This window comes from Rattus norvegicus, chromosome 15, assembly GCF_036323735.1.
Source record: "Rattus norvegicus strain BN/NHsdMcwi chromosome 15, GRCr8, whole genome shotgun sequence".
Taxonomy (NCBI): domain Eukaryota; kingdom Metazoa; phylum Chordata; class Mammalia; order Rodentia; family Muridae; genus Rattus; species Rattus norvegicus.
In genome coordinates, this window is record NC_086033.1 from 67,771,407 (window position 1) to 67,843,495 (window position 72,089).

General features: G+C 36.1%; 1 long non-coding RNA gene across 2 annotated transcripts; it reads right to left on the minus strand.

The window, feature by feature from the left end:
- Positions 1-17,883: 17,883 nt before the first annotated feature.
- Positions 17,884-31,587, minus strand: LOC120097053 (uncharacterized). Of its 2 annotated transcripts, none has more exons than XR_005494151.2 (2): positions 31,332-31,587; positions 17,884-18,146 (listed from the first exon to the last, which is right to left on the minus strand). It is a non-coding gene; the product is annotated as an uncharacterized LOC120097053 (long non-coding RNA). The 2 variants fall into 2 exon arrangements; XR_005494150.2 differs by having other exon boundaries at positions 30,074-31,587.
- Positions 31,588-72,089: the final 40,502 nt, after the last annotated feature.

Below are 72,089 nucleotides of genomic sequence, written 5' to 3' on the forward strand. Positions count from 1 at the left end.
TTTGTTTGTCTTAACAATTTAGGTTGAATTTGGCATTTTCCTTTCCACTGTAAAATGAAGGGAAGTGAAAAAATATGCTGTTTTACCAAGATAGTGATTTCTACCTGAAAAAAATCAACAAAGAGTAGAGAAATTAGAGAGTCTAAAAGGAGGAAGAAAAAGGGGGGAGAAGTTGGGGAGGGAGAGTGAAAAGAAGAAATGCTGAAGCAAAGAAAGGAAAGGGTGAATAAAAGAACTTGTAATATAGTCTTGTTAAACATAGTAAAAATAGTTAATCTGAAATTTCCAAGAATTTTGGTAATGTATTACTTTTAGTATTTTTTAAATATATTTTTATTTATTTGTGTTTCTCTCTCTCTCTCTCTCTCTCTCTCTCTCTCTCTCTCTCTCTCTCTCTCAGAAGGGAAGGGGTGTACTCATCTAAGTGTGTCAACCATGTGGGTCCTAAGATCCTGTGAATGGATCTGGGGATACCAGACATCTACCTCTTCAAGGTCCATTACCACTTAACCATCTCAGTAGTACTAAGTTTATGCTTTATTTGAAGTTGGTTTACTCTACCCTTATGAATAAATTCTAAGTCCATTTACGCAGACATAAAAGGCAATAAGATTCCTATTTCATAACTTTGTAAAGAGAACACAGTAATAGGTTTGTGGAAACATACTTTGGCTTTGGAGGAGACATCTAATTTGCCGAAAATCTGTTTTTGCTGAGAACTTAAGTTTCCTTCCCAGCACCATCATACAGGAGCTCACATTCATCCAAAATGTACACCTTCTGTGAGCCAGTGCCCTCTTTTAACCTCCATGGTTACACATACACACAAACATACACACACACACACACACACACACACACACCTACACACACACACACACACACACACACACACACACACACGAGGAGGGACAGAGAATGAAACTTTCTTTTCCCTTTTCTGTATGCTATCTGACTTTGTATAAACACTTATTCTTTCTCCTTTAACATTATTTGATGCATCCTTCTGTACAAAGCAGTGCATGCTAAGTTTTACTTCTACTTTATTCTCCCATTGTTTGGGTGTGTATATTTTCCTTCATCTTTTTTTAACCCTTTGTTCATTTACAAAGGTATTTTACTGTCTGAGTAGAGTCTGTTTTCATATTGTTACACTCATTCCCTAATAGCTAGGTGTAATATTGGTTAATAACCTCACTGCTTCTCATCTATTTTCCCTTTGCTCTCTCACCTACATGTGATAAAACACTCGCCACAAACTCATAGACATCAATAAGCAGTAAAACAGAATACAGTGTTTATATACGAGTAATCATGTTCATTGTTGATGCTATTGCTATGATCATCAGTTCTTACACTCAGTTTCCCCAGTTGCTGTTACTCAGACAAATGTCCTTATTAGACTCCTTCAGAACAAGTGAAAACCACTGGGGAGATTTAATAACAAAGATCTCATGCCAAATCAATCATAAACAGAATAGGAAAACTAGTATGTTATTTCCATTAGATTGCAGTGACTTATTGTCAAGAAAGCTGCTTTACAGAGTTGAAACTTTTCGTGGTTGCTAGAGAAACTTTATTACAAAGCTTCAGATGGAGAATCAATTTGTAATTTAGGTTTTGATATGTATCAAGTGTTTTAGGGAACTAAAATGCTTACCAGACAAAAATAGAGTGCCATTATAATAATGATAACATAAAGACAGTCAGTGAAAGTATACTTATACATGGATTCAAGCCTTGTATATTAGTAACATGAACAAAGAAATATTATGGTCTGTATGTGGGAGCATTTGGTCATTGTGTCCTGTTTTCAGCAAGAGTGTCAAGGCTTATGATTCTGTCTTTAAAGTTTTAATTTCACTATGGTTGAGCTTAGATCAGTTAATAGATTAGCCAAGCTGTTTTTGAAAATAAGTTACAAGTTAATCAACAACTCAAATATAACATAAAATAAGTAAGACATTTAAGAACATTGATTATTTTATAATGACATTTGATAAATGGCATTTAAACAATTTGAAAGTTCAAAGTTTTCAAGAATTTTTATAATTTATATTTCAGAAAACAGTGTTTATAAATCTTCAGTCAAAGGTCGAATACTTGCTTTACAATACTGTATGTGATCCAGCTAATGCTATTAGATCTTAAAAGTAAATAAAACTAGACCCGCGGATCCCGGCCCGCAGCAGCTCTCTGCTCCCAGACCCCATGAGAGAGAGACCCAACCGCCTGGTCAGGTGCGCACTCCTGAGGCTGCAGAGCGGAGGAGACCACCAACACTGCCCACCCCTGCCCACATCCCTGGCCCAAGAGGAAACTGTATAAGGCCTCTGGGCTCCCGTGGGGGAGGGCCCAGGAGCGGCAGGACCCCTGCCTGAGACACCCCTGGAACATAAAGGAAACAGACCAGATAAACAGTTATCTGCACCCAAATCCCGTGGGAGGGAGAGCTAAACCTTCAGAGAGGCAGACAAGCCTGGGAAACCAGAAGAGACTGCTCTCTGCACACACATCTCGGACGCCAGAGGAAAAAGCCAAAGACCATCTGGAACCCTGGTGCACTGAAGCTCCCTGAAACGGCGGCACAGGTCTTCCTGGTTGCTGCCGCTGCAGAGAGCCCGTGGGCAGCACCCCACGAGCGAACTTGAGCCCCGGGACCACAGGTAAGACCAACTTTTCTGCTGCAAGAAAGCTGCCTGGTGAACTCAAGACACAGGCCCACAGGAACAGCTGAAGACCTGTAGAGAGGAAAAACTACACGCCGGAAAGCAGAACACTCTGTCCCCATAACTGACTGAAAGAGAGGAAAACAGGTCTACAGCACTCCTGACACACAGGCTTATAGGACAGTCTAGCCACTGTCAGAAATAGCAGAACAAAGTAACACTAGAGATAATCTGATGGCGAGAGGCAAGCACAGGAACCCAAGCAACAGAAACCAAGACTACATGGCACCATCGGAGCCCAATTCTCCCATCAAAACAAACATGGAATATCCAAACACACCAGAAAAGCAAGATCTAGTTTCAAAATCATATTTGATCATGATGCTAGAGGACTTCAAGAAAGAGGTGAAGAACTGCCTCAGAGAACAAGTAGAAGCCTACAGAGAGGAATCGCAAAAATGCCTGAAAGAATTCCAGGAAAACATAAATAAACAAGTAGAAGCCCATAGAGAGGAGACACAAAAATCCGTGAAAGAATTCCAGGAAAACACAATCAAACAGTTGAAGGAATTAAAAATGGAAATAGAAGCAATCAAGAAAGAACACATGGAAACAACCCTGGATATAGAAAACCAAAAGAAGAGACAAGGAGTTGTAGATACAAGCTTCACCAACAGAATACAAGAGATGGAAGAGAGAATCTCAGGAGCAGAAGATTCCATAGAAATCATTGACTCAACTGTCAAAGATAATGTAAAGCGGAAAAAGCTACTGGTCCAAAACATACAGGAAATCCAGGACTCAATGAGAAGATCAAACCTAAGGATAATAGGTATAGAAGAGAGTGAAGACTCCCAGCTCAAAGGACCAGTAAATATCTTCAACAAAATCATAGAAGAAAACTTCCCTAACCTAAAAAAAGAGATATCCCTAGACATACAAGAAGCCTACAGAACTCCAAATAGATTGGACCAGAAAATAAACACCTCCCGTCACATAATTGTCAAAACACCAAACGCACAAAATAAAGAAAGAATATTAAAAGCAGTAAGGGAAAAAGGTCAAGTAACATATAAAGGCAGACCTATCAGAATCACACCAGACTTCTCGCCAGAAACTATGAAGGCCAGAAGATCCTGGACTGGTGTCATACAGACCCTAAGAGAACACAAATGCCAGCCCAGGTTACTGTATCCAGCAAAACTCTCAATTAACATTGATGGAGAAACCAAGATATTCCATGACAAAACCAAATTTACACAATATCTTTCTACAAATCCAGCACTACAAAGGATAATAAATGGTAAAGCCCAACATAAGGAGGCAAGCTATACCCTAGAAGAAGCAAGAAACTAATCGTCTTGGCAACAAAACAAAGAGAATGAAAGCACACAAACATAACCTCACATCCAAATATGAATATAACGGGAAGCAATAATCACTATTCCTTAATATCTCTCAATATCAATGGCCTCAACTCCCCAATAAAAAGACATAGATTAACAAACTGGATACGCAACGAGGACCCTGTATTCTGCTGCCTACAGGAAACACAACTCAGAGACAAAGACAGACACTACCTCAGAGTGAAAGGCTGGAAAACAACTTACCAAGCAAATGGTCGGAAGAAGCGAGCTGGAGTAGCCATTCTAATATCAAATAAAATCAATTTCCAACTAAAAGTCATCAAAAAAGATAAGGAAGGACACTTCATATTCATCAAAGGAAAAATCCACCAAGATGAACTCTCAATCCTAAATATCTATGCCCCAAATACAAGGGCAACTACATACGAAAAAGAAACCTTACTAAAGCTCAAAACACACATTGCACCTCACACAATAATAGTGGGAGGTTTCAACACCCCACTCTCATCAATGGACAGATCATGGAAACAGAAATTAAACAGTGAGGTCGACAGACTAAGAGAAGTCATGAGCCAAATGGACTTAATGGATATTTATAGAACATTCTATCCTAAAGCAAAAGGATATACCTTCTTCTCAGCTCCTCATGGTACTTTCTCCAAAATTGACCATATAATTGGTCAAAAAACGGGCCTCAACAGGTACAAAAAGATAGAAATAATCCCATGCGTGCTATCAGACCACCACGGCCTAAAACTGGTCTTCAATAACAATAAGGGAAGAATGCCCATATATACGTGGAAATTGAACAATGCTCTACTCAATGATCACCTGGTTAAGGAAGAAATAAAGAAAGAAATTAAAAACTTTTTAGAATTTAATGAAAATGAAGGTACAACATACCCAAACATATGGGACACAATGAAAGCTGTGCTAAGAGGAAAACTCATAGCGCTGAGTGCCTGCAGAAAGAAACAGGAAAGAGCATATGTGAGCAGCTTGACAGCACACCTAAAAGCTCTAGAACAAAAAGAAGCAAATACACCCAGGAGGAGTAGAAGGCAGGAAATAATCAAACTCAGAGCTGAAATCAACCAAGTAGAAACAAAAAGGACCATAGAAAGAATCAACAGAACCAAAAGTTGGATCTTTGAGAAAATCAACAAGATAGATAAACCCTTTGCCAGACTAACGAGAGGACACACAGAGTGCGTCCAAATTAACAAAATCAGAAATGAAAAGGGAGACATAACTACAGATTCAGAGGAAATTCAAAAAATCATCAGATCTTACTATAAAAACCTATATTCAACAAAACTTGAAAATCTTCAGGAAATGGACAATTTCCTAGACAGATACCAGGTATCAAAGTTAAATCAGGAACAGATAAACCAGTTAAACAACCCCATAACTCCTAAGGAAATAGAAGCAGTCATTAAAGGTCTCCCAACCAAAAAGAGCCCAGGTCCAGACGGGTATAGTGCAGAACTCTATCAAACCTTCATAGAAGAACTCATACCAATATCATCCAAACTATTTCACAAAATTGAAACAGATGGAGCCCTACCGAATTCCTTCTACGAAGCCACAATTACTCTTATACCTAAACCACACAAAGACACAACAAAGAAAGAGAACTTCAGACCAATTTCCCTTATGAATATCGACGCAAAAAAATTCTGGCAAACCGAATTCAAGAGCACATCAAAACAATCATCCACCATGATCAAGTAGGCTTCATCCCAGGCATGCAGGGATGGTTTAATATACGGAAAACCATCAACGTGATCCATTATATAAACAAACTGAAAGAACAGAACCACATGATCATTTCATTAGATGCTGAGAAAGCATTTGACAAAATTCAACACCCCTTCATGATAAAAGTCCTGGAAAGAATAGGAATTCAAGGCCCATACCTAAACATAGTAAAAGCCATATACAGCAAAGCAGTTGATAACATTAAACTAAATGGAGAGAAACTTGAAGCAATCCCACTAAAATCAGGGACTAGACAAGGCTGCCCACTCTCTCCCTACTTATTCAATATAGTTCTTGAAGTTCTAGCCAGAGCAATCAGACAACAAAAGGAGATAAAGGGGATACAGATCGGAAAAGAAGAGGTCAAAATATCACTATTTGCAGATGACATGATAGTATATTTAAGTGATCCCAAAATTTCCACCAGAGAACTACTAAAGCTGATAAACAACATCAGCAAAGTGGCTGGGTATAAAATTAACTCAAATAAATCAGTTGCCTTCCTCTATACAAAAGAGAAACAAGCCGAGAAAGAAATTAGGGAAACGACACCCTTCATAATAGACCCAAATAATATAAAGTACCTCGGTGTGACTTTAACCAAGCAAGTAAAAGATCTGTACAATAAGAACTTCAAGACACTGAGGAAAGAAATTGAAGAAGACCTCAGAAGATTGAAAGATCTCCCATGCTCATGGATTGGCAGGATTAATATAGTAAAAATGGCCATTTTACCAAAAGCAATCTACAGATTCAATGCAATCCCCATCAAAATACCAATCCAATTCTTCAAAGAGTTAGACAGAACAATTTGCAAATTCATCTGGAATAACAAAAAACCCAGGATAGCTAAAACTATCCTCAACAATAAAAGGACTTCAGGGGGAATCACTATCCCTGAACTCAAGCAGTATTACAGAGCAATAGTGATAAAAACTGCATGGTATTGGTACAGAGACAGACAGATAGACCAATGGAATAGAATTGAAGACCCTGAAATGAACCCACGCACCTATGGTCACTTGATTTTTGACAAAGGAGCCAAAACCATCCAATGGAAAAAAGATAGCATTTTCAGCAAATGGTGCTGGTTCAACTGGAGGGCAACATGTAGAAGAATGCAGATCGATCCATCCTTATCACCCTGTACAAAGCTTAAGTCCAAGTGGATCAAGGACCTCCACATCAAACCAGACACACTCAAACTAATAGAAGAAAAACTAGGGAAGCATCTGGAACACATGGGCACTGGAAAAAATTTCCTGAACAAAACACCAATGGCTTATGCTCTAAGATCAATAATCGACAAATGGGATCTCATAAAACTGCAAAGCTTCTGTAAGGCAAAGGACACTGTGGTTAGGACAAAACGGCAACCAACAGATTGGGAAAAGATCTTTACCAATCCTACAACAAATAGAGGCCTTATATCCAAAATATACAAAGAACTCAAGAAGTTAGACTGCAGGGAGACAAATAACCCTATTAAAAAATGGGGTTCATAGCTAAACAAAGAATTCACAGCTGAGGAATGCCGAATGGCTGAGAAACACCTAACGAAATGTTCAACATCTTTAGTCATAAGGGAAATGCAAATCAAAACAACCCTGAGATTTCACCTCACACCAGTGACAATGGCTAAGATCAAAAACTCAGGTGACAGCAGATGCTGGCGAGGATGTGGAGAAAGAGGAACACTCCTCCATTGTTGGTGGGATTGCAGACTGGTAAAACCATTCTGGAAATCAGTCTGGAGGTTCCTCAGAAAATTGGACATTGAACTGCCTGAGGATCCAGCTATACCTCTCTTGGGCGTATACCCAAAAGATGCCTCAACATATAAAAGAGACACGTGCTCCACTATGTTCATCGCAGCCTTATTTATAATAGCCAGAAACTGGAAAGAACCCAGATGCCCTTCAACAGAGGAATGGATACAGAAAATGTGGTACGTCTACACAATGGAATATTACTCAGCTATCAAAAACAACGAGTTTTTGAAATTCGTAGGCAAATGGTTGGAACTGGAAAATATCATCCTGAGTGAGCTAACCCAATCACAGAAAGACATACATGGTATGCACTCATTGATAAGTGGCTATTAGCCCAAATGCTTGAATTACCCTAGATCCCTAGAACAAACGAAACTCAAGACGGATGATCAAAATGTGAATGCTTCACTCCTTCTTTAAATGAGGAAAAAGAATACCCTTGGCAGGGAAGGGAGAGGCAAAGATTAAAACAGAGACTGAAGGAACACCCATTCAGAGCCTGCCCCACATGTGGCCCATACATATACAGCCACCCAATTAGACAAGATGGATGAAGCAAAGAAGTGCAGACCGACAGGGGCAGGATGTAGATCGCTCCTGAGAGACACAGCCAGAATACAGCAAATACAGAGGCGAATGCCAGGAGCAAACCACTGAACTGAGAATAGGTCCCCCGTTGAAGGAATCAGAGAAAGAACTGGAAGAGCTTGAAGGGGCTCAAGACCCCAAAATACAACAATGTCAAGCAACCAGAGCTTCCAGGGACTAAGCCACTACCTAAAGACTATACATGGACTGACCCTGGACTCTGACCCCATAGGTAGCAATGAATATCCTAGTAAGAGCACCAGTGGAAGGGGAAGCCCTGGGTCCTGCTAAGACTGAACCCCCAGTGAACTAGACTATGGGGGGAGGGCGGCAATGGGGGGAGGGTTGGGAGGGGAACACCCATAAGGAAGGGGAGGTGGCGAGGGGGATGTTTGCCTGGAAACCGGGAAAGGGAATAACACTTGAAATGTATATAAGAAATACTCAAGTTAATAAAAAAAAGTAAATAAAACTAAACAGTGATGGGGGAGGTGTGCATGACTATTGCTTGTCTCTGCATCTGTAATGCAATTTGAGCCACTCAGAATAGATGAGGGTATAAAAAAGATTTACAGTGTTAGGTGTTTGTTAAATGCAGAAATTGTTTTTCAAAACATTGCATTCTTCCATTCTCTGTATGTTTATGCATAATTTGCAGTAGCCTTATAATACATAATGATGAGAGAAAGATGAACAGATAGACATGTGAACAGGAAGTTGGAAGGTGGGTATGTTGAGTGAAGCCCAGGGAACATTTCAAGGATAAATGACTGTCTTATATGATTACAATACATTTTAAGTATAGTAAAAATATCACAGGATAAGTGAAAATTCATTTTACAAATGTGAGCTTCAAACACACACACGAAATGAATAAAATTAGAAATAGGAGAAACAAAATCAACTGAGAAACCTTTAAAATGTGTTTAATTTATTCTTCTACCTCTGTTCAACAATCAAAGATCTAGGATAGAATTAAACCATACAATCAAAGGTTCTTTTGTACTATACAGGTAAGAAAAGGCATCTTAGTTGAAAACAATGAGATCTGAAGTTCGAAATGATCATTTCAAGCTAACACTTCCCAGATATGCAACTTCACAAGTCCTTGATTACTTGAAATATATCTAACATGATTGTGGAAACTATAGCTAGTACTTTGCTTCTCACCCAGTGTGAACAAAGCTGAGATTACATTTTTTTCTCCTGTTTTTACAAATTCTACTCTCACTGCTTAGAAGAAACCTTCCAGACAAAGACAAAGCAGAGATGGGAGAGCTTGTGTGACTTGGTTGGTCTTAGGAATGTCTACTGACTCTATTGGTCGGTTGACTCTCAGGTTTCATTTGTGCTGCATTCAGTTTCAGCTTCATGCTTAGCTTCTCTCCACCCTGCACTGTAAAACTGTTGCAATAAAAACTAAGTTATCACCCACCCCTTTAGTGTATTAAATAGAAAAAATAAAATAAAACCTACTCAGAATTGGTTATGTACTACGTATATCATATATACGAGGTCACAAAAATTTGCATATGGCTAATATAATACAGTTACTATACCAATTTAGCGATGTCTAGATAATTTCTATGTCTTTCAATGTATGCGTAGCCTAAGAGAACTTCCTATCACCGGATTTCATTGTAAAATTTATATTCTTTCCACTCACCTACTGAAGACTGATTATTTATTTATTATTTATTTATATCATTGTCTTAAAGATTGGAAGGTGTTAAAATGCTTAATTTCAAATGTAATTACAAGGCAGCAAGGAACAACTGATGCATGTTAACAGGGAAGAAAAAGTTCCTGAGGAGTTCTTGATTCTGAGAGTATTCTATTAAAGATTTCTTTCTTTATTGCATCTTCTTTAATTTAAAGTCCATGTCTAGCTTCTATCCATAAACAAGATCTTTTTGGATTACAAATCACTTTTGCAAGCCTCCAGATCATTGCTAAAAGCTCTCATTGCTCACTGAGAATTCTTTCCTAGTCAATTGGAGTTTCTCACTTTGATAAATAGGAACTCATAATGAGCAGAATACAAAATTCTTGTACTGAAAGAGATTCCAAGGGAGAACTAGATTAATAATAGGATAAAAGAGATGTCACTAAATCAGTGTTTTATTTCTGAGGTCAATAATTTGAAGCAGATACAGAGGTATTTCTGATAATATGGTTGGGTTGGGGGGTACAAAAATTTCTCACATTCAAGCAAACCATACGCATGCACAAAAGCACATTCTACCTGAATATGTATAAGTTCTCCAAGATTCTTGAGGTTTAAATGAACTTCTGTGAATAAAGTTTGTTCTGTTGTTATATGTTGATTTTCATTAAAATAAAACAAATCAATCTAATGATACTTTATTGTTTACATTGAAGTAGGAATAAAGATTAACTATATATTTTTGAACTAGTTTGGACAATTTGGGGAAACAACAAAAACAAAGCTACTTCAGTGAGCATGCATACTGTGTATGTTATAGCATAATACTCTGTATGCATTATATAAACTCACTTTTTTCATATATAACTGTATTCAAGTTAAATATATATATATATACATACATCTTTAATTTTTATACATTTAGCACACACTTACATATGTTTGTGCTTAATGGATTATACAGACATACACATATATTTACCCTTTTGTTTGACTGCTTTGTATAAACATATAACTAGTTCAAGGAAATCTTTATGGATTTCACGGGTCTTTGAGAAAATATCTTTTTAAAATGTCTGGTATTTGTATTTAAAAATGACATCAGATTTTTTGAGAAGAAAAAAGCAATTTTACACTGTACAAAATGACTTTGAGTAATATGGATGTTTTTTTCACTGTATTCTTAATTAAGAAAGATTGACACCTCGTGAAGGTTCCAAGCCAAATAAAAATTCCAGATTTTAATTAGTTTTTCCAATGATTATGTTTTCCTGCTAGAAGACATTTACAAATCTACAAAATTTCTCAGAGAGAGTTGGAAAAGATAAATAATATTAATAATCCTATTTATTACTTCTGTAAGGGTCATGGTAAGCTGATGTGCAGGCCCAGGACTCACATTAATAATTAAATGCAGTACACTAACTTAGAGCATTCTGTTGGTCTCACCTTTTAACCCACCTTTCCAGCTGTCTACTCAGTCCAGCAAGCTGCTACCACAATCTCTAACCTTGTGACGCTTCACAAAAGCCTCTGGGTACTCTCACCCTTTCATGTTCTCTATGCCAATTTTCCACAGACAGAGGCCCAGTTTGCTATTAATCTAACCTCTTTACCAAAAGCTATACTTTCTAATATCCACTTCTATTCACTACAAGCTCAGAAGACAGATTTAAAAAAAACTAAAGTAAAATGAGATGATATACAGAAATATAAGATTTTGTTTATTGAATTCGTCAATACCTGTATAATGAATCAGATTTCTTTTCCAGAGGGGCATTCTCATTTAACTAAATTGTTTGTAAAAGCTCTGAGAAACACCTGAAATACTATGTATTAATCATTTATTGCATCACGACCTACTGCATAAGCACACTACTAATTATTGTGTGTAGTCTGAAACAAATCAGTACAGATGCCTCTATCTTTTTACATATCTGTAGAGGCAATACACACATATACACACTTCAACCCCATACTTATTTTGGGTCTACCCTATCTGGGCAGTATTTTCAACTTTTTTATATGAACAGTAGGACAGTCGATTTCACTGACATTGGAATGATATAAGTAAGTCTTTGGGTATGGTTGTAAGTAACCTACCCTCACTAGCCTTTTCACTTCGTCTAAATTTGGCTGTTATTCAGGGAATTATTAAGCTTCAATTGGGTTTGTAAACGGGCATCTGTACATAAATATTACAAATTAGATAAGATCATTCGAAACTTATATTATCATCAAAATGCTTATTGTAAAGGAAATTAGGACTTCAACTTAAAACCAGATACACTGAATCCAATAAAAGAGAGAGTGGGAAAGAGCCTTAAACTAATTGGACCAGAGAGAAGGGAATTTCCTAAACAGAATTCCAATGGCTTAGGGCCTAAGATCAAGAATTGAAAAATGAGACCTCATGAAACAGGAAAGCTTCTGGAAGGAAAAGGACATAGTCAATAGGACAAATTGGCAACATATATACTGGAAAAATATTTAAGATCCCCACATCTGATAGAAGGCTAATATTATATATATATATACATATATATAATATTATACACACACACACACACACACACACACACACACACACACACACACACAACTCAAAACGCTAACCTCCAAAACAACAAACAACCCAATCAAAAAGTGAATATAGAACTAAACAGCGAATTCACAACAGAGGACTCTCCAGCGGCCAAGAAGTAGTTAAAATAAAGTGTTCAAAGTCCTTAATCCGCAGGGAAATGCAAATCAAAATGACCCTGAGATTCCACCTTACACCAATCAGAATAGTTAGGATTTAAAACTCAGGTAGGAGCACATGTTGGTGAGAATATGGAGAAAGAGGAACATTCCTTAATTGCTGGTCAGATGGCAAACTGCACAACCACTGTGGAAATCAATCTGGAGGTTGCACAGAAAATTGAAAATAGATCTACCTAAAGACCCTGTTATACCAGTTTTAGGCATATACACAAAGATGCCCTATCATGCCACAGGGGCACAAGCTCCACTATGTACATAGTGACCCTATTTGTGATAGCCAGGAGCAACCCAGATGTCCCACAACGGAAGAATGGATACAAAAAATGTGGTTCATTTACCCAATGGAATACTACTCAGCTATTAAGAAGGAAGAAGTCACAAGTTTTGGAGGCAAATGGGTGAAAGTAGAAAATATCATTCTGAGTGAGGTAACTCAGACTCAAAAGAACATTCATGGTATATACTCACTAATAAATAGATATTAGCCATAAAAAATACAGAATACCCAAGGTACAATCCATAAAACCCAAGGAGCTTAGCAAGCCAAAGGACCCGTGAGGATGCCTCAATTCCACTTGGAAGGGAGAAGAAAGCAATCACAGGAAGGGAGCAGAGAAAACGAGGTACCTGGGTAGGAGAGGGGAGAGGGATTGGAAGGAAGGGGAACAGGTATTGGGGCAGTGAAACAGGAGTAAAGCAATGAGGGTCAGCAGAAATAATGGATACAGGCAACCTCAGGAGGTAGAAGGTAGGAGGACCCTCTTTTTATTCTTTCTTTTTTTTTTTTGCTTCATTCCTTCTTTTTTCCCCCATCTTTATTAACTTGAGTATTTCCTATTTACATTTCGATTCTTATTCCCCTTCCCAATTTCCGGGCTAACATCCCTAACCCCTCCCCCCCCTCTCTATGGGCGTTCCCCGCCCCATCCTCCCCCCATTACCGCCCTCCCCCCAATAATCACGTTCACTGGGGGTTCAGTCTTGGCAAGACCAAGGGCTTCTCCTTCCACTGGTGCTCTTACTAGGATATTCATTGCTATTCATGCAGTTGGAGCCCAGGGTCAGTCCATGTATAGTCTTTGGGTAGTGGCTTAGTCCCTGGAAGCTCTGGTTGCTTGGCATTGTTGTTCATATGGGGTCTCGAGCCCCTTCAAGCTCTTCCAGTCCTTTCTCTGATTCTTTCAATGGGGGTCCTGTTCTCAGTTCATTGGTTTGCTGCTGGCATTCGCCTATGTATTTGCTGTTTTCTGGCTGTGTCTCTCAGGAGAGATCTACATCCGGTTCCTGTCGGCCTGCACTTCTTTGCTTCATCCATCTTATCTAGTTTGGTGGCTGTATATGTACGGGCCACATTGGGGGCAGGCTCTGAATGGGTGTTCCTTCAGCCTCTGTTCTAAACTTTGCCTCCCTATTCCCTCCCAAGAGTATTCTTGTTCCCCTTTTATAGAATGAGTGCAGCATTCGCATTTTGGTCATTCGTCTTGAGTTTCATGTGTTCTGTGCATCTAGGGTAATTCAAGCATTTGGGCTAATATCCACTTATCAATGAGTGCGGACCATGTGTGTTTTTCTGTGATTGGGTTACCTCACTCAGGATGATATTTTGAATGTACCAGAAACCTGGGAGGTGAAAGAATATCAGGACTCAAAGGGAGGGAATGTAGATGAAATGGCCAACATTGGGGAGAGGAAACTTGTAGAGTCTACCTCCAGTAGAAAGACAGGGAATCAAGTGGTGAGATGGGGTTGCCGTTCCACAGTCAAAAACTCTCACCCAGAATTGTTCCTGTGTAAAAGAACTTCAGGGGCAAAAATGGAGAAGAGACTGAATGAAAGGAGGTCCAGTGACAGGCCCAATTTGGGGTCCATCTCACAGGGAAGCTCTAAGGCCTGACACTATTACTGATGCTATGATGTGCTTACAGACAGGAGCCTAGCATGGCTGCCCTCTGAGAGGCCCAACAAGCAACTGAAAGAGTGAGATGCAGATGACATCCAACCAATGGACAGAAGTTGGGGGTGGGGGTGGGGGGGCAGTGTTTGAATGGAGGAAAAGCTGGAAGAAGCTGAGGAGGAAGCGACCCCTTAGGATGATCAGCAGGGGAGGGGGAATAGGATGAGTGTGGACCAGGAGGGCCATAATGACCAGACTATAAAAAAGTTTAAAGATAATTTTTAAAAATTAGTACTCTTGTAAAAGCTATTTTATTTTTTATACTTTCCTCTGTCATATACATCAGAATTATGTCAATGTATGAAATGTTCTAGTCCACAAGAAATAAAATTATTTACTGCATAAAAAGAATTGTAGACACTTGAGAGAGCAAGAGATTAATAAATCCAAAATTAATTAGAGATGATGAAATATAATACATGTTATAAACTGAGAATGTTGATTTTTCAATGACTCTGTTGTCACTTGAGACAGTCTAAGCAATAATATGCAAGTGTTTATACAAGTCATTTTAACAAAACAATACTAGAAGAGGAATGTTGATTTTTGAATTAATCTTTATACAGAATTGTGTACCAGTAATTGGGAAAATTCTGGGATATTGTTTTTTATCTTTTTGAGAATATAATACAATTAAATCATTTCACCCTTTCCTTTCCTCCCTCAAATTCTTTCCTTGACCTCTTTTATATCCACGGTCTCTTTTTTCCCATTAATCGTTTCATTGACTTCATGAACGGTTTCAATCATAAATAAGCATAATGCATAGCGATGTGTATGCAAGCATATTATGATTATTATGTATGCATATTACAAATATGTATATAGATAATATGATACATGTAAACACATTCCTAAATATATGCTGCTCAGTCAATCTAACATTATTATATGGATGTTTTCAGCGGTGACCATTTGTTATGAAAAACCAATTAGTATCTTCTTCCCTTCATCAGATTATTTCTCCCTCTCATTTTTAGCCTTACTTAAATGCCAGGAGTTCTTCATATAGACTCCATCTTATTTTCCCATCAACTTGTCATATTTGTTGTTGTTGTTGTTAGCTCATGTTTGAATAGTTATATTGAGATTTTAGGTTTGTGGCATCTGATATTACTATATATATATATATACTCTTGCAACAAACTCCCTGATCTTCTTTTCTTAAAATCTTTTTTCCCCTCTTCTACATTGTTAACTGAGCAATTTTATATAGTCGACCCTTTTGTTCTTTTTTTATAGTAAACTTTCAGAGAAAATATTGTGGCATGTTAGAATATTATTTATTAAAATGATACACAAGAGCTATTAGTTATATTATATATTAGCAGATGTTCAACATAATTTTAAATTATACATGATGATTCAATTTTATACTTGAGACACCTTATGTCACATTTTAACATAATAATTATTTTCTATTAGTATGAAAAATTATGTCATCTAGACAAAAAAACGCATTACCCAACCTCCATGCCGGCAACTATAGATGAATTTCTATAGCACTGTTAATCTTTGCTTAACAAATATTCCTTCCTTAGCCTACTTTCCACAAAATTATCTTCCTTTCCCAATGCCTAAAAATTCACTGATAGAGATTTGCTCTTAATTCATTAAGTAGCAAAAATGAGAAGTTATAGAATTCATACCCATCTCTCTCAAAAAATATTTAGGTGTAAGGAATCTTTCTACCACCATGTATGTTAATATAGTATAAGAGAATTTATACTAAGATTCAAGAGATGGGCTTTGGAGATAGCTTTTTGGGAAGGACATTTGATCTTCAAACATGAGAACATAAACTTGAATCCCAGCACCCTATACAAAGTTGGACAATGCTGTGTGTACCTGAGATCCTAAATTAAGAGAACTGGAATAGGCTAATCCTGATAACTTCATAGCTAAAGACAAACTCTGATTTCAGTAACCCACGCTGACAAAGCAGTAAGGCAGAAAGCAGTATAGGAAGAGAGCCTTCCTCTTGTCTGGACTCTGCTACATACACACACACTGATTCACAATACACCAACATAAATACACACACACACACACACTCACACACACATATACACTCACACACATACAAAGACACACAAACATACAAACACAGACACAATCAATCGTGTGAGGAACAAAGAAGTGGCGCTAGAAATGCCAGGTGAGGGATATCGTGAAACTTTCTTTAGTGAAGTTCTTATCGAAGTTAGTGATATATGAACAAATACTTGAAAAAGAGAAGATCAGCAAGTTGTAAGAATAGGCTAGAAAGCAAGTTTCCAAGTTTGAAAGGCAACAAGAGACTGTCCTGAAGACAGCAATAGGACTGACAAGAATGAGAAAGCCCTTGAGTCAAAAAGAATAAGCAAGTCCTATGGGCAAGAGGCTCTGACCTCTGAAAGGCAAGATATCTGTCAGTAGAGAAGGACTAGCTGGTCTGAGTAACAATGGGAGGCCCCAGAAAGAAAAGAATCATCCAATCTGTGGGTCTCTCTATGAATCACACTGGAAACTCTACGTATGGGAACCAGTGAGGAGACCAAAGAACTTACAGGGGCATTGGTTAAGTAATAAAGTGTGAAAACTAGTGCTGCACAGATTTAAAATGGGTCAGGAACAAGCCTGTGAGCTTGGGCTTGAGCAAGTGCAGTGTGGAACAGTCATCATCTGAGCTGGACAAAAAACGTTAAGAAGGAAGAACGCTATTCTTCAGAAATGACTCAGATACCTTCTTAGTCCTACAAAGAGGGATATTAAGTAAGCAAAACTATTTCAGAAATTCTCGAATGGCTCTTTCTACATTATTCTTTCCCTTGCTGTCTCTTTGTCTCTCTGTCTTTGTCACTCTCTGCATATGTGTGTGTGTGTGTGTGTATCTCTGTGTGTCTCTGTATCTGTGTCTCTCTATGTGTATAGTATGTGCATGTATTTGTGAACAGGTTACATATGAAAAATGAAAATAAAATATGAGAGAAATTTTACAATAGGATATAAATTCATATTTTATAAATTACTTTTATTAGGAGAGCCATCACAAGAATATTAATAAGTTTTGTCACTATGGGATGAAATATAGTGAGTGGTAAAAAAATAGAGCACAGAGCACATACTTAGTACTACAAAATTATATATATATGCATATACATATGCACATATATATGCACACACACGTATGTATATATGTGTGTGTGTGTGTGTGTGTGTGTGTGTGTGTGTGTGTGTGTGTGTGTGTGTGTGTTAGGATACTTCTAGGTCATGTTTTACTGAGGAAAGTTTGGTACCTGTTTGGGTTTCTTGGTCTTGGTCTCATTATTAAAGAATGGGAAAAATAAAAACTCATGAAGAAACTTGAAGACAATTTTATTCGGGTTTAAGATAAAAACAATAGGATGTAGAAGCTGAAAATCATATTCACAGCTGTCAGGAGGAGGACAGGTCATAGAGAAAAATTCATGTCTTTTAAGTTAGCCAGTTAAAGTTCAGAGGAACATAGGGAAAGCTTAGAGTGTCGACGAAAGAGTGCTTAGGAAAGCTAAGCCATGGGTAATTCAGAGACCAATCACTGCCAAACTGTTCTGTCCCAGGGAGCAGGATTTCTTCAGGAACCTGTAAGTAGAAACAGAACTATGAGCTTATTGAGAAAGAGATAGCTTATTAGACTTTATTTTGCTGTTTTGATTTATTTTTCTTTGGGGTGTTGCTTAGTTTAGTTAAACTAGCCCTAGCTAGTCTGGAACTCCCTAAGCTATATAAAGCATGTTGTTCTTGGATTTGTAGAGAGATTTGACTTTCTTAATCTTCAGAATATGAATTAAGTAGTACTCATCTGGAAGGGTCATCTCTATTGGTCAGTTTTCAAAGTGCTGGCACATGCTATGCATGCTATCTGAGCAGAAAATTAATCACTATTTGAACCAGTTGTAACCACAGTGAGCTACAAAAACACCAGTCTGACACGATCTCCACTGATGAAATTTTGACACAACTGTTAAAATCAACTAATTTATGATCACATCTTAATGGCTCCTCTACAAGATGGAGTCCATCCCTAGCATCATTAACCTGGCTAAGAATCTGTACCTGGGTAGGGCATAGGTAGTGTAGAGCACTTTATGGAACTCTTATAGTCCTCAAGCCTTCTACTTAGATTTCACTGTTTTGAATCTGTTGTTTTTATTTTCCTAGTGCATGCTTGATTGATGAAGTCAAAGTAGAGTGAAGACAGCTTCCAGACTCCTGCATACTGGTTTCTCTCACATATCTTAGGTCTTTACAGACACATTTAATTTGTGTATAAATGCATGTATGTTTAAATAAGTATTTGGAAAGTACACTTTTATATATTATGCATATTGCTTTTCTCCATTTTTTCACTTAATATATAAATGATTTATACGTGCAATGTTTTTTTCTATTATTCTCAACTTGTTTTTCCCCCTTCTATTTAACTTCTGTTTCTTTGATACACACATGCTCTTATAAAAACAAGAGAAATAAAGTGAGAAAATAGACTTTTTTTTTCTGGATGGGTGACCAACTACCTCTCTATTTCTACAAATGATTCCTATAAGTTTATCAAACTGAATGGTTATGTAAATCATCTCCTTGAATTCTTGAACAACAACAGAAGGATTATTCTAAGACCAGTTTGAACTTTTCTAGCTAATGGCTTATTTAACACACACTTACACACACACACACACACACACACACACACACACACACACACACACAAATGCTGTTTTGAGAGAATGAGAAAATTATGCGATTGTGATGTGATTACATGTTCATGAATATAGTAGAAGCATTAAATCTCAAACAGATTAACAAAGGTTATTATATAATGTTGCCAATAAGACCCCTTAAGAAGACAATACAGCTATTTTGAATACTAAAATATATTGAGGAATCTGCTATGTGATTTTAATTGTTTGAGGCATCTAGGATATTATTTTATCAGTCTTTGATCTATACAGAAGACCAGAAACAATGAAGAACAAAGAGAGAGTCAACTAGACACTAATTAAATATCTGGCTGTGGAGACACACAACCTTAATACCCGTTCTCTAAAGTTTAGGTCGGAAGAATCACAGTTTGAAATCCATCTTACTACATATTGAGAGCTGTGGTAAGACGTAATATTGTGTAGTGACGTTAAACTAGAACTACACAAATATCTTTAAATTTATATAAATAACAAATATGTTTATTAGTTTTTCCATTTCACAAAAAGTCAAACTAGAAGAATAAACGTTTTGTAATAATTTCAAATCTTTTTTATTGTTGGAGAATGTGTAGCATTTTTTCTTCTATCTACGTAGATGTTTGGGCATTGAACCTTTGCACTTCAACAAAGAGCAATGTGGAGGGATGACTGTGCTGAAGTTTTATTGAAGGTGCATGTACTTTCTCTCTGGCTGCATCAAGACTAAATAGGCTTACAGGGAAAACCCAGTGTTGACTTCCATTTGAGGTCCCCACTGCCTGCAGGCACAATTGTCCATCAACCCTATAGAGAACTGTAAATTTATTTAGAAGGCCTGTAAATGAGATTGATCTAATAATAAATACCACTAAGAAAGAAGCTGGAGGAAACAGTGGAAACAATTACTCTTCTATTACCGCCTCAGCATCCGCTGAAGTTACCGCCACTATGAGAGCGAAGGAAGAGTATTTTATGACAAGTAGCAAGCTTTCTGACAGAACGATGGTAGACTTTCTAGCTGTACCCTCTAGAGGGAATAGTAAGATATGTGTGACATATGCCTAATTGACTAATTATCACCGTGTGTATGTGTATGTGCAGTGTTGAGAGGATCTCATCCTAATATATCAGGTTTTTAAAGCTTTAAATGGAGTCAGCAGACCTCTCAGTCATATACACCTTTGGAGCCAAAATCTCATGTCATAAATACTGCTGTGATCTCTAATAGCCAACTACATGTTGGGCAAATGCAGTTAGCTTAGAAATATCAAATTATTAGGCCATTTGCTTTATTTCCAATGGGAAAGACCCGAGGGAATCTATAAATACTCTAAACTCATACTTGCCATGTGAAAATTTTACTTGTCGCTGAATTATTACTTGGCTTCTGAAAATCATTATCTTCATTTGGCTCCCTTAGAGAAATAATTTACCTCATATGGACAAGCACTTTCCTCCCAAGAGGGAGGGAATTTTACTAGCCTGAACCTCACAGGATCACAAAGACTTTTAATTGTTTCTTTTGTGCTGATGGCTTCTTTCTACTGGTGAGAGGACTAATCATCTTATGCAAATATCGATTTCCTGAAATCATATGCTGTTTGGATTCAGTTATTCTATTTCAATTTCTGTCCTCAGCAAGAGAATGGTGAGAAATAAATAAATTTCGAGAAAAGTCCTGTAATGTTATCCTTTTAATTTGACAGCTTATTGTAACACAGAATATTTTGAAAATTTCAAAAAACTATGTACACAGAAATTCATATATATAACTTAGCATATAAACTTAGTGGTTTAGTTTCTTGCTGTATTTCCATATGAAAACTCATAAATTAAAAAATATAATTAAACATAAGTTTATCACTAAGAAAACACAGTAGCAAAAAGAGGGCCAAATATAATTTATTTATTAGTACTATTTAGCATTTTTATAAATATTGTTTTGTACAAGGCCACTAGGTTACAGACTATGTACATACTATTAATGCCTGCCTATATTCAGATCTGAGCACCACTGAGCATATATTCACATGTAAACACAGATTTCTGAATATTTTTCTTTTATTCTATTTTCAGCGTCCCAATGGTCTGCTCCTACGGGTTTTTGTTTTATTTTATTTTTTTATGTAATGTTCTGTCTGAATCACTCTGAATCTCTCTACCTGGGCAACTTTATGCATTCTAAATGAAGACAGCAGAGCTGTGGCCATCCCCTAAGAACAATGTTCTTATTTCAGGATGCAGACGCCAAGCAACAGGAGTCCTGAAGCAGCATCTGACTCTAGCTTGTCACGCTTTACAAGCTGTTGTTGTTTTTTGCGCTTTTTTTTTTCTGCCTCCTCGCTGTCCTGGGGGCTGCTTGATTGTCCTCTGGAAGCTTCCACCATTGATTCCCCATTTCCTTACTGTGATGTTCTTCCTGGGAGACATAAGGGCTTGCACAGATTGTTCTAATGAGGGTAATGCACAGAGCTCTTACAGATAAGATATGTGGGAAGCAGGAAGGAAGCGTCGGGGGACGCCCAAATGACTTATTTAATCTGTAGCTCTCATTAATCTACATACTATGTGCCCATTCCCTGGAGAGGTTAGCACTACAGTGATACCCTGCTGTCTGGAATTGATGTAGGATTTCGGGGTGGGGAGGGGAAGGGGTGATTCTTTCATTATCTCTTAACTGAAGTACCAAGACAGAAGGGTGTGTGTGTGTGTGTGTGTGTGTGTGTGTGTGTGTGTGTGTGTGTGAGAGAGAGAGAGAGAGAGAGAGAGAGAGAGGAGAGAGAGAGAGAGAGAGAGTTGCTTCTGAGTTTAAGTGACAGTAGTACTCAAGGGACCCGTTGTTGAGAATATCCCATCTGGGCAGTAGAGGCTACATTACATGGATTTGGATTTGCACCAGGCAGAAATGTTTCCCCACTCCTCCTCTGAACATTGTAGGAAAAATGTGATTTCAGAGGAACAAAGATAAGTTGTGGGAGAAAGACTAAGAATGCAAAATGGAGGGACTCTTTCTTAGTATAAATTTCACTGTGACGGTAAATGCAAGGCAGCCACTGAGAGGTAGATTCAAGTGCTGTTTTATTTATTTTAAAACATTATAGATGCGCTCAAAAAGACAAGCCATCAGTCAGCAATGATAGGGAGCATGAAAATGTATAAGGATAAATTGAGCTTTAATTTTTTTTTCTTGACTAAGTATAGACATTCATCATAGCTCACTTGTAATAGCATAAGACCTTCCCCCTGGCCCTCAACTCTTCTCTTTGTAATATCATCTAGTTTGTATGTCTTAAACCTAATTAGAAAGCAACCGTCTGCTGTTTTAATAATGACTGGTTTGTTTTGTTGTTTTTTTTTTCCTTTCAGCCAATATTGGTGAAGCCCACTGCAATTAAAGTTATGGCAAAAGTTTATGCAAAACAGTATGATGTTTCTGCTAAACAGCGTGTGAAGTCCTCCTTGTGATGCCTAATTACTGGTGTCATGGCGGCATCTGTGCACCCTCAGCACTCTAATGGGCTGCTCCTTCAGGACTAATGCATTTTAATTGATGCTGTTTAGCCTGGCTTTTGCTTCCTCACTCACATGAGAAGCTCTGCCCTTCTGCTCATCTGTCCTCAAATGAGCTTGGACTCTGCTGGGGAACTCGGTGCAGATGGTCAACAAAAGGTGAAAATTGCCAGGATCCCAGCTATCAGTCTCCTTTCAATCAAGCTAGAATCTGAATTACTAATCAGCTTCCTTCTGCCCCTCCACTCAGCCTTACTCTGAGGCCTGAGATGTTTACATTTGGATTTAATGCTAATCTCTCTTTGTCAAATGGCTTTATCAAGTCCCCTTTGATTTGAAACACACCTTCTTAACCAGCAAATCAGGGACAAAGTATTCCAGTCCCTCATCCTGTAGTTCATTTCAAATACAAATTGTTCTTTCTTTGGAGAGAGAGCTAAAGACTAGATGAATTTCTTTTCCTTTCCAGTATCAACTGAAATGGGAAGAAAAAGTACTTGAACACAATAGAACTAAATGGCAAATCACGTGTGTTTCTCTTGAATTGGACGGTACATCCTCCACAGAATTGTTATCAGCATTGCCATTTGCCTCTTCACAAACACTGCATTTGGACTTTGGTGTTCTCTGAGCAGCATGTATTTCATTCTTGGATAAGAAGTCAGACACACAGGGAAGAATAAATTATGAACACTTTTACCACACTGACTTTACAGTAAACATATCAGGCTTTTTATATAATCTTAGTGTTTGTACATAACTATTTTCAAAATAATTTCATAAAGCTCAACACAGATTGTAAAGACAAAGGGAACCTAAAGGATCTGACAGGATCTGTCTATCCCAGGTTTAGAGAGGAGCTGGAAATCAGCTACCTCTGATGATCAATTAACGGGTCAGTGGCATTACTCTTAGAGGCAGTGAGTACCAATCCTTCTTATGTGACCATAGAGTGAGAAGTGTCCTGAAGTTGTAATGACTTGCTGATAATTTTAAGTGACATTCAGTCTAGTCATTTTTCTCTGCTTTAGAGAGAAAAAGGGATAGATAATTGCACTCTCTTAAATCATCATGATCCTAGTACTGGTTTCTAGGCAACCATAACAACTGAATGAAAAAAAAATAGACTTTAGAAGATTTCTTTTTTTTGAATAAAATGCATGTTTTTGCCTGTCAATCTGGGTTTTCTTGCGCTTCATATTCCATAATGAGATATTTATACATTTGAGCTTTAAATTAAAGAAAAAAAACCTCTACCATCTCTAAGTGTTATGCATATTTGCTTTATGCTGAAAGACACTTTTCTTAGAAGCAACTTAATAAAATTGAGATGCTCATCCCGGTTATATTAGGTGGTAGACATGCTTAAAATATGTGTTCCTGCAAACTTTGTAGACAGAAGAGGATAAAAAGCCAAAGCTTCAACAAATGCATTGTTGTAAGATTCAATAAATAATTGAAGCAAGTGTAATTAAACATTTACATCATCATAAAATCTTCATAATACTGAAAGCTATCATGAAGACATGCACATGTTATTTCCTAATTCTTACAGTAATCGTCACTTTTCAGTTAGGAAGAAACTGTAGATATAGCTTATTCCTTTTACCCTTATGTGTGTTCTGAGATTTGATGGACCTTATGACTTCGTGCTTGTGAACAAGGACCTGTGAACTGCTCAGCCATTGCTAGTCGCTCCCCTTTTAAATGAATTTTACTTCATTACCTCTCTCTCTCTCTCTCTCTCTCTCTCTCTCTCTCTCTCTCTCTCTGTGTGTGTGTGTGTGTGTGTGTGTGTGTGTGTGTGTGTGTGTGTGTGTCCATATTGGTATATACGTAGAAGACTGAGGAAAACTAGTGGCAGTCTGTTCTTACCTTTCTATCAATGAATTCAGTCTATGGAACTCTGACCATCAGGATGAGCAGGAAGCAACCTGCTAAGCCATTTTGCCTGTCCCAAATGTATACTACTATTAAGTCAATTTTAACATTTATAGTTTGGTGAGTTTTTTTTCAGAATCTGAGATTACTGTTCAACTTTGAGTTGAACTAAACCACTCAGTGTTTATCTTCTAGAAAAGTAAATCACTGGAAAAGAGGTATGCACTTTTGAGAAGCTCTCTATCATTAACATCTGTGGATTGTTTCTTAAATAAATTAATGAATGCTATCCACATAATTTTCTGTTTCACAAGAAAGATATTTTATTCCTGATATAGCTAAACAGTTTATATCAATTCTGAGGATTGAGAGATGACAAACGATGTGGTTACCTCGTCCACATGGAAGGATATAGTTAAGCAAGTCAAAAAAATTTTCAATAAGATGCTCCAACAGCCTTAACGATGGGACTCTTCCAATCACAAATAGAGTATTCAAAAGCTATAATGAACCGCAAAAAGTATTATACATCTCATACTAAATACTCTGAATTAGTTGGTCTTATTCACATTGAGACAAAGGACTTTCCTATGATCTTTGTTGGAATAAAGACATGCACATAGTTTAAGCCAGAATTAATAATATCTCTCAATGTTCATGTGCAAGGATTTCTACATTGCATTTGTACTATGTGAAAACAATAAAAACATAAGAATGTTACACAAAACTGAAAGTTTTCTTATATATCTCAAGTATATCATCAATTTAAACATTATTATACTAAAATTAATTAGCTATAATAGCTCCTATCTTAGACCAATTATGTAAAAATATATCTTTGGTAATCATAATTATTACTTGACATTTTTTTGGTTCTTTTTTTCGGAGCTGGGGACCGAACCCAGGGCCTTGTGCTTCCTAGGCAAGCGCTCTACCACTCAGCTAAATCCCCAACCCCATTACTTGACATTTTTTAATGCTTCCTAATTGACCTGATTACCAATTCAATAATATTTATGTAGACTAACAGAGAGGTAGGTGAATATGTTTCCATTGTTATCATTTACATTATTCAAACCAGTTTTAGTCTTTTTAAAAGTTACAGATGCAATGCATTTAAATTTTTCAAACATGTACATTAAATTTTATCATAATATTCTTATAGGATAGCACCTGCAATTAGAGATGAAATCTACCAAAAGATGAATCAACAAATCAACCAATGAACTTGATAGTGTGTTAGAGACAATATCCTATTTCAGAGATTCTCTGAAAGATTCAGTTTGCTCCAAAAGTTTTGATGTCACAATCCTATGAGAAGTATTCAATAAGCAGAAGGATCTTTCTGCTGAAGTGAAAGCTTACTGGTTTTCTCTCCACAGATTTGCTTTGGAATATATCAAGTTGAACAAAATACTAGGATCATGACACATTTAATCATGCTAAGATATTTTTAAAATGACCCCTATTTTTATTTTATTTATTATTCAGCAGCAATGAATATAAAAGCCTACCACACTGAGAATAGTATTTGAAGTGTTCATGAATAAATAGAATAAAGAAGAACATTTTAATTAGTAACAATAAGGAAAAGAAGGTTGTTCACATATCTTTTATATTCAACAAAAAGGGAATAAATAACTTTGTGTTCGTGTTTAGAAGGTCTTGTTCTTATGGTTCATGTAGCAGCCACTAGGGAATTCATAAGAAAGTAGAATTATTTCTTGACCACATTAATTAATATATTATGAAACTCTCAGCATGTATTTAAATCATTGCTGCTAATTTGTAATTGTAATAAAGCTCCATTACTATAGTTACCTTTCAAAAATAGAAACCCATCACTGTAACTCACCCCACAATTAATTTATTCTCTATCTACACTCAAATAGGATAAACGTTAAAATAGAGTATTTTTAAATTGACATGGGAAATTTTTAACATATAAATGTTAAATATATGTGTGAGCATAATATGTGTGTGTGTAATCACAAGTAAACCCATCATTTATTTTCCCAAAACAAATGCAAACTCAACTATTATCATAGAAGAAATTAACCAGTTCACATTTGTTACAACTTTTTGTGCTAGATATCCAATTTTTAGCAGAGAAATAAGACTCCAAGAAATAAGAAATTGTGATCATCTTTTCAGAGACATTGAGTGACAGTTTCTGAAAATGTCACAGCCTAAATGATTCCTCAAACTTACCATAAACAAGCCCAACCCCCACTCCACACACACACACAATGCCCAAAACTTAGGAGCAATAATGACGCACACTGTAACACAGAACAAAAGATAGATGGTATTTTTTAATGTGAGCAAATAGAAATTCAAGAAGAGAATACTACAAAGGAAATGGATGCCACAATGGCACAATGAAAAGTATGAGCCTATATAAGAATAAATCAGTTAACTGTGATAGATTAATATGTATCATATAATCTGATGAGCAGATTAAAATAATGACAAAAAATAAATAGGGCCAGAGACAGGAGATGCACCTGTCCACGGTGGAAGTGGAAAAAATGTGAGAAAGTATCAACTAAGGGCGCTTCTTCCTCCACATACGGGCTAAACGTTTGATGTTTCTAACAATCTGTTCCTTTCCTTGTCCTATTTACGAAAGGGGGAGGGGGAGAGACATAATGTCTAAATTTGTACATCTGAAAAGATATTGTTAATATACACATACAACAAGGATATACATTTAAAACAGACTAACCTTTAAAATCATTTTATTTTAAAGTATCACGGTAAAATGTATGAAAGAAAAACAAACAGAAGAATCAAAGACAGACATACACGAAATAAGTCATGTCTATAAGTAGAACAGGGGTATGGGGGGTATGGCTCACAGCTAATTTTATTCTTGAACAATGAAGGACAAACTTAATGACATGTTGAGAAAAATAATACAACAAAATGATTACCAATTTGTCAAATAAGAATTCTATGTGCGTCAGAACCATTCCTAAAATTGAATCAAAGTGGCTTGTTTTTTGGTCCAGAGAAGTCAGTCTTTCAGGACCCAGTCAATGTCCATCATGCATCCTTGTGGAAGCCTTTGGGCCCCCAATACTAACCAATAGAACCCTGCCCTGACACTCATCCTAGTCAGTTCTACTCCCTAAAAAGAGTCTGACTGGGACTGTATACAGTGTTTGATCTGCCCACCATCCCAGTTGGGTTTGACTGGGACACAGCCTACAGAGTAGGGTCAGCCTGGGACATAGACTGAGGCATAGCCAGCAGAATAGCGTACCCTGACCTCCATTTCTGCTCCACAGCACCCCCATTTCCCAGGAAATCCTGCTATCATCAGGATCATCCAGCCACATGACTGAAAACCGGATGACTAAAAAACAGCTTATGAACATAATCACCAGACCCAGGGCAGTATGGCATAACCAGAACCTAACTATCCTGCTACAACTAACCACAGATACCCGAATGAAACTGAAGCACAAGATGAGGATCTTAAATCCAATCTTATAAAGATGATAGAAGCCTTTAAAGAGGACATGAATACATTGCTTAATACAAAAAACAAAAGCAAAACAAAACAAACAAACAAAAACTACATTCGTGCAGGCAGAGAGGCATTAAAAAGGAAGCAAATGAATATTAAAAAACACAGGAAAATACAATCAAACACGTAAAGGATATGAAACAAAAGCAATAAAGCAATAAAGTACAAACTGAGGAAATACTGGAAATGAACATATGGAAAGATAGAAATAGAAGGAAAAGATTCCCAGCTCATAGACCCAGAGAACATCTTCAACAAAATCGTATGAGGAATTTGTGATTTTCTTTCCTAAAAAAAGAGATACCTGTGAAGGTACAAAAAGCCTATAGAACACAAAACAGATTGTATCAGAAACAAGACTCTTTCTGTCACAAAATAAAACAGGCAATATGCAGTAAAAAGAAAAATATCTAAAAGCAGCAAGGTAAAAAGCCAAGTATCATTGAAAGCAGACCTATCAGAATTACTCTAGATTTCTCATCTGAGAGTTTAACATCTAGAAGGACCAGGCAGATGTCTTGAAGACCTGAAGAAAGCAGAGATGCCAGCCTAGACTACTATATCCAGCAAAACTCTCGGTCACTGTGATGGTTTGTGTTTGTTTGGCATAGGGATTGGCACTATTATGACGTGTGACCTTGTTGGAGTAAGTGTGTCACTGGGGGCGTGGTCTTAAGAGCCTCAGCCTACCTGCCTAGAAGTCAGTCTTCTACTAGCAGCCTTCAGATACTGATGTAGAACTTTCAGCTCTACTTGTACCATGCCTGCCTGGATGATGCCATGTTCCCACCTTGATGATTATTGACTGAACTTCTAAACCTGTAAGCCAGCCACAATTAAATGTTGTTCTTATAAGAGTTGACTTAGTCATGGTGCCTGTTCACAGCAGTGAAACCCTAACTAAAACAGAAGTTGGTACCAGGGACTGGGGTATTGCTGTGATATGCCTGATCATGCTTTAGTTTGGAAGAGTGTAGATTTTGAGACTTTGGATTTGGAAAGCAGTAGAATGCTTTAATCGGGGCATAATGGGCTAACCTGGGAATATGGAAGACTTTGTTGTTGAGAGTGATTTGGACTGCACAGACCTAGCTCAAGTGGTTTCAGTGGAGAAGAAGCTGAGAGACTGTTTCTGTTAATTTTGGTGAAGAATGTGACTGCTTTTTTCCCTTGTCTGAAGAGTCTACCTGAGGCTAAGGTAAAGAGATTTATATTAATTGCATTGACAAAGGAAGTCTCAAAAAACACCCAACAGAGACATTGTTCTCTGAATAAGTCTCAAAAAAAAGCATTTTGAACAAGCATAGCAAGCTTAGTAAGGAAATATAAAAAAATTGTATGGTTTAAGGAATAATAAAGGGGCATCAAGAAATAAAGTGGGGCTCAATCCTATGTTCTTTTTATGTTCAAAGAAATAAAGAGATTTAGACGTGGTGGTCTCCGGAAAAGATCCCACCCTGCTAAGTTTATTGATTGTGTTTGCAGTTGAACTAGGAAGAGTTTGGACTTTTAATCTGGAATGAACTACAATCCAAAAATGGATGACACACTTGTGACCCATGTCATGAGGCTAGAAGACATGGGGTTTTTATCTGGATCTTGAGGAACAGTGGCCATGAAAGGGCCTTAGGGTCCAGGCAAGGTAGTACATACCTTTAATCCCAGGAGACTAAGCAAAGTAGATCTCTGATTTCAAGGCCAACCTGGGATGGATCAAGTTCTAAGCGAAGAAATGCTTAAATCCAAGCCTTTTGTTATAGGCCTTCATTCTCAACCTTTAGGAAACAGAGTCAAGCAGATCTCTTGAGTTCAAGGTCAAATTACAAAGCGAGTTCCAGAACAGCCAAGCTTAGGCAATGAGCTATCAATAAAGTCATTTACTCCAAGTTTCGTTTTGTTACCTTATGAATCAGCATCCCATGACACCAGGGGATTCTTAGAAGACAGCAAGCATACACTTCTTTCTTAACATTGCAAAAGAATTCAGAGATCTCTCTGCCTTTGTTAAGCATAGGTGACAAAATAGTTGGGTGGAACTCTGCCCTGAAATTACCATTTCCACCATTCCTGAGCCTAAACTTGCTCTGCGCTAGGCTGATCCCAAACTCAGGAATCTATCTGCCTTAGTGAGCAAAAACAAAAATCCTTAGCTGGGTGAGATCTCCTGGGATCATTACTCCCCAAATCTCTCTACTTTTGTTCCTTTAGATCAATGAAGCCCCTCATATAACTCCTATTGCATCCTTACTTTTGGAATAGTTGAGAAATTATGTATTTTCAAAGCCATTTATTCCTGCAGTCTTTAAGGCTTTCCTGAAGGTCCCAGTGTTTAGCATTTTGCCAAGACATAGCCACAGCTTAAACTCCTGGACTCATGCTAATTATTATGGAACCATTAATATAAACTGTGAGGACATTCCTCAGAAGGAAAGAGTTCTCCATTGCTAGTGGGTCCACAAAGTATATATATTACTACACAAACAAGCCTGACAAGCACAATAGCCATCGGCACTCTTTGAGGCTCATGCAAGTGTTCTGTCCCGGGTGCAAGAACTATGTCACTCTGTACCCCCTAGGGTCATATTGGGCTCAGAGACATAAACCTTTATATCTCTCAAATGAAGAATGGATACAGAAAATGTAGTATATCTACACAATGGAATAATACTTCATCAGTAAAAACAGGGACATCAGGAATTTTGCAGGTGAATGGATGGAACTAAAAAAATATCATCATGACTGAGACAACTCCAACCCAAAAGGCAATGAATGGTACTTATAAGTGGATATTAGCAATAAACTACTGGACAATTATGATATAATCAACAGACTCAAAGAAGCAAAACAGAAGAGACCAAGGGAGGATGGCTGGATCTAAAGAAGGTGGTCTTTGCCTGGCCCTCCAAGAAGAATGCTGTTTTTATGTCAACCAATCGAGGATATTGAGAAATAAAATCCAGAAACTTCAATCAGACATACAAAATTTCAAGGAACGTGAGACCTCCAATTCCTGGATTTCTGAAAACTCTATAAGGAAGTAGTTACACCCTTTCATAATGCCTTTCCTACTCTCTCCCTGCCTCATTACTGTTATCTTGACATTTCTTCAATGACAGATACAGAAAATTTCTAATCAAACTATTAATCAGTTCCTCTTACAGAATTTCCAGCCGCTGTCCACAGAGGAGTCTGATACAAACGTTTACCAAATGGATACTGATGATGAAAGTCAGCTATACCCCAAAATTGACGACGCCCCAAGACAGCAGGAAGTAGACTAAGAGACATGGTTTCCCTATTTCCTCTTACACCATCAGCTTCTCCCTTCCTCTTGTTTTTCTTCTTTTTGTAAAAAGAAAAAGGGAGGTATGTTGGTAATAGGAACTGCTTTCTCCTCTAGCAGTGATGTCACCTGGTCACTTATTCATCTGTTGCCATGGCAATGGCATACATTCCCAGCATACCTTTGGTTCAGCACCTATCTTAACTTGGGAGCAGTTATATCACATTTCAAATAAAAGGCAGACATTTTCTGCCCTCTTCCTCTTTTTTACTCTCTCTCCTGTCTTTCTTAGCCCACCCCCAAACCCCACTTTGTCTCCATCTTTCCAATAAACCTCCTCCCCCCGGAGATTTTGTTGGCCTGGTGTGGTTTGTCCGGACCTGAGCTGCGATTTCCATCCCAGCACATGGAGGGACCTGACTCCAGCCACATATGTAGCAGAGGATGGCATTGTCCAGCATCAATAGGAGGAAAAGCCCTTCGTCTGGCGAAGGCTCCTTTCCCCAATGTAGAGGAATGCCAGGGTATTGAGGTGGGAGTGAGTGGGTAGGACTGGGAACATCCTCATAGAAGCAGGGGGAGTGGGAAGTGGTGATCAGAGAGTGGGTAAAGGATAACATTTAAAAGGTAAATACCTAAAATATCCAAGAAAAATAAAATTAAAAAAAAAACTCAGGTGACAGCAGATGCTGGCAAGGATGTGAAGAAAGAGGAACACTCCTCCATTGTTTGTGGGATTGCAAGCTGCTACAACTACCCTAGGAATCAGTTTGGCAGTTCCTCAGAAACTTGGACATAGTACTACCTGAGGACCCAGCTCTACCACTCCTGGGCATACATCCAAAAGATGCTCCAACATATAACAAGGACATATTCTCCACAATATTCAAATAAGTTTTATTTATAATAACCAGAAACTGGAAAGAACCCAGATGCCCCTCAAGAGAGGAATGGATATAGAAAATGTGGTACACAATGGAGTACTACTCAGCTATTAAAAACAATGACTTTACGAAATTTTCAGGCAAATGGATGGAATTGGAAAATATCATCCTGAGTGAGTTAATCCAATCACAAAGGAACTCACATGGTATGCACTCACTGATAAGCGGATATTAGCCAGAAAGCTCTGAATACTCAAAATACAATTCACAAATCACATGAAGCTCAAGAAAAAAGAAGACCAAAGTGTGGATACTTCAGACCATATAAGGGGGAACAAAAATACACACACTTAAAACTCAGACATATCTGTAAATCATTTTGTTCTTATCTTAGTAAGGGTTTCATTATTGTGAAGAGTCACCATGACCACAGGAATTTTTCTGTTTCTGATTGCATGTTTTTATTTACATTTTAAATGTTATCCCATTTCCTGGTTTCCACTCCAGAAACCTGCTATCCCACTGAACCCCTGTTTCTATGAGGGTTCTCCCTCACTCACACACCCACTCCTTCCCACTTTCCCGCCCTGACCTTCCCCTACACTGGAGCATCTAGCCCTGAGAGGACCAAGGGCCTCTCCTCCAATTGATGCCTGACAAGGCTATCCTCTGCTACATATGCGGATGGAGCCATAGGCCACACCTGTGTTCTCTTGGGATGGTAGTTGAGTCCCTAGAGCTCTGGGGGGTGTCTGGCTGATTAACATTGTGTTCTTCTTGTCCAGTTCCAAACCCGTTCAGCTACTTCAGTCCTTTTTCTAACTACTCCATTGAGGACTCTGTTCTCAGTGCAGTGGTTGGCTGGAAGCAGCTGCCTCTATTTGTAATGTTCTAGCAAAGGCTCTCCACAGACATCTATATCAACTTCCTCTCAAGATGTACTTCTTGGCATCCACAATATTTTCTGGGTTTGGTGGCTATATGTGGGCTGCATCCCCACGGGGTGTGGGGGGGGGCAGCCTCTGGATGGCCTTTCAGTTTCTGCTCCACAATATGTCTCCTTATTTCCTCCTTATACACACACTTAAAACACAGGTGTGGCCTATGGCTCCATCCGCATATGTAGCAAACGATAGCTTGTCAGGCATCAGTTGGAGGAGAGGCCCTTGGTCCTCTCAGGGCTAGATGCTCCAGTGTAGGGGAAGGTCAGGGCGGGAAAGTGGGAAGGAGTGGGTGGGTGAGTGAGGGAGAACCCTCATAGAAACAGAGGTTCAGTGGGATAGCAGGTTTCTGGAGGGGAAACCAGGAAATGGGATAACATTTGAAATGTAAATAAAAACATGCAATCAGAAAAAGAAAAATTCCTGTGGTCATGGTGACTCTTCACAGTAATGAAACCCTTACTAAGATAAGAACAAAATGATTTACAGATATGTCTGAGTTTAAGTGTCAATAGTTTTTACCTTCTGATTTGTATATATTCAGAGCATTTTCTTTGGTTTTAAAGAGCTGCACTTTTGTAGGATGAATATAATAATATGAGGTTCCTAACATTTGAAAGTTAATATCCTATACATGTTAACAAAACAACAACATGTCAGCATCACATAGATAGAATATGAGTAGAACTATGATTACATAATAATAATTTCTCAACATTCCAGTCATTTTATCTAATTATGAGGTGCAAATAAACTATGAATGGCCCCTTTACTTATTTATGTTTATAAAAGACTGGAAACATCAAATTAGAATTCAATCTTTTTCTTTTTTCCCTTAGCAGTCAGTATCATATTTCCGTTTGAATAACCTATGTGTTTTCCGGAAACCTCCAGGGTGCCTAACTCTAGGAGAAAGCAGAGGCAAAGCGTACAAACTTTTATGTCATCCTGTCATGCTGTGGTATCTCAAGGTGGTTTGCTATGGCATTAAACTTACAAAAGGTATCTTTCCTGCTGAGTTAATTAGTTAAAATCAGGGTTGTGGCAATGACAACAAGCACTGCTTAAATTCAGGCTTCAACCTGGAGCCAACAGCAGCAGATACGGGAGTAGTCCCTTGAGGTGGGTGTATTGTAAGCCAAGGGAGACCACCTGCAGAGACATTTTCAGGGGTGAGACGTAGTCAAGCCTGCTTTAGTTGACTTCAACTGGTGAAAACAGAAAACAATACTAGAAGTCTTGATTTTTGACTGACATTTTGAGTTGGAGTTAGCTGTGTGGTATAATATGACCTTAACACGTGTCACAGGGGGGAAAAAGAATCCGTCCAATACTGTAAGTTCTGAATAATTGGCAGCAGCAATGTTTTGATTCACTTAGAGTCCATTAAATAAATGAGCTAGGCTGTCAGCGAAGGAAATCTTAGATGTTTTACACCATGTAAAAAATGACCAACACACTCTCTGAAACCATTCAAAGGGGTGATGTTCTGCATTTCTTTACAGCTAAATGCAGATCCCATCCAAGGCAGATCAATAAAGGACACGTCTGTGTGACTGAACTCGAGCAACAGACTTCTGACAACCTGCAAGCGCCTGGAAACACCTTTGGCTACATTTATGTAATGCTTCAAATATTCTATTGTTACTTACACAAGGTGGGTACTCCAACTTTGAAGTGTTATCATTTCTGCCATGTTTTTGTAAGGAATTGCGTTTATTTTCAAACTATTTCTTTTTTCCTCACTTTGAAATGCTCTTATCACACATTAAAAACCAAACCTTTTGTCTTGCCTTGTGCAATAAATATGAACAGCAGTAATAAACCACTTCCAACAAAAAGTAAATAAATAATAAAAAAATTGCTAACTTCTGTTGATCCCACATTTCCATCTTCCTTGTGATTAACATTGTTCTAGTTGTAGAAGATTGGTTTACATGGCCCAAATGAATGTAACAGTAGGCAGTGAGCATCTGAAAGGGACAAAATTGCACTGAGAATTTTTAATTCTAGTTACTGTATTTGTTTGCTTCTAGAATATCAAAATCATAACCAATCGATGCACCACCTTTTATGATTTAAAATGGAAACCACTCTTTCCAAAATGAAGCAAGTAGAAACATATTTGTAAAGAAAGCCAAATAAGAAACTGAAACGAGTGAGGTGGTAGTATACACGTTTAATCGTAGTACTTGACAGGAAGATGCACATAGATTTCTATGAGTTTGAGTCTAGCCTGGTCTACAAAGCCAGTTCCAGAACCAGGATTATATAAAGAGACTGTTTGTAAAATATAAAAGACTCTATATAGAAGAAGTAGTAGTAGTAGTAGTAGTAGTAGTAGTAGTAGTTGTATGTTAGTATAGTACTGGTAGTAGTAGAAGTAATGTTTCTATTTTATATTTATAATTCTGTATATTATTTAAAATTACAAACATTATATATAATTATACAATGTATAAATAATTATATAATTACAAGTATTATTACCAAAAATATCAGAATAGTGTTACAAATATATAGAAAAGGCTACCTAATAAAAAATTAAATATAGATTTGTTATCCCATATGTTTATAATGTTTCTTACATTATGTTTTATTAAAAGGCCATTAATTAAACTAACAACATCCTACATATGAAAGTATAACTTTGTGTTAATTATCATTTACTGAAAGAATCTTCTTTGGTGATGTTTGAGCAAAGCACTGATCTATGATCATAGTAATTTCACTAGGAATATTTCATTGATGTAATCATTTATCGGGGTAATAGAAATAGGATTTCCCTTAGAACCATGTCTTATCTAATTTCAGTTTCTTGGATAATTTAGCATGGTCATGCATAGGTTCCATCTAATATAGTGGGCCCTTAATCCTATCAAAATGGGATTCATTACTGCCAGGGATAAGACCTGGCCATTAGAATCTGATACTAAGGTGGGATATAGCATTGCACAAGGACCAAAGGGTGATGATCTCTAGTCTTGTAACTCTCTCTTATTGTTTGGGGGACAGAAGCTAATGGTTTCTGGGAATTAAAATCTCTCTTGCTACTTTGTGGCTCAAGGCTGCTGGGTTTTGGTAATTAACTCCTGCTTATAGTGGCTGGGGATTACAGAAAGAAGTTAGTTGCTTGGGCTGTTTTCTCTTTGACTTGCAAGCCCCTTACTGATCAGGAACTCAGAGTTCATAACTCTGAATCAAAAAGAAAAGAAAAAAAGAAAGAAAGGAGAAAATTATGAAACAAAGAAAGAAGGAAAAGAAATAAAATTCAGGCATGCAGGAAAATAAAATATTCATTCTGTATGAAGCAAGGTAAGAAAAGCTCCAACAATTTTACACACGTATATACATACATACATACATACATACATACATACATACATACATACACACAGATACATAAATATACACAATTTGGTGGATTGAAAGCTCCAACGATCAACCTCCAACAAACTTTTATTTCTGTTAGCAGTATTTATACTCTCTAAAAATCACCTCATACAACAATGAGGTAGAACTGTTACAGTAAGATTACATGATTTTTAATATACTTTCACATTTCAATAATTCATTTAGATTTAAGGCAAAAATTCATGCCATAGATTGATAAATCTTGAAGAACAGCAGACTTGTTTACATGTCTTTCCAGCAAGACAAGTATCTCACTAAACATCCATTATCTCTTACTAGCACCATACATTCATTGCAAGTTTAAAGCAATATTTTTATGTCACAAGTTAGAACGATTTTGTCAAGATCATCTGTGTCTTATTAGTTTTGAAATTTTGTATAGATTAATTAGTGAATATTTTTTCTGTTCTTGTACCTGTCCATTCCCAGGTTATGAACTTTAGTTATGAGATAATGGTCTCACACCTAATGTACAAGGAATGTCTTCCTTGATCATAAATTTGTTTCAAACCTGCTTTCTTTTCCTAGAGCAATTAGCCTGTGACACATGAAAGTTTACAAAGCTCTATTTGCAGCTTTTATTCTATAGAGAGCTTGGAATTACTTGTATCAATTTAGGGATTCTATAAAATCATTATTAGGAATTATGAAATAATCAGTTCATCTACAAAGCATTACTACACGAGAGTATATCTTCATGTTGATTCTGGAGGAGATCTGTCCAATACCGTGAGCTAATGCCAGGAATCATTTGGTTATGTAACAGTGACACGAAAGGCATATCAGCATCAAAAGCAATCCTAGGATAAAGTCTTGAAGGACCCTTTGTCCCAGCACTCACCCATCATGGGCCATTCAAAATGATGGACATTTCCTAGAAGGATACTTACACATAACCTTTGTTCTACTATCACACCATGTGCCCTGCAGGTAGATAATTTTGATGAAGTATGATATATTACTGAGAATTAGAACAGTAGAAGAAAAGGCTTCTCGAAGAACTTCAGCTGTAAATCACCTCTCAGATGAAAATTACATGTAGAACAGCAAAAATTCCATCCACAGAACTTATGCCTATTATGATTGTTGAGAGAAATACTGAATTTCCAAAGATATAGTTTCTAGATTTCAGACTTAACTTATTCAGAAAGAAAGACATGATAAAGGCCCTGGTACTCCTGTTATCCCTGACTCTTTAGTTATATGTCAATATTATGATAGTGTACCAACACTATTTCTCATAGTCATTTGAATCCAAATTATATGGTCAACATCAACTTTAAATAAAACATGGGACTATTAAACAAATAATGGAAACATGTTATGGTATTATATGGAATAAAATAAGTATTATGAAAAATTATATGAAGAATGAGGAAGAAGGTTGGGTTTTTCTTTATATTGTTGTATTACATAATAATATATGATAATGAGCTAATGAAAAATCATTTGCCTTTGTGATAAGGTATGCATGGTGGTAATCATGTAAGCCACTACTGTCAAAGAATCTATGCATATTTGGCAAAACCAACATTTATAGAATCAACTTGTGGTAGTCTATAAATTTTAAGTTTTTACATAAGTCAAAGAGGGTATAAGAATATAAAATGTTCTTTTTATAAAAGAAATAAAGTTTATTGTGTATCACACAGATATTTCAATCACCATAAGGAATATATGAATTAAATATTTGAATTGGAGAAATGAGGCATGGAAACAACTTTGATCTGAACATGGTACAATGAAAATACAACATCAAGTTCCATCTTGTGGTCAACTGATGAAAAATTACTGAAAGAGTAGGGTGGATTCTCAGGAATATGACATTGCAACACTTTGCTAAGACCTGGTTATGGTGATGGGTCAACAGGTGAAGACAGATGAGAAGAAAAATATTTTAGAATTAATATGTCGTGAGATAGGGAAGATCGTTTTTTTAACTTTGTCAGAAATTGAAATAGAAAACATGGTCAGAGGTATTCAAAATTGTGCAAATGAATGGAATGTTTCATATATAACTCTATTACCTAGGGATAATTTTTCTTTTAATTTTACAAGAAATAAGACCCCACTTGATTTCTCTTTTCCCTGCTGCACAGTTTCACCATATAGATACCAGTGCAAACTACGGCCTCTGTCACTACAGATAGTATAGTAGAAGCAATCTGCCTACGAGGCACCCACTTGCAGTAAAACAAATTTAAGTGTCTAGTGTATCAATTATGGAGAATGACTCATCAGATGATTTAACAGGTAGGTCATAGAATGAGGAAATAGAATGTTGAAGTATAAGTGTTTTTTTTTAATGTATGATGAATATATTTGCTTCTGAAAACATTTTAAATGTATATGGTTATATACAAGATATCAATACACAAATGTAAGTATCTACTAACCTTCTTCAATGCTTCTGGTGAAATCTTTGACAATACTGTGAGGGAGTGCATAGTCATTTTGAAATAGCATTGTTCTGACTCCCTTTTTGTCCATTTGCCTCATAGTCTGGTTCTATGTGCTCCAGTACAAGAATCGTAATTACCAGGAACATAAGAAATCCTTGCTTTGGGATGGTTAGCATTACTTACTGCAACACAGATGTTTTAATTTACCTGACTGTAATTGAAATTTATTTTATGTTTTTTGGGGGTGTGGAGGTGGGAGGATTCATCTCATGTGCAGTCACCAAACCCAGACACTGCTGATGCCAAGAAGTGCATGCTGACAGGAGACTGATATAGCTGTCTATTGAGAGGCTCTGCCAGAACATGACAAATACAGAGGGTGATGCTAACAGCCAACCATTGGACTGAGATATGGGTCCCTAATGGAGGAGGTAGAGAAAGGACTGAAGGAGCTTACGGGGTTTGCAACCCCATAGGAAGAACAATAATATCAACCAGTCAGAATCACCCCACCACCACCAAGCTCACAGGAACAAAGAGTACACAAGGAGGGACCAATGGCTCCAGCCACATATGTAGCAGAGGATGTATTTGTTGACCATCAATGGGAGGAGAGGCCCTTGGTTCTGTGTATGCTGGATGTCCCAGTGTAGGGGAATGCCAGGGCAGGGAGGCAGAGTGAGTGGGTGGATGGGTAGGGGAAGCACCCTCATAGAAGCAGGGGGAAGGGGGATGGGATGGGTGGTTTCTGGAGGGGAAACCAGGAAAGGGTATAATATTTGAAAAGTAAACAAAGAAAATATCCAATAAAAGAAAAGAAAACTAGTAAAATAAAATGTTCATAGAAAAAATAATCCCATGAATCAAAAACACAAAAAAAATTGTCGAGTGAGACTTAGAGATGTACTTAAATTTTACCAGGAAAATCAGTAAATGTAAAGGATCCAAAGAGAGAATCACCCTTCAAATCTGTGCCTGTCCATCCAGCATCTAGAGACAGAATGCAAGAGGCTAGGGTTAATTACTTTGTGTGTGTGTGTGTGTGTGTGTGTGTGTGTGTGTGTGTGTGTGTGTGTCTGTGTGTGTATCTGTGTGTGTGTCTGTGTGTGTGTCTGTGTGTGTTTGTGTATACATACATAGGTAGACACACACACAACACACACACACTGAAAATATATATTTTTATTGTTTTGAGTACATCAGCTCAAGATGTTTGTGTGCAGTATGCTTTGTAACAGTTATGTGTGATACTTGACATATTTTAAAAATCATTTTCCCACACATAATCTAAACAAGTTTAGTCATATTCTAGATTGGTTTAATTTTCTGAAAGTACAAATGTGATATGATAAGTCTTTATACATATTTTTACTTAAAGAGCAGAAAAAATAATAAAGATAATCTACTACATTTTTCACCTCAGGAAACAGTTATCACCTGAAAGCAAGGTATGCAAAAACTGAATAACCTTTAAGAAACTAACCTATTATATGGATGGTTGTATTGCTGGAGATCAAATAAGATATAGTAATGCATTATGTTAATTACCTTTAGATATTTTACCATTCATAATACAGGCAATGTAACTATAAAAGAACACAGCAGGAGAAGCTTATGGGTGGGGGGGATAATAACTAAGAAACAACAAAAAATGTTTTTTAGACTCTAAAAATGGAAATAAATGACCATGGAGAAGCTTCTTTTATTTAAACACCTCTTAGCACATTCCATTTTTTTCTCCCTGTAAAGTGTGAATATATTTAATCCATTTTTATGAAAGCAACTTTATTTAGTTAGCTGTTTACCTTTCTGTGAAGCCTCATTACCCATAAAAACAAAGAATGAAGTTGATTAATGTACCCTAAGTGTGATGTTCAAATTGTAATTTTCATAAACATAAATGCATGCTTCTGCAGTATTTTGTTTGATAATTTAGAGAGTTACCACAGTCCAAACCACTAATCAGTTCCTTTTTATGATGACAGCTGCAGTGGATTCTTTTAGAATGCTAATTTTCATTAGTGTCTTCCCTTCTTGTGCGCTGGGGCCCTGCCTTAGGAGAGATTTCATCATTGCGAACTAAAGTTGGAGAGGAAAGACATTCCAGCTATTCATTACTTTGCTAAGGGTTCACAAAAGAATTTCAAACAAAAAAGAAAAAAATTAGTGATTTCAAACGTGGAGTGAATATAAATAATTTATATGGTATTTACAAGTACAGGATATTTAAAATTGTTTAATTTTACTGCTTACATTTACTGACGTTCACATACATTAAAAAGAAAATATGCTGAACCAGAAGTAACTACATCTGTCAGGTTCAGAGGGACAAAATTAACAGTCCTCATTAATAAAATATATTTCTACTCATCATATAATAGCAACTGCCCATCATGTAAGTATGTTTCTTTATGTATGTACGGATTGCAATTAATAATTTTTGGTTTTTCAACTAAGTGATTTAATTAAAAACTCACTTTTAATGAAAGTTTATCAGATCCTATGATGTCTAAAATTTAGGTGAAACCAGTCAAGATGTAGAATCATCTGGTAGGCAAACCTCATGACACGTCTGTGATCACTGAAGACCAATCTAAGTGTGGACAGCAACATTTCATGAGCTTGGGGCCCAGAATGAGTAAGAAGGAGAAAGCCATTTTAGTATAGTATTCCCTGTCTAAATTCTAGTGATGGCCAGGGCTTTACTTCCTAATGCTGTGATGGACTGTACCCTCAAGTTTTACACTAAAGTACAGCCTCCCTAATTTCCTAAGCCTTTTGTAACAGCAATCAGAGCAGTAAGAAGTTCACATGCCAAATGTGCCTTCTATGAAAGAGCAGCACAAATACTACTGTACTTGAAAAGAGGAAACTAAGGAACAGTGTTTTGGGGAATAAGCCAAGTATCATTCAGCAGATCCACACTTGGCGCCAAGTTATTTGGAGTCATTGCCTGAATCACCATCAGGTATTAATAGTAAGTTTGTAGAAAGAAGTCATATAATTCAAAGCAGGCTTCGTAAGTGGATTAATATATTGTCTTACCATATATGATGAATAAAACTTAGACATAGATTTCTAATTTCCTGCTTAACCATGTTTTATAGAATTGGTTCCATTTCTCACAGTGACTCCCACTTTGTCTGAATAGCAGCATCAGTTTCTGTTAATTTGGAATTTTCATGCTTCAATGATAGCATTAATGTTTTATTCCAGTGCAAATGCTGTCTCCAATCAAAAGGTCTAAATATATTAATGTTCTGCTTCTGTGAATAAGTATGAAGAGATAAGAGGAATTATGCTGTCTGAAAAGTTATTTTTGTAAAAGCTAGATATATTTTTACTAAAAACTTCTGATATAAAGAAAACTCTTGATGTTTTATAAATCTTCTAAGAATTGAATATTTTATTTATAGTATTAAAATAGTAGTCTTAAGTAAACAACCCTAAACTTTCCAGAGATAAAAATATATGATTAAATACAAGAAATAAATAGATACAGTTACAATATTATTAAATATGTATCTATCATTGTGCCTTAGTTTCAGAAAACCTGAGTTGTTAATAGATACAGATTATACTAATATGCAGAATAGAGTAATTTCATCAAAATTTTTACATTAAGTAAAAGATACATATGTCAATCCATATAACTTTTCTTACCATTCTTTTTCTTACAGATTTTCTTCTGATACAATCCCCATTTCCCTACCACTCATTTCTTCACTGTCTCCATCAGGACTATTCTTTTTGGTCCTCCAAAGTAATAGCCATTGGGAACGCTGCCAAGCCCTCGTTCTCCTTCTGTGATTGAATGCTACTGTATTATCATTTCTCTGTCAGCATTCAAAAACCCCCTCTTAGTAGAAATATAAATTGATTTAAGAGTCTGTACTCAAAATAATAATGAGGTCTCCAGAAAATTATCCTTTGTCAATCTCGATGTAGAAGTGGAGGGATATATGTATCAGTAACTGTAACTTAACTTTGTAATGTAGGAAAATAAATAGCACAGAGTTGCTCTGACATTTCCTTCTTATGAGTTATTGGTTGGGTGAATCCTCAGAGCCCGCCAAAGCAGGATGGATATTGCTTATGTTTGCCAACTAGAACTAGAGGGAAACAACTTATTGATGAAGACACTGCACTATTTAATTACTAAGCATGGAGTAATCAATCAATCTGGGGTTGATCTAGCAGCTTCCTCCTTGCTGGCCAGCTTTCATAGTGCTAGATGGTTAGTCTATAGGAAGTTAGTGGTTATCAGGGAAGGCAGAGGTTTTCTATTCAGTAATGGAGCCATTGAAAATGCCTATGTTCCAGTAAAAAAACAAGACAAAATGAAACAAAACAAAAAAAAACCCTATGTTTGCTTGTTTGTTTTCATTTTATGGTGCTTTCACTTGCAGAGTTAATGTTGTTATGGTTTACCAGTAAGAGCAATCCAATTGTGAATGGGACAAGAAGATGGAGGGAGGCTGGTTTTTCCTTCTAGCCTTATACTTTCCATGGTGTATCCCTTGTATCAGCTGCCCATAGAAGCCTTTGTGTTTACTCCTACATTGGAGAAACAAGTCTTCAAAGGACCAAGGGCTTTTCCTCCTATTGATGCTGGACAATGCCTCCTCTACTACATATGTAGATGGTGTCATTATCCCTCCATGTGTAAAGTTTGCTTGGTGGTTTAGTCCCTGGGAGCTCTGGTGGGGTCGGGTAGCTTGATATTGACTCTTCTTATGGTGTTACAAACCCCTTCAGCTCCTTCAGTCTTTCCTTTAACTCCTCCATTGGAACCCCTTGTTCAGTCCAATGGTCAGGTGTAAGCATCCTCATGTGTATCAGTAGGGCTCTGGCCAAGCCAATTAGGAGACATTTATATCTGGTTCCTGTCTGTAAGTACTTCTTGGGATCAGCAATAGTGACTAGGTTTGGTGGCTGCATATGGGAAGGATCCCCAGGTGGGGCAGTCTCTGGATGATGTTTTCTTTTTTTTTTATTGACAAACGATTTGAATGGGCAAATTTATAGCAAACAACAACAACAACAAACAAGTATCACAAAATAAGCTACAGACTTGAAATTGAGTCCTCCTTTCAAAGATCACTTCCTGCTACACTCTTTGTCCCTGCATTTCCTCCCATTAGTATTTTGTTCTTGTTTCTAGGAAGGAATGGGGCATCCATATTTTGGTGTTCCTTATTCTAGGACTTAAATGATCTATACATTTCTTCTTAGGTATTCCATGCTTTTGGGCTATTATCCACGTATCAGTGAGTGAACACCATGCGTGTTCTTTTATAACTGGGTTACCACACTCAGTATATTTTCTAGTTCCATCCATTTGCCTAAGAATTTCATGTGGTCATTGTTTTTAATAGCTTCATTTTGCAGATGTACCACATTTTTTGTATCCATTTGTCTGTTGAAGGGCATCTGGGTTCTTTCCAGCTTCTGGCTATTATAAATAAGGCTGCTATAAACCTAGTGGAGCATGTGTCAAGCTGTTAGTGTATATTTTCTCCAATTTCTTTTTGGAGGCATTCAAAGCTATGAGATTTCCTCTTAGCACTTCTTTCATTGTACCCTATAAGTTTGGGTATGTTGTGCCTTTGTTTTCATTAAATTGTAAAAAGTCTTTAATTTCTTTCTTTATGTCTTCCTTGACCAAGTTGTCATTGAGTAGAGCTTTGTTCAGCTTCCATGTGTATGTGGGTTTTCTGTTGTTTTTGTTGTTATTGAAAACCAGCCTTAGTCCATGGTGATCTGGTAGAATGCATGGGACTACTTTGAGCTTCTTATATGTATTGAGGTCTGTTTTGTGACCAATTATATGGTCAATTTTGGAGAAGGTACCATGAGGTGCTAAGAAAAAGGTATATTCTTTTGTTTTAGGATGAAATGTTCTGTAGATGTCTACAAATCCATTTAGTTTATGACTTCTGTTAATTTCACTATGTCTCTCTTTTTTTTTCTGTTTCCATGATCTGTCCATTGATGAGAGTGTGTGTTGAAGTCTCCTAGTATAATTGTATGTGGTACAATATATGGTTTGAGCTTTAGTAATACTTCTTTTATAAATGTGGGTGCCCTTGCATTTGGAACATAGATGTTCAGAATTGAGAGGTCATCTTGGTAGATTTTTTTCCTTTGATGAGTATGAAGTATTCTTCCTTGTCTTTTTTGATAACTTTTGGTTGAACGTCAATTTTATTTGCTATTAGATTGACTACTCCAGCTTTTTTCTTCAGATCATTTGCTTGGAAAAAATTTCCCAGACTTTTACTCTTAGGTAGTGTTTGTCTTTGTCACTGATATATGTTTCCTATATGCAGCAAAAATTCTAGGTGGGTCAGTTCATATATCTAATCTGTTAGTATGTCTTTTTATTGGTGAATTGAGTCTGTTGATGTTGAGAGATATTAGGAAATAGTGACTGCCGTTTCCTGTTATTTGTTGTTAGAGGTAGAATTATGTTTTCATGGCTCTTCTTTTGGGTTTGTTGCAAAAAGATTGCTTTCTTGCTTTTTCTAGGGTATAGTTTCCCTCCTTGTGTTGCAGTTTTCTATCTATATCCTTTGTAGGGCTGGATTTGTAGAAAGATATTGTGTAAATTTGGTTTTGTCATGGAATATCTCGGTTTCTCCATCTATGTTAATTGAGAGTTTTGCTGGATACTGTAACCTGGGCTGGCATTTGTGTTCTCTTAGGGTCAGTATGACATCTGTCCAGGATCTTCTAGCTTTCACAGTCTGCTGAGAAGTCTCGTGTAATTCAGATAGGTCTGCCTTTATATGTTACTTGACTTTCTCCTCTTACTGCTTTTAATATTCTTTCTTTGTTTTGTGTATTTGGTGTTTTGACCAAAGAGGAATTTCTTTTTTTTTTTTTTCTTTTTTTCGGAGCTGGGGACCAAACCCAGGGCCTTGCGCTTGCTAGGCAAGCGCTCTACCACTGAGATAAATCCCCAGCCCCATAGGAATTTCTTTTCTGGTCCAATCTGTTTGGAGTTCTGTAGGCTTCTTATATGTTCATGGGCTTCTCTTTCTTTGGGTTACAGAAATTTTCTTCTATAATTTTGTTGACAATATTTACTGACCATTTTACTTGTGAATCTCTATACTCTTCTATACCTATCATTCTTTGGTTTTGTCTTCTCATTGTGTCCTGGATTTCCTGAATGTTTTGAGTTAGGAGCCTTTTGGTTTTTGCATTTTCTTTGACTATTGTGACAATGTTTTCTATGATATCTTCTGCCCCTGAGATTCTCTCTTCAATCTCTTGTATTCTCTTGGTGATACTTTCATCTGTGACTCCTGATCTCTTTCCTAGGATTTTCTGTCTCCAGGGTTGTCTCAATTCATTATTTCTTTATTGTTTCTATTTCCATTTTTAGACCCTGGATAGTTTTGCTCAATTCCTTCACCTTTTTGCTTGTGTTTTCCTGCAATTCTTTAATGGATTTCTATGTTTCTTCTTTAACGGCTTCTACTTGTTTACCTTTGTTGTCTTGTATTTCTATAAAGGAGTTGTTTATGTCCTTCTTAGAGTCCTCTACTATCCACATGAGATGTGATTTTAAATCCAAATGTTGGTTTTTCTGGTGTGTTTGGATATCCAGTATTTGCTGTGGTGAGAGACCTGGGTTCTAGTGATGCCAAGTAGTGTTGGTTTCTGTTGCTTAGGTTCTTGTGTTTGCCTCTTGCCATCTGGTTATCTCTGATGTTAATTGGTCCTGCTGTCTCTGACTGGAGCTTGCCCTGACTGTGGGCCTGTGAGCCTGGGATCTTTGGAGTGAGATTGCTCCTGGCAGACTAGTTCTCTGCAGGCAGAGAGCTCTGGAACAACCCCACTGGCATCCCTGTGGCTCCTTAGCCCTCTGCACTCCAGGGAGTCTCTCTTTGTAGTCAATGGAGAGAAAGTGGAGTACCACTTATGGGCTGGTGCCTTAGGAGGGACAGTGTTCCTGGCAGGGCAGCTATCTGCAGGTAGGTTTTGTGACTGAGGAATGTGGGACATCCCCAACTCTAGTTGCAGATGGAGACTGGAAGGGTCCCTTCCTGGCAGGCTAAATAAAACTTTTTAATTATAAAAGCAACTCTAGTTTAAAAAAATGGGGTTATAATGAAGACATGGGGTTATTATAATTATTATAATTTCATGTCTTCATTATAGTAGTTGGGAAAAATAAGAGGGCCATCTGGAATGGGTAAGGGATTTAATAAGTTAGGGAGTGGATATGATTAGAATATATTATACATATGTGTAACTCTCAACAACAATGATGTTCCTTGTAGAAGTGACATGAAAGTATTTGTGTGCTCTATAGGTGATTTAACAATGAATATTAAGGAAATATATATATATATATTCAGGAAAATTATTGAAATTTCAGCAGTATCCTTTCTTGATAAGGAAAGAAATTTTGACAGTCAGTAGGAAAGGCTTCAAAAATGTCTTAAAATGATTTTCACCAGAGATTATAATATTATTACCTAACTTCTCTCTTCACTTATGTAATATGTGTTCATCACATAGGTAGGTTTTGGTAATTCAATTAATAAAGAAACATTGGGAAAAAAATTCCAAGGTTTCAGTTTTATAATAGCACTTCAGATCTCCATTAAAAATATAAATTAATGTTAAATTAATCAGGATTATTTTACATAATTGTTCCTTAGCACAATTTATTCCATATGATTACTTTTTTGGCATTTCTAAAATTTTGAGATTATATTGTAATTACTCTATTTCTCAATTCCCTTTCCTCCCTCCAAACCCTCACAATATAACACTCACCCCTCTTTCAAATTTGTGGCCTTCTTTTCTTTTTATTAATTTATGTTACATACATCTGCATTTGTGTATGTATGTCCATCTTCATAAAAACAACCTGCTCATTTTGTATAATGTTATTTTTTTCTGGGTTGATCATTTGGTTTTGATAGCCTATTGATATGCTCTTCTCTTGATAAAGGCAGTTTCTTCCACTCTAAGCACTCCTCAGCCGCCTGCATGTCTTTATGTAGGGTTGAGGCCTCATGGGCTTCCCTTAACCACTTTAGTGTGTCTTTTATTGTTGTCCTTGTTCAGCTCACATTTAGACAATCTCACTAGTGAGAATGTTTGACTGTAGCTTCTGAAATCACTAAGAAACACACTTTAGGTGCTGGAATTATTTTGTAGATGCACCAATGATACAAAGATACATTATTCTTCATTTTGATTGGTTGTGGTTTTCTGTAATACTCTCTATCTGTTGCAAAAAGAGGATCTGGATGAGGAATGGAGACTAAAATTGTATGTGGATATAAAGACAAATATTTAGAATATAGTTAGGGATTTCACATGTTTTAGGTTCTTCTCCAATGTCTGTGGCTTCACTAGCACGGATTAGTTGACTAGGTAACAACTACCAGGCATGACTTCATTATTATTGAACTATTCTTAAGTCCAATTAGAGAAATGTTGCTTATCACCAATGATGCATGCCCTATCTGTACCCATAACATTATCGTGGCATGCTCGTCTTTGTTCATAGGTTTATAGGTATCATTGATATATAAGGTTATTGCTTGCTTGCCTCCTGTGGAAACTTTCATGGCACCTTCATGTACTATGCAAGTTTGTCTTCAGGGAGGATGCATTCAGGTCATTTACATAGGCATCTTGACCTTTTGTCTGAAGTGTGTGATATCTTCAAGAATAGGGCCTTAACGTCCAAGTCTGGGAAAAATGAAGGAAAAAAAATATGTATGTTTTGGAAATCTTTCTGGTAACCCCAACAACTGAAAATAGATTTGTACTCCTGGTTTACTGGTGCTTGGCTCTTAGTGTGTGTAGTGTCAGGTCATACGAGGAAAAAGTCACTGTACACACACACACACACACACACATATTGCAGTCTTCTTCAGGTAGTTAATCATATGATTTGTTATGGCATTTTCAGGCATCTTTATTGATATTTTAACTTCCACCTTCTTTTACTGTATTTATCTCACTCCCCATCTCTAAGTAGAACACTCCCTGGTTTATTTCCTTTCCCTGGATCAGATTAATTGTGCTATTTCCCTCTCTATTTCTCTCTTGCCCTGTACTCTTGCAAAGGTCAATTTTACGTCTTTCATTTCCAGCATGTATACTCAATAGGTTTCAGAGTATGTTGTAACTTCTGTCAGCTTTTATTCTTGGCATGAGAGATGGACATAACTGATACATTGAAGGAAATAATACTCCACCCAAGGAAAAGTTTCTTATATATCCAATATTTTAATATCACCCAGAGAATTTATCATGCATAAAATCTAATTACACAAAACAATCCTAATTAATTCAACAATGTACATCTATAACCTATTAATCTCACTCATGAAAGAAGTGCTTCTTAATATAAAATGTATAAATTTCAGTGGTTGGTAAGCTGGAAGAATTTTTAATAAAATACTTTGTTTCTAGATACACTTTTTGATGCTTGTTTTTCTCAAATGTTGTAAAGTTTGTAAGAGAATGGTGAAATTAGAATGTAATATGCATGTAAGTATTGTGAAACTTGACTGGCACAAAGAAGATGCTGTATATAATTAGTAGCAATACAACTAGTAAATATTTTGAATAGCAATTAAAGTGGCACCTTATCCGCAGCTTTCATTTCCCTTCTTTCATAGATCTGAGGTTAATTATGGTTTCCTTGGACTTGACTGTAAATTTATCACATTTTCATTTAGATTTAAAACAACATGAAAAAAAATCTTGTCTATAATTTCATAAAACTATAATTTTACTAGAATACATGTATATTGTATATATGCATACACATATATCATCTATTATATATACATATTTGTGTATATATACACACACCTATATAATATGTATATGTGTAATATATATATGCACATATATTGAAAATCCAGGAATGTCAAACAATACAAACACCAAAGCACCCTGTATATTTAGTATAGTGTTTTTTTAGCAGATGCTTTTGATCTTAGAAAACTGTATCTCCAATAGTAATAGCATTTGTAGCACTTGGGTTAATACAAATTCACCAGTATTGCTTTGTGTTTCTATCTATCAGAAACACAATATAGAAAACTCCTTGATCAAATCATCTTGTGAATCACATGCATATTTGCATACTGAGATGCACATATTTCACACTTAGATTATTAAATTCCTATTATATTTAGGATATTGTGCTGGTCATAAAATTACTCATATAGGCTAATTTTGTTGCTGATTTACTTAGTTCTCTCTATATTTTGCTGAAAGATTGTTGAAGTTAACTGTTAACGTTAACACCCAAAGATGTAAAAAAAAATTCTGAAATAATGGGATCTCAAGACAATTCTTATTTTTAATTTTTAAGTGGCAAGGTAATTTAGTAGGGTTATTTGAATTTTGTTCATTATTACTTTTTGATGCTGTAAGAAGAAAAATAATGTGCAATGGGGTTGTATTATGTATGCCTTTACTTTTTATTCTGTAAAATACAGCAGCTATTTTACTGCAGAAAAAAAGATTAGAAGACTAAAATGAGAAGTAATTTAAAAATAATTATTGGTATATAAAATGACACCATGAAAAACACCAACATCTACTTATAACAAGATTGAGGAAAAGACACAAACCAAAGGAACAACCCAGCTACATTAAAAAAATAAAATAAAACAAAACAAAACAAAAAAACCCTCTTTTTATAAAGAAGTAACAAACGGTGATGAAAAATGATGAGGTTCTACTTAGAGAAATAGAAAGGAAAGGGAGGAGAAAGCCGCTTATGACATCATCTCCAGAATTTACACCATTATTTAAATCACAGTTTTTCTTGTAGACGACACATGTGGTCTTCTTAAATTAGCTGCAGCAACACACGCAACAAGATATACATCCTCACTAACAAAATCCATGCCAGAATGGAGCACCCCTGCAAGAACCAAGGCATCTCATTTATTATGATGATTTATTGTTCACTGATTGCCAAACACAGTTCTTGCTCCAAAAGAAGGAAAAGCATATTTTCTAGTTCAGACATTAAAATATAAATATAGGTGGAAAAAACTTCTGAATCTGTTACTAATAATACATAGCTTTTTATAACAATATATGGTAGAAAAAGCACACTTAAGTTCCTAAAGACTAAATAATTAAAAACATGAAATACAGAAAATAAAAATGACAAAATAAAGAGAAAGAATGTGAATAGAGTCACAACTAGACCTCATGTTTTGTTGTAATTTGAACTGTAGCTTTTTATAACAAATTATTACAAATAAGTTAAGTCTTTTCTTCTCATTCTCCATCATACTCAACGAATTGACCTTCTAAGAAACTGAATGTTTAGCATGTCTTCTCCTTGAACAAGTCAAAGTCTAAAGTAAATACCTAGACTCAGATAGTTTCTTCTATTCACTTATCAGTGAGTGCATACTATGTGTCTTCTTTTGTGATTGCGTTACCTCACTCAGGATGACATTTTCTAGTTCCATCCATTTGCCTCAGAAATTAATGAAGTCATTGTTTTTAATAGCTGAGCAGTACACCCCTGTGTAAATGTTCCACATATTCTGTATCCATTCCTCTGTTGAGGGACACTTGGGTTCTTCCCAGGTTCTGCCTAATATAAATAAGGCTGCTATGAACATAGTGGAACATGTGTCCTTGTTACATGCTGGAACATCTTTTGGATGTATACCCAGGAGTGGTATAGCTGAGTTCTCAGGTAGTACTGTATCCAATTTTCTAATTTTCTAAGGAACCATCAGACTGATTTCCAGACTGGTTGTACCAGCTTGCAATCCCTCCAACGATTAATACAATTCATAGAGTATATGAAGCTCGGGAAAAAAAGTTCAAAATGTGGATGCTTCAGTCTTTCTTAGAAGGGGGAACAAAATACTCAGGAGAGGTAAAGGTTGGGAGGGACTTGGGAGGAAGAGAGAAAGGAAGAGGGGTTAGTATCAGGTATGGGAGGAGACAGGAATGATATGCAGAGGGTCAGAAATTTGAACAGACGTGTGCGGAAATGAGGGACGGAGAACTAGGGATATCCATCAGCAAGTCCCAGATGCCAGAAAAGCAAGAGGTTTCCAGGACCCAACAGGGATGAGATTAACTGAAATACCCAACAAAGGGGAGGGAGAACCCGTAGATACCATGTCCAGAAGTTAGGCAAGGTCCCCACTTGGGGGTTGGGGCCACTCACTCATCTCCAAGTTTTTAACCCAGAATGGTTTCTGTCTAAAGAGAATACAAGTACAAAGTGTGGAGCAGAGGATGAAGGAAAGGCCATCCAGAGACTACCCTAGCCAGGGATCCATCCCATATACAGACACCAAAGCCAGACACTATTGCTGATGCCAAGAAGTGCTTGCTGTCAGGAGCCTGTTATAGCTGTCTCCTGAGAGATTCTGCCAGAGCCTGACAAATACAGAGTCAGAGGCTTACAACCAACCATTGGACTAAGTATGGGAACCACCACGGAGGAGTTAGAGAAAGGACTGAGGAGCTGAAGGGGTTTGCAACCCCATAAGAACAACAACAATATGAACCAACCAGACACCCCAGATTTCCCAAGGACTAAATCACCAACCAAAGACTACACATGGAGGCACCCATGGATCCAGTTGCATATGTAGCAGAGGTTGGTATTGTCAATTGTAGAAACCCTTGGTCCTGTGAAGGCTCAATGACCCAGTTTAGGGTAATGCCAGGGTAGTGAGGTGGGATTAGATAGGTGGTGAACACCCTCATAGAAACAGGGGGAGGGGAATGGAATCCTGGAGGGGAAACCAGGTAAGGAGATAACATTTGCAATGCAAAAACATAAAATATCCCATTAAAAAAGTTATCTAAAAATAATATTCTCTTCTATATAACCATGGTGTAATATACTTGGAATTATCTATAACTTATCCTATATAGTAATGCATGCTAAAATACACATTTATTTTTTACAGAAAAAGCATTAACTTTTAGACATCTTGGACAAAAATAATGTTATTTACTTATTGCCATAGCTTGTATATTAGAAGGCTGGGAATGGAACCAAGTGGTGAAATTAATGTAGCATTCACAAGAATGCTACTTTGATTCTTATGCTTTCATTCCATAAAATTATGTATCTATATATTTAACCACAGTTTATATTGTCAGTCAATATAAGAAAGTTGAGGTTAGATAATTTGGGGATTTTCTTATATTCACTGAGAATATAGAAGCAAAGATTCAGTGCCATAAGTCAAACTATGTTCTTTATCTTTATTCTGTATTTCCCCAAAATGATATTAAAGTTTATTGTAACAAATGATTAAATGTGGTGTAGAAAAATAAAATGTAAAAATGTGAAAAACTCATGCTTGCCTCACAGTCAATCATTCTTAGATTTTTAATTTTAAGTCATAGAGGAAACAATGAATAACAATACACTAAATATTGTTTTTCTGATGCTTTTACTATTGTGCTGGCTATGCCTATGTCCACTTGACAAGCAAACAAGAGTTATAATAATGGACCCCGTTGAAGGAATCAGAAAAAGGACTGGAAGAGCTTGAAGGGGCCCGAGACCCCATATGTACAACAATGCCAAGCAACCAGAGCTTCCAGGGACTAAGCCACTACATAAAGACTATACATGGACTGACCCTGGACTCTGACCTCATAGGTAGCAATGTATATCCTAGTAAGAGCACCAGTGGAAGGGGAAGCCCTTGGTCCTGCTAAGACTGAACCCCCAGTGAATGTGATTGTTGGGGGGAGGGGAGTAATAGGGGGAGGAGGGGGAGGGGAACACCCATATAGAAGGGGAGGGGGAGGGGTTAGGGGGATGTTGGCCCCGAGACCGGGAAAGGGAATAACAATCGAAATGTAAATAAAAAATACTCAAGTTAATAAAGAAAAAAAGAAAAAAAAGAGTTATAATAATGGTGAGAATCTCAATTGAGAAGATTGATCAAGGTATAAGGCATTTTTCAATTAGTGATTGATGGGAGATGCCCTAGGTCATTATGGGTGGTTCCATCCCTGTTCTGGGGTACTAGGTTCTATAAAAAAGCAGGCCAAACAAACCAGGGAAGCAAACTAAAAGCAGCACCCCTCCATGACCTCTGCATCAGCCTCTGTCTCAGATTCCTGCTCTCTTTGAGTTCCTGTCTAGAGTGCTTTGATGATGAACAGCAATATGGAAGTGTAAGGCAAATAAACCTTTTCCTCTCCGACTTTTTCTTATTCATGATATTTTGTTTCATCAAAAGAAACCCTCACTAAGAGAAATTGATGCCAGGAATGACATATTGCTCTATCCGATCTGACCATGCTTTTGGAAGGATTACAAAAGGACTTTGGAACTTAAGGCTAGAAAAGCTATTAAGTGTTGAGAGCTCAGTGACCTGTTCTGTAGGAGCATGGGAAATGAGAATGTTAACAGTAGTGCAGGTGATGGATATCCGCCTCGTCAGTTTCAGAGGGACGCTTAAAGACTTTATTGGGGTTGTTTGCTATTTTGAATTGAGATTCTGTTGTTCTGGGCAGTTGGGCATGAAGGGTCAGCTGTAACTAATTGGAGACTGGCAATATTGGAATAAGACCTTTGAATCTCTACAACAATCGATGTTGGTTAGCTGAAGGTAACTGATTATTGGTGATTAAGAAAAGACCGGCACCACTGAAGTAAACTTCTCTTAGAAATGCTTTCTCAGGGTCATACACAGTAGATATGTTCCAGATGTGGCTGAGATTGAACTGTGTGCTGACAGCCAAATTTGGTGCTATAAGAGTCACCCAGGTTGTACTAGCATATAGAAGTCTTGAAGAGCTGCTGAGGTTGTCACTGTGAGAAAGGTCAGGAGAGACTTTGGGTGACAACATAGACTCAGTGACAGTTGAAGACCCATGACTGAAGAGGTCAGGCACAGACATTGACTTCAAAGCCTAATGCATGATGATTACTACATAACTCAGTTTCTCAGAATGAAAGAAAAGTAACTTAAGTATTGAAGAAACACATTGCAAAAGAAAAATTGATTATGTCTACTGAAGTTTTTAAATCATAGGAACAAATAAAGGCTAGAAAAGTACTATTGATATTTATGTAAATAAAAGTAATTTATAGGACAATACTGTTAAATGTTGTTAATCATGTTAATCAAAAATGTAATAGCTTCTGATTAGACAAATTTTGTGAAATCATTCCATTTTTATTTTTAGAGAAACTCTCACATGTTTGATATAGATCTAAATGCAAGAAAATGTAAGGAGAATAATCTTTGTTTAAATCTGAAATTTCTAGTTTATAGATTCACATATAAAATATATGTATATAAAGAAGAAAATTTAGAAATTATTAAATCACTAATAAAACTTAAATCATTCAAAGTGTTTCTGGACATTATCTCCATATTCAAAAATTGGAATATGTTGATCTCTAATCAAATATGTGTCAAGAAGTTAAATGAATTCATAACCTTCTACAATATGAATTTATGAGTTAGTGTATCTTAATCAAGCTTATAGTCAATTTGTAGGGTTGATGCACAATGCTGTAACTCCTGTAAGACATTTTTAAAACTCATGACAGTTTGCTCTAGGGTTTTCACAGTTTAAATAAGATAAAATTTAAAATATCTTTAGAAAAAATATTTTCCTGTATATTAAAAATTTTCCATTAACTTTAAAATTAGATTTTTATTTAAAAATAAAAGCATTTGGTTGGCATTGATTCTGCAGCACACACAATTTTTTCATACTTCCTTAAAGCTTTTTCATAATTTATGACCATTATGGAAATAAAGTATAAATATATGCTCATTTACATCCACACAATGTAGTCTTAATAAAAACCATGTTAATATCACCTTTTCTATCCATAAAATATTGAATAAAGTCTTCTGTTTTCCTGTCCTTTAACTTTATGTAGCGTCTTCTAGTTATCCACAATGACTCATGGTTTCAAATTTATAGTAAAAGAAACCAAACAAGCAGAGTAAGCTCCCCTCTCAAAAAAGAATAATTCAACCCTCAGGAACTGTGTATCGACATTGTTTTTTGATTGTTTTTTCAAACCAACCAAAACTTTGGCCTCAATATCACACCATCAACTTTAAGACAAAGATCTCAGTTAGAAACTTATTGTTTCCTGAAAAATATCCATTGTCTTTACCTAATTGGGATCTCTAGTGTTTGGCTGACTACCTTATTAAACTACAGGTAATTCATATTTATTGAGGCAATGATTAGGCTAAAAGTTCTACCCACCTCCTTATTTTTCTAATTTTATCACAGATATTTATCAACTCTAGTTAAAAGAAATTCCAAATGTTTTCACAGAAAACATACATAAAGAGAACTGCAATGTTGAACCTTTACCACTAGTGACTATTCAAAGAACTGAGGGTATAGTTCAATTAAAAAGCATTCAGTTTGCATGCATGAGACCCTGATCAGTTCCCAGTATTGGAAGCAATTAAAAATGAGCAGAATATACATCTCCCATGTATACAGTGTTGAAGATTTAGTGGTATCTGTCACGAATAAACTATTCTTTTTATTTTTTATTTTTGGTTCTTTTTTATTGTCATTAGCTTAGGATTTTTTCTAATCTTATAGATATGAATAAGTGTTCTGACATCAAAAGGAAACTATCTTTTAGAGTTTCCTATTAGAAAGAAATGAAATTATAATGTATACTCAATATACATTTCATTGTCTGTAATTTTCCCCAAATATATTAATAATATCAATCTTACACATACTCATACAATATCATATCTTATATTTCAAATTAAAAAACTTGAAAGGAGCATGCTTTTTTAGTTTTCTATTACTGTGAAGCCATAGCATAGCCATAAAAACTCTTATAAAAGAAATCATTCAATTGTGAGCCTGCTTAGAGTTTCAGAAAGTTAGTCATTTATCACTGTGATGGGGAATAGACAGGACTAGCACTGGAGCAGCAGGTCATCACTGAACATCCTAATCTACAGTCAGTAGGCATGGATTTTTGAACCCTCAAAGCATACCCCAGTGACATACCTTCTACCAAGACCACACCTCTACAAATAAGGCCACACCTACTCCAACAAGGCCAGAACCCCTAATCCTTCCCAAACAATTCCATCAACTAGGAAGGTGACAAATCTTCAAATGTATTAGCTTATGGGGGCCATACCAATTTAAGCTAGCACAGTGACTCTAGTTTTATAATAAAAACCAAATGTGCTAGGAGATGTATATTAGTCAAAATGTAACTTCTCTATATATCTAATCTCTGTTTTTTTTCTTCATTTCCCAGTAATGACAAACAGGTTGGGATAGCTCCAGGTGTCCACAGCTTTATGGGACAATTTTGAAATTAAGATATTACTTCCCTCCAGAGAACATTAGAGAGTTGAATAATCTTGAGCACATTTCTGATTTTCTTTCATGTGGTAAAGTGAAATCAAAATTCTAGCTCTGGGAAAAAAATAAAGGCCTAGAGGATTGGAGACCAACTGTTCCCAAAAGGTAAGATAATGCTTCCCAAAAGGCTATAAAAAAGAAACATCTTCCACCAAGGGCTCTTTCTTTCTCAAGAAATGACAATATTGATTAACTGTTGCTACTTTCTATGCTCTTCCACCAGATAATTTAACAATTATACACATTTGGAAGAAACACAGGCAGTTTCTCATATAAATTTGTTTTAACTTTTAAAAGGATGTTGTAATTACTGTTCAGACATTCTGGAAACGAATTTGGAAAGGACATTATATAAAAGCAATGGCCCTTCTTTAGCCTTCTCTCTGGGTTATGTTTTCAAAGAAGTTATTTCCTAATTCCACATGTTTGATACAAAAGCAAGTGACAGTTCTGCACACTATCTCTCTCTCTCTCTCTCTCTCTCTCTCTCTCTCTCTCTCTCTCTCTCTCTCTCTCTCTCCCTCTCTCCCTCTCTCTCTCCCTCTCTTTCTCTCTCCCTCTCTCTCTCTCTCTGTCTTTCTCTCTCTCTCTCTCTCTCTCTCTCTCACACACACACAGACACACACACACACACACACACATCTCTTGCTTAAAGAGGCTTGGTGGAGGTGACCATTGTTGAAAGAAAGTAGACAGACTCAGCACACCTCACATGATCCCATCATAAACTATAGTTGATTATTGCCACCGCTGTTCTCTGAGTGAGAGAATAAAATGCACATTGCATATCTGTGTCAGAAAAATTTACCTTAGAGGCTCATAGTGGGATCAGAGTGCAACAGCAGTGGATGTGAATTCTGTGATGTTCATCTCATGAAGAAAAGTGTTTTTGCATCAGCTGTGAACTGCTAACTCTAAGATTGCCTTTCTTAATAGTAAATGTTCATGTTTATGTCTCACTTCTGTACAAGAGCTGCCTTAATAAATCTTCAATATAACATTTTTCAGTTCAAGATAGACCATCAGACCACTCTCTATATTTTACAAGCAATGTATGCTATTAATAACCTTCAGCAAAATGAGAAAGTAATTGAATATATTATAATGTTATAACATAAACATGTATACATATATAAACCTTATTTCTTTCACGTGGCACGCTGAACCACTTTAGTGATAAAAATGTTCCTATTAGCCAGAGACTGCTTGTATGAACATTTGTCATGTACAATATTTAACAGATGTCTGAATTCAGTGTTTCTATTACTAGAGAGTCAGCAATCATCTGGTGGATGGCATTCCATCAGGATCCAGGAAACATACAGTCTAGTTTTTGGCATTGTTGCTGACTATTAAATAACAGCAAATAATTCCTGGATCATCTGTGCCTCATTTAATTCACCTTCAAAACAGAAGGAAAGAATATTTCCTCCCATAAGGTTTGATCAGGGTTGATAAGAATGATTCAACAATTTTGGGCAGAGTTTTATATTCAGATTCAAAGTCAATTCGGGGGTTAGAGGTTTAGGTTCATATTGGTAGATATTAGAAAATGAGGGATGATTCATTCCTAGAACAGTATCAGGGCAAAACTTACAAAACTGAATTGGCAGGAAAAACTGTGGTTGGTGATTATCTCAGAGCGAGGATGGTCCCCTCTCTCTTCATCAGTGCGAGTGCTAGTAACCGTTGGATGACAACATAGCACCTGTGGGTGCTTATGTGCTTCTCTAGCCCAGAAGCAGAAGCCTCTAGAATAATGTCTCAGAAGTGTTCATGTGACTTTCATAATACTAAGTCCCACATTCTTCTCTGAAAGTTCAAGTTCTATGCATACAGTTGCTATTTGGAAGAAGGTAGCAATTAGAAGTCAAAATGGTAGAATCTTTCCTAGGCATAATAATCTAAAGCCTTGAAGTACTAAAATAGTCAGTGAATGTCTAAGAGTAGAGGTGATGGTGGAATTAAGCATTTAGGAAGAAGCCATTATTTTCTGCATGTGGTTCTCAAAAATAAAGTAGTGGTAGCAATTTTCAGTTCTGGCCTCTAATGAAGATTATGTGATAAGGGATAGTTAATACATACATCTGCACTATCCAAACCCTAGGACAACTGAACAAGAACTTATAGGCGTGGGTTCTACATGTTTGTCTTTTGATAGTTGAACTGGAAATTCTTGTATGCATTCAAGGCTGAAAGCGTCCATTCTAGCACAGACTACCAGTATTAGGCACAAACCCCATCATGATGGATGAAGGAGTCACAAAACATCTTTTTTTCTTAACAGAACCTATTAATCAAAATAAGCAAAGTAACTGCTCCAGAAATATTTTAAAGATTAACAGCTAAAACAATATTTAACATCTACTGTAGAACATAGTACAATCCAAAGATCCAGCATTTTCCTCAATCTATATTGTTTTCCTGGAGACAGATGCATATAAACTCTTTTATGTCCACTCCTGGGGCTATGTACACAGAGTAAATATTACCTTCAAACACATGACATTCAAGTTCTGAAAGGCAGCTCCTCTAATTATTGATTTTTTGCCATCAAAAGAGTTATTCTTTTTGATTAACGTCCTAAGCGGCGACATGAACTCTAGAGCTGACATTCATAGCTCACCCCATCACTTTCTGCACAGAATTTTAGCATGCTCATAGAAATGTCACGAAATCTACTTATACATCATATACCAATACAGACTATCAAATAAAAGTTGTGGATACTGATTATATAGTTTTTTTTATTTCAAACATCAAGTATCTTTCATTCTTTAGAGATGTCTGAAAAGTAACTTACATGGTTGCTTAAGAGTTAGGTTTGTTTTTCTGTCTGTATCCTTGCCAACAGCTATAACAAACTCAAAACTTGTCACATTACATACATTTGAGTGGAATCATCAATCAGAGTGAAAGTGTGAAAGAAAGGATACCTGATGTCCATCTAACAGATTGCTGAGAGAGTTTTGCTAAGAGAACATCTTTCTTATTATATTTAAAATCTCTTCCATGAGAAGAAACTCATACCTGCCAACATTAGCAAGCAGGAACATATATGTAATAAAGTCTAGGGATGAACCTACTGCTATTATGCTACAAAAGTGACATAGGAATAAACTGACTGTTAGTGATCCATCACAATCACCAGAGATTAGTGAATTTCTCAAGCCTCAATAGACTTCCATCAGTGTGTGTATGCATACACCAGAGACACTTATTTTTTCCAATACCTGGATAGTTGAGGTGGAGAACATAAGTGGCTAAGGAGTGCTCAGATATAACTGGGATGTCAATCGGATACCCTCCTTCCAAGATTTAGGATCACTGAAGAAGAGGATGTGGAAACTTGTGAGAAGCAGGGAAGTAAAGACTGCCGTGAAACACTGTTCCCTGTACAGAACAGGGCAACTGTACATGTAAGATCATGATGGTGAGACATATGTAAAAAATAAATGATGCATGTCTAACCCACAGAAATTCCATATCGTACTCAGGAGCTACAGATAATTGATATGTATCAGGCAAAGAGTAATATTATTTTTATTTTCAGGATTTAAATATAAAATACAACAGTTTTCTCTTGTGTTTTCTCCCTGAAATCCTTTCTATATACCCACCATCTACCTCCCCCTCTATACTGTTTTAAATTCATGGCTTTTATTTTACATCACACACACACACACACACACACACACACACACACACACACACACAACTGTTCAGTCTGTATAATGTTAGCACATATGTTTTCAGGGTTGATCATTTGGTATTGGATAATTGATCTGCTCTGGGGAAAACTATTCCTCATGATCTCAGTGTTCTTTAGTTGCCTACAGTTCCTCAGTTAGACTTGAAGTCTTATAATCTGTTCCTGGCATGTCAGTTGTTGTCCTTAGTCAGCTCATGTGTAGGGAGGAATGTTGGTGAGACTTTATGTGTAGCTTCTGACATTCCAAGGAGATATAATCTCACAGTAGACTCTGACTCTTCCAATTCTGGCCACCCCTTCACTATATATGCTAAGCTTTACATATAGGAGTTGCTATGTAAATATATCAGATGGGACTGGTCTGCATGACTGAAGTTTGCTTTGTTTTAGTTTTCTCTAGAGGCCTCTGTCTATGGAAATTGAAGATTCCTCGATGAAGGATAAGAACTGCACTTAATCCTGAGTATAAGAACAAGTATTTAGAATGTAGTTTGGAATTTTATCAAACTAATAAAGTGGTGCCTTTTGGTTTGCCTCCACATCAATGACTTCAGTAGCCTGAGTTGGTTAGCTGGATTTCCAATACTTATGAATAGCTATGTCAGAGAAGCACGAGAAGCCCAAACTTAAAATCCATTTTCTGGCTTTATCTACAATTGTGCCAATCCTGGAAATACTTTCATGGAATAAATTTTACAAGCTGAACACTTATGAAATGATATTTCAACTCTTTTATTGTTTTTGTTACCAGGTAATGGAAATGACCATTGCCTGTTGTGTTTGTTGTGATCTTTAAGTGTGTGAAAATGGGAGCCAAGCAACTTTCCAAATGTTAAATCAGAAAACCATAAGCATTAGTCATTCTCATACTAATAAGCAAATCTCAGAGAGGTCACGAGAAGTTCAGAAAAGAGCCCTGGCACTGTCTGCTCCAAAGTAGGCATTTTCAATAGACCAGAATGCAAACCAAGCATCTTTATTAATCCCCAGCATTGCTGAGTTCTTTTCAACTGTAATACTTCCGATATTCTCTATTTAGAGATGCCACATCTCTGTGCATGTCTGTATACGTCTTCCTTAAATGTCACATTAGCTCGGCTAACAAAGAACAACATTTACAGTCAATTTCTGGAGAATTCATCTAAAATAACTGGGCAATTAAATAAAAACTTATCCATAAAACAAAGTAACTCTTATTACCAGCACCATGCTCAGAAATTACCGACTTTCGTTTTAATGACCTACAGATGCATTACATAAAAGAACTTCCTCATTTCAGAAAAGTGGAAGCAGTATAACTAGGCACTTGGGAGGTGACTGGGGAAGCATTCAATTCTTCAAAAGCAGAATTGCACTTCAGGCATTAGCAGGCAGAGATGCATTGTGAATTCATAGCTCACCTAGTGTCTTTGGTTGAATGGAAGGGAAAGTTCAAATGAAGGCAATAGGACTTTGTTTTTTATTCCCTCTCTCTGCCAAGCATTGTGATTTTATCACATATATTATGCCGGCCACTGAGAAAACAAACACAATTGCATTCAGTTTACTTCTAAACTGTGGCTCAGAAATTAAAAAAAAAAACAGATGGATAGAATAAAATTGAATTTCTAGTATATGGACAACAAGCTTAAATACCGCGTTCAGCCTCCATGTGTAGCGTGATTTGGTCTCCAAGAGTGTTAGTGACTAGAACACTTTCCATCCATTCAATATCACAGATGAATTTTAAAGATTAAAATATTTGACCAGAGTTACCTTGATGCAAAACAGCATTATTGAAGGGATTCCCCCTATATTAAAGAACTTTCATATTCTTTGTTCAACGTTGTCTTAGGGTTATTATTGCCGTGGTGAAACATTATGAACAAAAGCAAGTTGGAAAGGAAAGGTTTTATATTGTTTATACTTTCATATTACAGTTTGCCATCAGCAGGAAGACGGGCAGAAACAAACTATGCAGGCAGGCACCTGGAGGCAGAAGCAGACATAGAGGCTATGGAGGAGTGCTGCCTCCTGGAGTGCCCGTAATGTCTGGCTAAGCCTGCTTTCTTATAGAAGCCAGGACTACAGTCCTGGTGTGTCCACAGCCACAGTAGGCTGGGTTACTCCTTGTCAATCACTAATTAACAGAATGCTCTAAAGACTTGCCTGTTCACATCCAATCTTTTGAAAGCATTTTCTCAGCTAAGGTTCTCTCCTATCGGAAGACTAGAGCTGTGTCATGTTGACATAAAACTAGCCAGCACAAACATCCTTCATAACTTCCAGGCTTGTGGGATATACTACTATTTTTCAAAGATTTTTAGGTTTTCATTATTTTCTGGAGAGTTGGCACTATGCAACGAATTGGCATCTTTGTTTTGCTTTTAAAATTTCTTTTTCAAAATATTAGTTCTATATAATTTCCCTGTCATGTCTTCTATATCAAGCCACCACGTTTTGTAAATTTTATTTTTGAGATTAAAAAATAATTGCATTCGTCCATTCCCTTTTCTCCCTCTAAACTTTCCCACATAGTGTTCCAGGCTCTCCCTCAAATCCATGACCTGTTCCCCATTAATAGTTACATCATGCCTAAATATAAAGTGAGGTCCAGTTTTTTTGTTTGTTTGTTTGTTTGTTTTTGCTGATGCCAAGAAGTGCTTTCTGACAAGAGCCTCATATGGTTGTCTCCTGAGAGGCTCTGCCAGAGCCTTACTGATACAGATGAGGATGCTTGCGGCTAACCATCAGATCCCAATGGAGGAGTTAGAGAAAGGACTGTAGGAGCTCAAGGGGTTTGCAATCCCTTTTTAACATCAACTTTGTACATAATTGTAAGAAGATAGATATTTTCTTCAAAGTCTTGCTATGGCTTGTGAAATGTATCAATCAGTTCAATATTCCAAAAATAGCTAGCTAAAGTATAATACATATTTATAAGATATATAAATAGCATAATAAGTATACTGAAACCTGAAATGATAAATTGTATTTACATTGGGGGGAAGAGATCAAAGAAAGGTCATCTTAAAAGCAGCAGTCATAGATTGGAGGAACTTAAACATCCATGAATGAATGCAGCATTAATGAGAGAGGACAAAGGAAATACAATGTATTATAGCCCAGAATTGTAAAGAACTGACAGAGGTGAGACAGCAAGATGTACCATTGTTTTGTAAGATGTATTATTGTTTGCTTAAAAGAATACCCGAGGCACACTGATGTGAGACATGCTCCCAAAGGCAGTGCTGCTGTTCTTTCCACAGCTATTATAGAAAGTTTAACTTTCTCTACTTCAGTTGTTAAACTGAATTTCAATTATTTAAATAAGATCTGGCATCACTAAAACAAAAAAAGAATGTTTCTCATTGTGAAGTGAGTGATATGCAAGAACATTTAACAGTATTCTTGAGAATCTCTTCATTTACTGTAAAATTCATTATGTAGAGTGTGTCCACCCAATCTTTATTATATATTATGCTATATGTTATATGCAGTACATTATACAATATATGTTATGTGTCGTACATTATGTTGTACACTGTGTACTATATGTTATATACATGTCATACATTATATATTTATATCATATATCATTTATTACATATTATCTATCTCAAATCTCATATCTCATACTTCATATTGCACATATCACACATCACATATAGCTATCATACATCATATTATACATCACACATCATGTATCATGTCAATCATATATCATGTATTAGTGATATATCTCATATTGTATATCATAATAAATGTAAAAATATTATATACTTATAATTATATTTGTATTCCATTTTATACATTACATAGTAAATATTTAATGTGTTTAGTATTTTATACTTTTATATTTGTATTTCATATACTAAATATATAATACATAATTATATAGTTATAATATATAACATAAACATTCATATATATCACATAATGTATTTCTATATATATTAAATATATAACATATAGTATATAAAACATAACTATATAAAGTGAATAATTTTATATTTACGAATATGAATTTGCAAATACATAATTTATCTGTAAATATAAACAAACAAATATTATAATTGTAATCTACTATATTTCAAATATAGAGTATATTTAAAATTCACTGTACGATATTTTATACATATACTATATTTATAAATATACAAAGCTATATAAATATAATATATTTTTAATATATAGTATATTTTGAATATATAGTATAAATTATAAATTACATGTAATATAATATTACAGATTTGTAACGTATTTATATATTTCTCTTATTTTTAATTTCACTAAGTGTGGGTGTAGTGTGGATGTTTGTGCATATATGTGTGTATAATCTCTCAATATACGAATACAGTTGAACATGTGCATGTCTCAAGCAGAGAAAGGCAAGGACAACTTTCCTTCCAATGTGGGTTTGAGATGTGATTGCAAGCTCTTAGCTTTGCATAGGAATTGATCTTTATGCATTGAGTCTTCTATCTGGCTTTATATGTTCTTTAACTTTCTGCTGAATTTTTGTCATTTGATGCACAATACATGTTTGAAAATCAACGTTTAGATTGAAATAAAAATCTTATATTCTTGGCTAGATGTCTATATATACTGAAATATTTTACCTCTGTGCTTTATTACAATTTTCGGTATCTAACAAATCCAACATTGTAATGCAAGATGACTTTATAAACCCAGGTGATAAATTTTAGTTATTAGAGTATTTATCCTGTTGAGCATGCTGTGATTAGGAGTCTATGTCTAGGTCCCAAAGACACATAACTAAAAATTATTATTTTTTTTGCTCACTACAAATGTAAGTGTTACAGGCTATAGTAATAGCCTCAGTTATCACATTAGCTATAATATTCTTGAAACCACTTTCTTCATGTGACATGGGGGACACATTCTTTATGAGAGTAGCACTCAGTTTGCCTTTTCCAGATTTCCAGAAGATCAGTTCTCACGTCCATCGTTCTATCACCTGGTGGGTTGGGGTAGCTAGGGAGCAAAGACATAGCTTTGACTCCTATGTAAGAGAACATATGGAGGTGGATAAAATATCAACTGGAATCTTTCAAGAAAAAGATGGGTAAAGAGATAGATGCAAAATATTAATTCAGTCATATTTCCCATAAATTTACTGTCAAAACATAAAACTAAAACCATAGTAGATTATTTGAACATAAATTTATCCAAGATCTGTTTTACATTCTATGCATCTATTTACTAAAAGATGATATGCTGTGGAATAAATTTTTCCCATCCCTTTCCTTGATTTATGTGACATCAATCCATACAATAAAATAAACTTCCCCTTCTAGGTTATTTTGCATCCCATATAGAAGACCATAGATTTGTCATAACTTTAAGCATTATATTCCTCTTAGAAACTTACCTTGAAACTTTATGCAGGTACAGAAAAGGTATGAACATTAAGGTATTATCAAGCTGCCATCTCAAATTATGTAGTATTTAAGAAAACTAAAACTACCTAAATATTGAGTATTAAGTTTTCTTGAAGAATTTATATCTATGAAAAGAAACTTTTATAAATAAATTTATATTTCCGGGACCTTTTTTAGTAAATTTTATTATATGTTAAAATGTGCAAAAATAATGCTCTATAGTTGTAATTGAAATAAAGTCTGACAAATATTCTTAATATATTAATATACATCAGTGTATACAACCAATTCAGGAACGTATTTCAGGATGGGCATGTTTGATCTTTTAGCTCAAGCACTGAAGCCTTGAAATTTCATTTATATTTTAACAAATTATAAGATAGAATCATTCGTTTTTTGGGCTATACGTAGAGATGAAAATATCCGAAGCAGTAATCCAAAGGCAATGTAATAATGGCTGTTTGAAAGTTGATCCAATAGTGTGTGTGTGTGTGTACATAAGAGTGTGTGTGTGCATATGTGTGTGTGTGTATGGACATAAGAGTTTGTGTGTGTACATAAGTGTGTGTGTGTATAGACATAAGTATTTGTGTGTGTGTGTGTATGTGTGTATGGACATAAGTGTGTGTGTGTGTATGGACATAAGTATTTGTGTGTGTGTGTGTATGGACATAAGTGTGTGTGTGTGTACATAAGTGTGTGTGTATGGACATAAGAGTGTGTGTGTGTGTGTGTATGGACATAAGTATTTGTGTGTGTGTACATGTGTGTGTGTACATGTGTGTGTGTGTACATGTGTGTGTGTATGGACATAAGTATTTGTGTGTGTGTGTGAATTTTCCTGTTCATATTGGAGTATATATTTTAGTTACCCAGCACAATATTTTACCTGTATTATGCTGTATAATGTTGAGAAATTCAATTATATCCCTAAGCAGCATTTTTTCATCCTAATGTTTTCTCCAGTATTATAAATATCTAAAGAATTCCCTAATGATTAGCATGACATTTTTAGATGAAAGAAGTCCTGATCCAGATATAAGAGAGGCACCATTAATTTTCAGCATTAATTGTTCCAATATGCATCCAGAACATTTACATGTCACAGAAATTCAATGTTTTTTTTATCACCTCTTCAAAGACGAGTGCCAATCCTTTTTTGATTAGACTACTCTAATTAAAGAAGAAAGAAAACAATTTAGAGGAAATGCATGGCATTATAATGAAAGCTTATTGATCAAAATTTTATTTAAAAACAGATTTAGTTCAATCAAGGACCTTATTTGAGAACTATCATTTTATCAATGATGATTTTCTTCAAAGAAAAGATAGAAAATATGTGAGCCTCCCACCCTTTTAATTAAGAACATTTTTTTAAATGAAGAGAATAACAGCAACTGGACTGCTATAATGTGACAAACTTTGCCTTGTTTGGGAGGTTATTTTAAATTCAGAAGATGCCAATAAAATATCTTTTCCATATTGTTTGATGTCTTTTTCTCCCCCTGGCTTCACTTCCTGTGTACAAGTTGTCTGCTTCCTGACCTTCCGCATAATGTGGTCATCTGCCTCATACTTCTACCATAAGCATTTCCTACCGTGATGGGCTGATTTATTTCATAAACCATCAAGAAATATTAACATTTCCCTCTTTTAGTTGTTTCTGTCAACTACCAAGTTCCAGTAATGAAAAAGAAAATAATACAAAAGTGGTGTGCTTTAAAGTTTAGGTCCTATTGAAAAACTAAGCACTTCATTTTCAAAGTAGCTTTTTTTCAAATTTAGAGTTAAATTAGTCCCAGTATGTCCAATTTCACTCCAATTGTACTAAATATCAGGAATATTCACTGAGTTACATAATATTTTTAATTTTCTCTAGAAATTGTAAAGTAGTTTAACACGAATATAGAAATTCAAGAAACACTTTAAATAAGTCAGTCTGATAGCTTAGATCTACTTAGACTCCAATATTTCTCATTTAAATTTTATTTCATGTAAAACATAAGCTTTATTATGAAATATTCAACTTCATAACAGAGCATAATTGTATGTGTCTAAGGGGTGCATTGGATATGAGAAGGGACATATTCAAAAGGTTCAGAGCCATGCATGAAATAATGATTTAATGTCAACTTTAAATAAAGTGAGTATTTGATTCAATAGTACTAGGCAATGTATAGAAAATAATACTCAGTCAAAATATCTGGTATCAAGGTCTAAGTCTAAATCCATTTAGCTTTCTTAAAAATCCTTCTATGATGCAAACATTTAATCTCTAAAGCGATGAACTTTAAAAATCATGTATAATATAAACGAAACAGTGAAATTTATTTTTATGAACTGATTAAAGGTAAAGACATTTTAAGCTCCAAAGATTTTAAGTACTAATGACATTGTTAGCGGGTTTTTAGATAACAATGTGATGTTACAGGATGCAAAAAAATGCTTCTTTAATGTCAATTTAAAATTTAGAAATGGATTTACAATAGCTGAGGTCCCTCTAATTCCGAATGGCTTCTGATACGTAAGTTAGTGTGAAGAGAAGCAGTCAGTGGATGTGGGTTGATTTCAATCAAGCACTGAAAACTCTTCTCTTAACTTTATTACTACTTCCTCTCTCATGCTCCATCGGCAAGCTACTAATCCAAGAACCGTGTCCCTTGAGCATATTTTTTTTTCCCAGAGAGATCATTTCCGTTAAACAGAAAAGATGTTAAAAGAAAGATTAGTGCCTAGCAGATGAACTCCTGAAACAAAAAATAGACCCACCGGGACAATCAGAGGATGAAAGAGAAAAGTGATCTGAAACAAGGCAGGTTTCAGACAATATCCTCTGGAACAGAGGACCCAGAAAACTCAGAAAATCTCATGAGAACTTTCATTGAGCAAAGACAAACCTATTATCTAACCTCCTCCATCCTTTCTCCTTCTGACTCTGTTTCTAATTATACAGATATCACTATAAACAATCTGTTAGAGAGCATGTTGGTCAGCTAATACTTTGTTGGATCTATCCTCTGTCTGTCTGTCTGTCTGTCTGTCTATCATCTATCTCTATGTATGTATTATGTATGTCCATACTAGACATATGTCTGTATATATGGATGTATGTGTGTACGCATTTATCTGTCTCTATCATCTATCTGTCTGTTGATTTCAGTGACTTACATTGCCTAGGCTGGCCTTGTTATATTATTGAAATTGCCCTTAAATACCTGATATTCCTATCTCACCACTTAATATGTGCATCATGAGAATGTGCTACCACACCCACTTTACACATGGAATTTACAACACAGAGAAACAGAGAAGGAAATGATATGAAGAGTACCTGAATCAAATAAGCAATCATTATAGATTTTGTGTCAAGAATAGTTTACCTAGGGCGTGTAGACTAATTTCTGTAATATACCTCTGTACTTATGAAGAAGTGATATGCCGAAAGACTAATCCCACTTCCATATTTTCTCTCTTGTCACACTTAGCTACCTCTACTGATGTGGTTTCAGGAGTTTCTTATTGAACTTTTCCACGATATATTTTTGTTCAATGACAGTTTATTTACTGAAGTCACAGAAAACTGAAATGTGAGGTACTAATTAATACTTAGGTTTTTTTGTAATTGAATTGATTATTTCATTGTCATGTTGTGATATGACTCCTTAGTATCTGGATCTAGGATTCAAATGTCACAAAATCAACATATCAAAGTGTTCTTCATTCTTTTCCTAAACCTCTGAAATACACTATTTTTAATAGTAGGTGAAAATATATGTTTAACTGATAAATTCCTCCAAGAATTCAGTATATGTAGTATATGCAAGCTATAATATAGCATTGCTATCACATATTAATAATGTTATCTATATAGAATATAATTTATACAGATGTGAGTATTTATACATATAAACTGCATTCTATAATATATATATATGTATATATATATATATATATATATATATATATATATAACTTGATAAGAAAGACAAGTTGTCAGGCTTGTGATGTCTTTTCTTTTCCAAATAAGCACTCTCTTTTATATAGCACACATTTCTAAAAATATAATGTCATATAAAACATCTTACTGTTTAATTGAGACTGTTCTCACATACTAGAGATCATTCATCTTATATTTTGAAGGATACTTATAACCTTATTTCTTTATAAATACTATTATAGTAATAAGGACATAAGATTTCTAAATTGTCTATGCCTAAGGTTTTGCTTCATTTAGAATATTTAATCACATCTCATATAATATAATTTTCTACTACAATTTTTTTTACATTTTTTCTTATAATCTAAAAACTTAGAATAGTATATCGTATCTAATTATATCAAAACTCTACTGTCCATTAAGTCCAGCTTTTGTGGGACGGGGAATAACATAAAAGAAATGTATCAACTAAGAAAAGTATTGTTATTTCTCACCTTAAATTCTTCTCTTGAAGTTTCTGACACTTTTCAAAGAATCTATGAGTCTGAATCTGAACTTTAATTAAACAATTGTGAAATGTGATGCTGTACTTGTAAATATAAGGAAACACGAAATCACTAACTTTAAATGGCAAAATGCCATGTTACGGAATAGAATAAATAACAGCAGATTTTTTTAAAAAAGACATTGCAAATGCAACCTATTTTAGCTTGTTTTCTAGTGCTCTGAGAAACATCATAACCAGAAGCAGTCTAAGGGGAGGAATAGTTAATTTCATCATACAACTTCCAGGTCCTAGTTGGAAGTGTAGGGAAGATCTCAAGGCAGGACAGGCAGTGGAACTGTAGCAAAGGCCAAGAAAGAATGCCTACACCCACTCTGCATTCTTATACTACTCTCTACCACTTGGACAGAAATGGTATAATCCACAGTTTGCTGAGCCCTCACACATCAATCATTAACCAAAAAATTCCAACAGACTTCCTACAAACAGTATCATGGCAATCAATTTTAAAATTGGGATTGCTTTCCCCAGATAAATTCTGGTTTGAATCAAGTTAACAAAAGTATAACCAGGACAAAAACCAGGACACCAAGGATTCTTATGGATATTCAGATAGGAGCTTTTGAATATCTGTTCAGTGATCACTGTGAACATGGGTTACTTTGTAATCCAGGAGATAGCTGAAAAGACTACTAAATGTGTTAACAGTGTAGATTGACACTCAGCAAATAAAGATGTGCTGTGCTACAAATCAAGTTATCAATGATTTGTTAAAATGCTACTTTAATTAACTTTCTAAAAGCTTTACATGTTTGATTATTCTTTCATTTACGTTTGCTATTGTATTGTATAGTTGTTTTACTTTAATGTATACCTAGGCAGCATGTAAACGCTTGGTGCCCAAGATGTTCATTCAGCAGAGGCCTTTTATTCTGGACTGGTAGAGTCAGATGGTTGTCACTTGTCACTTCTGTTTCCGACCCTTAGAAAAGAGCGACGACACAGCGTTCTTCTCAAAGCAGTTTATTCAGGAACCTTACAGCATACAAGCAGGAATCTTTCTTT